General features: G+C 46.2%; 2 protein-coding genes and 1 pseudogene across 3 annotated transcripts; all 3 read right to left on the bottom strand.

Annotated features, from left to right (window-relative positions):
• Positions 1–17,863: 17,863 nt before the first annotated feature.
• On the bottom strand, positions 17,864–18,836 carry LOC123397351 (annotated as a pseudogene).
• A 10,689-nt stretch (positions 18,837–29,525) lies between these two features.
• Positions 29,526–39,314, bottom strand: LOC123453177. 2 transcript variants are annotated; one of them, XM_045129950.1, is made up of 7 exons: positions 37,989–39,314; positions 37,123–37,349; positions 33,939–34,121; positions 33,759–33,849; positions 30,628–30,667; positions 30,430–30,503; positions 30,172–30,300 (listed from the first exon to the last, which is right to left on the bottom strand). In XM_045129950.1, the coding sequence occupies exons 1-7, from the start codon at positions 39,299–39,301 to the stop codon at positions 30,255–30,257; spliced, it is 1,974 nt and encodes a 657-aa protein (XP_044985885.1). In that variant the 5' UTR covers positions 39,302–39,314; the 3' UTR covers positions 30,172–30,254. The 2 variants fall into 2 exon arrangements, with proteins under 2 accessions (XP_044985884.1, XP_044985885.1); XM_045129949.1 differs by having other exon boundaries at positions 29,526–30,300; positions 30,430–30,667.
• A 6,350-nt stretch (positions 39,315–45,664) lies between these two features.
• On the bottom strand, positions 45,665–58,799 carry LOC123399337. Its single transcript, XM_045093754.1, has 6 exons — positions 57,474–58,799; positions 56,524–56,750; positions 55,662–55,844; positions 55,480–55,570; positions 52,696–52,933; positions 45,665–46,427 (listed from the first exon to the last, which is right to left on the bottom strand). The coding sequence occupies exons 1-6, from the start codon at positions 58,442–58,444 to the stop codon at positions 46,401–46,403; spliced, it is 1,737 nt and encodes a 578-aa protein (XP_044949689.1). The 5' UTR covers positions 58,445–58,799; the 3' UTR covers positions 45,665–46,400.
• Positions 58,800–72,089: the final 13,290 nt, after the last annotated feature.

Raw genomic sequence — 72,089 nt, 5'->3', positions numbered from 1 at the left:
AGAACCCTCGCCACCGAGATTTAAGTAAGGTTCCGACTGGGTTGCTGGTAGGTGGCCCCGAAACCTTATCCCCCCGACCCACCGCGACGATATTAGTGGAGAGGTTGAAGGCGCGAGAATCGAGGCGTCAGGCGCTACTCGAGCGCGATGGCGTCATCCCCGCTGAGCACGCAGAAACCGAAATTTGAGGATCCCGGAAAATCCGCCGCTGTCATTTGACCGGTCGCGTCAGAAGATGCCGCAGAAGCACTCGGCTTCCGTCAGTCTGTTTTGTGAGTACTTCCACTCAGATCGTCGATCAGAAAAGATAAAATGGACCGAGGCAAGCAACGCCAAAGTCCCGTCCGTGCCAGTCGGATCCAAACCACAAGCATCACTTCGTCGTTTCAACCTCAATCAACTCGGGGACTAATGATGGGGTTATAGTCCTAGGGTAGGGTCATAAGCCTACCTTATAGGTCCTACCCAAGGACCACCCTTCATAAGGGACAAGGCCCTTTGTCAGATCCGACTGAACTAAGGAATTCCCATCATCCAGTCGGTAACAGACATCCGACCATCCAGTCGAAGGCGAGCATTCGGAGCGTATCGATCGGACCGACTGGATTCCACTCTGTACATCGTAACCCCCCAGGAGGGAAACGGTCGTACGTTTCCTCACGCTTTTATTAGCATTTAGGCCGTAAGTTACGTGTAACGTAGGTATTTATTCGCCATTATTCCACCCCTGCGCATCGACCGTTGTGAAGGGCAGCGCACTCTATATAAGCCACCCTTCCCCACTGGTGCAAGGGTTAGCAACTCATTGTATTCCATATTTCCACTCGACAACAAGCTCCCTGAGCACTGATACGTAGGGCTATTACCTCCATCGCAGAGGGGCCTGAACTCATACAACCTCGCCGTAGCTAAGGCTCTGCCCATCCTTTTCGTACCCTACACATCTACTGTCAGGCTTATACCCACGACACTCATAGTTCCTATCCACCGCCACATGAAGAGCACTTTTACAGTCCAATATTTCCACCGCCTCCGGGTCCGAGATGTTTGGGAAAGATTGGCACATTCCCATCAGGAACCCCCCCCATTGTGGTCACGAAACACAGACCCACCACCTCCTTTTGTACCTTGTTTAGAAACTGCACCACCGGAGTTGATCTTAACCCATTCATTAGCAGGGGGCTCCCACTTCTGAACAGGTTTCGGCTCCCGTGTAGACGCCTTTGTTTCATGACAAGTTTTCCAGTCTGTAAGCTGAACCTTTACTGAAGGAACTAGCTCACCAGGTTTCACAATCGATCTCCCATCCTTGGCATTGTTGCGAGCCAACCATAGGCCATAAACAACTTGAATCATCAATCCCCTCTCATCATCTAAAGCCGCAGCAAACCAGCCCAGCAGCCATGCTAACATAGAGCGCGCGGAATCGATATGCAGGGGAGGGGCAGCAACAGTCACACCCAGGTCTGATTGTAGTAGTTGCCAGAACAACACTGAATGAGGGCATGTCCAAAAATGGTGCTTCAGAGTCTCCTCTCGCCCGCATGTCGTGCAAAAGACTCCAGGTTTTATCCTACGGCGATGGAGATCGACCCCAACATCAAGACCATTTCTGATCAAACGCCACATGTGTATTTTGGCCTTGGGAGGGGCACTCGTTTCCCACAGAGCCATGTATCCCTAATGCAGCAAGACCGAGCTAGACGAACCTGGCTGTCCGGTTCTCGCTCTATTCTTGGACATCCGCAGATGATAGGCTGATTTTATAGAGAAAACACCATCCTTCGTGTAATTCCATGCGAGGAAGTCTTCCTTCCCTGGCCCTCCAATGGCAATCTTACGAATGTCAGCAACATCATCGGGTGTAAACATAGTTGCCAGTTTACCGTCGTCCCATTCAGTCCCCATATCATCAATCAAGTCGGCCACCCGGGTGATTTCATGTATGAACTCCTGCCCCAAAGGTTTCATGCTACCATTCCTTGCGATCCAAGCATCATGGTGGATATTAATGTTCTCACCCGTCCCAACCCTCCATATAAGACCTTCTGTGAGGAGATCTCTGCCATGCAATATGCTACGAAAGGTGAACGATCCTGCGGCCGAACACGTAGCATTCAGGATGGAGTGATCTTTGAAATATCTTGCCTTTAGTACTCGCGCGCAGAGCGAGGCCGGGAACTGTAGAATACGCCAAGCTTGTTTCGCTAAGAGAGCTTAATTAAAGGCCTCCGGGTCACAAAAACCCATTCCTCCATCACGCTTGCTTAAGCACATCTTCTGCCAAGCAATCCAATGCACTTTCTTCTCCACATTCATTGCACCCCACCAGAATTTTGACGAGATAGGAGTCAGGTTCTGGCACATCTTCTTTGCGAGGTGAAAACAACTCATGGTAAAGGTTGGCATGGCTTGCAACCCAGACTTGATCAGCACTTCCCTAGCAACCTTTGATAACCCTTGTCCCTTCCAACTGCTCACTTTTCCTTTGGCACTGTCGGTTAGATACTTAAAAGTACCCTCTTTAGATCTCCCTACCAGTGTAGGAAGACCCAAATACCTCTCACTCAGCGCCTCGGAATTAATGCCAATGATACTCTTCATTTGAGCTTTCATCTCATCCTGACAGCCCTTCTCAAAAAAATAGAAGACTTGTGCAAATTTACTTTTTGTCCAGACGCACCTTCATACTTCGTGAGGATCTGTTTCAGAGCCCCAAAATTGTCACTCATTCTTTCGAGAAAGACAATACTGTCATCAACGAAGAGCAAGTTGGTTACATGAGGGCCAGTGCCCCCAAACTTCAAACCTTTAATCTGATTCTGCAGCTGCGCTTTCTTCAACAGGGCGGAAAAACCTTCGACACAAAATAAGAACAGGTATGGTGACAATGGGTCTCCCTGCCTCAGTCCTCGAGAAGGGAAGAAAGATCACGAGAGACGACCATGGAGCTTAACTGAGAAACTTGCCGATGTAACACACTTCATCACCATCGCCACCCATTGAGGAGAAAACCCCAATCTCATCATCATGCTCTCCAAAAAGATCCACTCCACCCTATCGTAGGCCTTCACCATGTCTAGCTTCACCGCACAAAAACCCTTCTTCCTCTTGCGATTCCTTATTGCATGCACACACTCATAAGCCACCAATACGTTATCCGTGATCAATCTTCCCGGAACGAACGCACTTTGTTCTTCCGAGATAAGAACGGGATGGATACCCTTCAGGCGGTTCGCTAGCACTTTAGTCGCTATCTTGTACAAGACATTGAAAGACTTATAGGACGGAATTGAGTTAACAGATCTGGCGAGGACACCTTTGGAATCATAACAATGGTTGTTGCATTGAACGCAGCCGGCGTCAACGCCCCACTAAGAAAATCCCTGATCGCTCGACAAACCTCTTCTTTTACCATAGACCAGTGTCTCTGGTAGAAAAGAGCGGGGAGCCCGTCCGGTCCTAGTGACTTTGTCGGCCCCATTTGGAACAACGCCACTTCTATCTCCTTCTCCGAAAAAGGGGCAATCAGCTTACAATTCATCTCCGGTGTGACAAGCTGGTCAATGTTCTCCAGAAGTGAACTTGCATCTACAGACCCCTCTGAAGTAAATAGACTCTCATAGAAAGACGCCGCCATCTCTCTCATCTCTCCATCCACCGTGCACTTCATCCCATCCTCCCGCGGAAGAGACCTGATGGTGCTCTTTCGCTTACGGTGAGAGGCCCTATTCTGAAAGTATTTAGTATTTTGGTCACCAGCTTTGACCTACTGTACCCTTGATCTCTGCCTATATAGCAGTTCCTCTCTCTCATATATTTCCCTCAGCTGTGCCTCAATATCCCAGACCTCCAGTGAGCATCCAGTTACACTCGCCCTAGAACGGGCATCCACGAGTTGTGTTTTCAGTTTAGCTATTTGGCGCCTGATGGAGCCGAAGACTTCCCTAGCCCATCAGTGCATCTTGCCCGTCAGTAATCTAAACCGATCCCAGATCGCTTTCAGAGAATGCCCTCCCGTATCAGCACCGACCCAGGCCTCCTGAACCATCTCTTCATAAGCGTCATGCCTCGTCCAAGCTTCTTCAAACTGGAACGAACGGGCCCGTTTGTCCTCCATGCGAGGAGCTGTCTCCAACGCATGGATTAGAATTGCCTGGTGGTCTGACTCCTCCGTGATAAGGTGCTCGACAAAAGTGTCCGGGAATAGCGCTAAGAAGCTATCCGTGCACGTTGCAGGATCCAGGCTAACTTGGACGTTGTCTGCCCCCTCCCGTTTATTATTCCATGTGTACGGGTATCCAGAGAACCCCAAGTCTGAGAGACGGCAGTCAGCCAAACAGTCTCGGAAGTCCTCCATCTGATTAGAAGGCCTTAGATTACCTCCTTGTTGATCAGTTTGAAATAAAGCTTCATTGAAATCTCTAGCACAAATCCATGGAAGATTGTCTTGTGCTCTCAAAAACCTGATTGCATCCCATGATTTCTTCCGTAGTTCTGTCCTCGGCTCCCCATAGAAACCAGTGAATCTATAGGGTTTATCCTCCCAAATCACTTCTGCATCAATAAAGTATTGGCACCACGGGCGCACATGAACTGTCATAGAGTCTCGCCACCATAGCGCTAAACCTCCACTTAATCCTTTACAATCCACCGCCACCCCGCTTCTAAACCCCAGACTCTATTTAAGCTTCTCCATCGCTTGCACCCCTTTCTTTGTTTCTGAGAGAAACACCACCGCTGGGTTGTAGGACCTAATCAGGTCCCGTAGTTCTCCAACCGTCGAGTCCAACCCCAGTCCTCGACAGTTCCACGCCAAGAGATTCATGGCGATCGGCGTCCCCTACCCTCGGGGGTTGCTGTTACATCATTGTTATCAGAGATGCGATCAAACACTAAAGACGTTTTCCGCCTCGTATCACGAACGAAAGCATCATTAGTACCCTGTTTATCCACCTCCCCTTTCGCAACCCAGACCTGTCTGGGTCTTCTTTTGAGCCCAACACCTGCAGACTGAACCTGACCATGGCCATGTTGGACTTCGCTATAAATCTGCCTGGGCTTCCTAACAAAAGTACCTCTTCTCCTATCACCTCTCTCCCCCGATCTCATTCCCAGCCGGCCACCCACACCTGAGTCCACATCCATTCTGTGCTCCGCACACCGAGAGATCATCCCTTGTGCAAACCGCTCACCACGGTTTCCTCCATAATTTGCCGATGAGCTGTGCTGATGTGACAGCCCGATGCCGACGTTTCAGAAGATTCCCCTTTTCTTTCCGTTTTCGTCGTGTGTCTATTTTCTTTTGTTGCATCATCATCGCATCATGCGCATCATCAGCATTGCATCGGCATCTCCGTTGCCGCCAGTTTTCAAAACTCGCATCCGTTGTTAGTTGACCGTTCTGAGCCCGACCGCACACGCACGCGCCCGCGGCACCGTCAAACCCTGTTTTTAAAGTGTGCGTTAAGGTTTCTCTGTTCGAGATGAAGCTTGGCATGCGGTCGTGATTAGTTATAGCTAGGCCGCCTGTCGAATTTCATCGCGACCGGAGTCCGTCTGGTACCCGAACAGTCGACCGTAGCGGCACCGTCTTCGGTTATTCGTCGGATGTCTGTCGGTGTTTAAAAAAAAATCGTTGCCGCGCCGCCCGTTCTCCCTCTCGTCTCCGGATATCCCCTCTACACGGTCGCGTACCCGTTCCCGCGTTCGTAATCGTTCGTATCCGACCCCGCGGTTGGATCCGAAACGAAATTCCGGCTAACCTAGCCCCCCTTTTGCCTATAAATAGACCCCCCTCCTAAATTTTAGGCTAACCCTAACCCTCTCCTCGTTTCCCGTGCTAACCCCACCAAACCCTAGCCTCCACCTCCCTGTCTCCCTCCTCCAGCCGCCGGGCCCGCCCGAGCCCGGGTCAGGCCCGCCCGAACCCATCTAGGCCCGAGCGCCACCGCTCCTCCCTGCCTCCCGTCGCTGTGCAGGAGCCGGCCAGCGCCTCCCGCGCCCCCGCGCCTTCCCCGCCAGAGCCCCTCGCGCCGCTGCCTTCCGCCGGCCGGAGCGCCACCGCCGGTGCGCGCAGCTCCCCTGGCCGCAGCACCGCCGTGGCTAGCATGCCCGCGCCGCCGGTTCCACCCGTCTGCAGCGCCCCAGGACCTTCCTCCGCCAGCGCCTCGCCGCGCCGCCCTGCTGCCGGCCATCCCTCAGCCAGATCCGGCCCGTCATGACCGGATCCAGCGGGTCCTCGTCCATCCCGTCTCCTCCCGCCTAGATCCACGTCGGGGCCCCTCGCCATTGACCGTGTCGGCGCCACCATGGAGCTACTGCTCGTGTGCACGGGCGCGAGACGCGAGCGCTGGCCTCCTCCCGCGTGGGTCCGTGGCCCAGCACCGGCACTGCGGCCCAGCGCCCGAGCGGAGACCCAGGAGCCGGCCTCCTTCGCCGAGCCGGCCCAAGCGACTCCTCCTCTCCAACGCTCCGAGGCCCAGGAGCAGCACCGCGGCCCAGCTCCTCCGCCTCACCTCTCCGCGGCCTGCCAACGCCCTTGGCCCAAGGTGAGTTAGCCCGTGCCCTATCCAACGCCCTGGGCATCTTTTAGCTTTCATGCGCCTGTGCTTACGGCCCATTTTGGCTTTAGGTATTTATTTTTTGTTCCTGCGATTTATTCTGTTTTCAGAAAAAATGTCATATTTTCAAACGTCCGTAGTTTTTAATCCGTAAGTCGGATCGTGATGAGTTGTATATGTTTTTCGTGTAGAATTTCGTGAAGAATACAATTTTGAAACTTGCATATTTGTTTGACGTCCATTAGCGTGCCAAATGCCTAGAAACCCGTGCTGTCTTTATTGGTTTCGACCCGTAATTATTTTTCGTACGTGTCCGGAATGGCCGGATGCCGTAGTTTAAATGCCCATGTTTTAGGGACCATTATTACATGTATTTTAGAGCGGTCATTGGTATTTTTGCGTGTAGGGATTGCCGCTAGTTTATTTTCCCGTGTATAGGTTATGTTCTCGCATTTATGTGTGGCTTTATTTTGTTGCGCAACCCCACATATTTTATATGTTTTCGGGGTAGAAAAATCCAAGGGATTTTTCTGTGCAATTAGTTTTGGCATTAGAACAAGTTAGTTCGCGTGATATTTTGCCATGTTGCCCTTTTGTTTAATTCGTAGGATTTATTCCGTGCGTCGTTCGACGGAGTTGTCAACTAGGAAGTTGTTCTTGGACGTTTTGTCTAGTTCCTGGTATTTTTGGTTGCAATAGAAATGCATGTTTAGGTGTGGTTTGATAGCCCTCAAGTTGCTAGAAATAGTGCTGATTTGGAGGAGCTGAAATATTTCCTAGTCTGGAATCTGTTATATTTTGTTGCTGTTTTGTTTAGCTTCTATCTTTTGATCTGTAGCTCTTTTGAGGTTGGTGCAATAGAGTTAGTCGTAGCCCTTGTGTTTCTCTAGCATGCTGTAAATTTTCATGCCATTTGGAGTCCTGTAGCTATAGGTTTTGCTGCTGTCAATATTGCTTCAGATCGAAAACTGCACTTTTATGAGGTGTAATTTTCACTAAGTCTGAAATAGTGAGTGGGATGCCTTTTTGTGACTTCTTTCCCTAGTGATCCATGATGCCATGCTAGTTGTTGTTAGTTGTTTGTAGTAGTGCTTCTTTCCCTCTTCCGTGCCATGCCTTGCTTGAGCATATCGGAGTTGTGTAGCCGTAGTTGTGGGGCGTAGAAAATGCTATGTGGCTGATTTTGACAGATTGTAGTGATTTCTTGTTTTGCTCGTAGTTGTTGAACCGTAGCTCCGATCTGATCATGTCCTACATGAAAATTGCTTAGAATCTTGTGTAGTTTCATTTTCTCTTGCTGGTTGTGTGTTTTGAAGTGCTCGTGACCGTCGTTGCACACATATTGCATTCATGCCATCATATCTTGCGGTGCTTGTATCTTTTGAACCGTAGCTCCGTTGGAGATGATCTTTATGTGTAAATTGCTTGTCTCGACGCGTAGAGAATCACGTGAACCTATTTGTTTTGCTGTTTAACAACTAATTAAATGTGTTAATTTAGATCTGGACAGAATTGTAAATTAACATGTGAGGTCGTCTCGGAGATGCTATATGCCATTTCCGACCTCATTTAAAATGTCTAGATAGGTAGGTTAATTTCCGCTTCACCTCTTGCATGTTTGACAACATTAATGTTGCCGTGTAAATAACCGGGAGTGAACTAAATAATTCATATGTGGAGTTTCGTCAATATGCAACTCGTTGCATATTGAACTTCACTTAATGTGTAGTGTTTGATTGTGTGAATCGTCATGCCGTGACTTGCATGTATTCAGCTGCTCATGCATCATTTGTGTTGTGCATCGTGTGGTGAAATTCGTGTGTTGATTTGTGTTTCAGGTTTGCTTCGTTTCGATAGAGTTCCGCAAGCGTGCCGGATTGTGAGGAACCGTTCGACTACATCGGTTCGTCTGCTTCACGGAGGCATTCTTCTTCCAAGCGGGATCTCAGGCAAGATGACCATTTCCCCAGATACCATTACTATCATTGCCATGCTAGTTTTATCGCTTCTGTCGATGATGTCTCGTTGCCTACCACATGTTAAATGTCAGCCTCTCAACAATGCCATGAAAACCTTCAGCCTGTTCAACCTAGCAAACCACTGTTTGGCTATGTTACCGCTTGCTTAACCCTGTGTTAGCGTTGCCAGTTGCAGGTGCAGTTGCCTCCATGTGATAACATGGGTTCCTTGATATATCACCATATTAATGCTATTTATTTAATGCACCTATATACTTGGTAAAAGGTGGAAGGCTCGGCCTTTCTAGCCTGGTGTTTTGTTCCACCTTTGCCCCTTAGTTTTGGCTACCGGTGTTATGTTCCATAATTGAGCGCTCCTAACACGATCGGGGTTGTTATGGGGACCCCCTTGATAATTCGTTTTAGATTAAAGCTGGTCTGGCAAGGCCCAACTTTGGTTCTACATTTGCCCAACATAATAATTTTGATAAATTGAAATGCATAGGGAGTTAGCGCTACCCTAGGAGTAATTTTACATAAAAAGGGGGGGGGGGGCAGTGCTGATGGTGTTGGTCCCAAAAGGACAGACTGCGGGGCACCACGGGGCAACTCGAGGTTTGGCACCTGTAGGCTTTTCCATCTGTCGTGTCCTGAGAACAAGATACGCGGCTCCTATCGGGATCGTCGACACGCCGGGCGGCCTTGCTGGATTAGTTTTACCTTTGACGAGATATCTTGTGCAACGGGATTCCGGTGATGCTTTGGGTAATCTCAGAGTTGAGGTTTTCCACTAGGGAATCCGACGAGATCGCGAGCTTCGTGGTTGAGGATTTCTAAGCAGCTTGTGGTAATTTGTGATGGACTAGTTGGAGCACCCCTGCAGGGTTAAATCTTTCGGAAAGCCGTGCCCGCGGTTATGTTGCAACGTGGAAACTTTGTTTAACATTGGTTCTAGATAACTTGAAGTTAACTTAGTTAAAACATGCCAACTGTGTGCGTAACCGTGACTGTCTCTTTCGTGAGTTCCTTCTCCGATCGAGGACACGGTGGGGTTATGTCTGACGTAGGTAGGTGTTCAGGATCATTCATTTGATCATCAATAGACACATCCGTTATGCGTAGATCTTCCCCCTCTTATTTCTTGTACTCGTAGGTTTAGCCACCAAATATATGATTAGCCGCTGCTGCAACCTCACCACTTAACCATGCCTCACCCATTAAGATTTGCTAGTCTTGATACCTTTGGAAATGAGATTGTTGAGTCCCCTGTGGCTCACAGATTACTACAACACCAGTTGCAGGTACAGGTAAAGGGTACTTGACGCGAGCGCGTTGATTGTTCATTTGGAGTTGCTTATTCTTCTTCTTCTTCATCGGTCTAGGATGGGTTCCAAGCCGGCAGCCTGGGATAGCAAGGATGGACGTCGTTCTTATTTTTCTCGTTTGTTTTCGTCCGTAGTCGGACCCTGCTCTTACTCTTGATGATTATGTAATGTACTGATGTGACTCTGATGTAACTTGTGGCGAGTGTAAGCCAACTCTTTTATATATCTCTTCTTTTCAGTACATGTACTTGTAACGATATCCGTTCTTGCGACACGACGAGATGCGCTTCTATCCCTGACGAGGCCTTCATGCCAAATTAAGGATAGGGTCGCATCTTGAGCGTGACAGCTGATCATGTAGTTTGTTACGTAGATCCTGCTCCCACTTTTTCTCAAGCTCATGCCTAAGGTCAACCTCCGGCCGATTCTCCTGCTGGCCCTTCCCTTTAAGTGGGCTTGAAACTTCACCTCGGTCAGTCCTGGCCCCGTCGCCAGTGCGCGGTCCAGCTGACATCGCGAATTCAGACTGAAGGTTTCGCTTCGTTGGTATCTCATCCCTGGACTGATTACCTTGACGCCTTGGGTCGTTGTCGCCTGTGCGTCCACTCCCCCAACTGTTATTACTACTCCCAGCTTTCCATGAAGGACCACCCTTCGCATTGTTGTTCCTGCCCAGAGAGGCTCTCAACCATCCTCCCCACTGCAGCGAGGAATCCATCGGGGGATCACATACCCCATCCTTATGCACCAGCCGGCCACAGTTAAAACAAAAATGTGGCACTTTCTCATAGAATAAATCAAACCACGTGCCCTCCTTATCATCCGGCGAGGTCTTTAGATAAAAGCCTCTCACCAAGGGTTCAAAAACAGAGATTTTCGCCCGAACCCTGAGGTATTGACCGCGCGCAAAGCCTTCGCTATCTGTATCAACACGAACGATTTCACCCAACCAGTTTCCCAGTGCTTTACCAAAAGCTTGGGTCCTTTTCCCCGGTGGTAGATCATCCACCCTCACCCAGATATCAACTTTGTCAAACACTATCTCCGAGGGTCTTGTATTTCCTTCGTACTCTTTCAGAATCAGCACATTAAAATCGTATTGCCATGGACCATTGTGCATAGCGTGTCTCCAATCACCCTCACTCCCAAAGTGAACTACGAATGTATTCGACCCTAGCTCTCGAAACTTGGCCTCTTTATGCAGCCCCCACGCCCTCTGCATTGCTTTCTCGACTGCGTTCGAAATCATAGGCTTCGACGAGTACACTTTGCCAACTGCAGACCACCTAGGGATCTTTAGTGGCTCTTCTTCTGTCTCCTCGAACACGAACCCCTGAGCTTCTTTATCCAACAAAACAATACTGCCCAGTCTTGTTGACAGACTTGAGGCAGGATTTGGCGTCCTACTCTCCACCGGAGATTTAGACAATCCCCTGCTAGCAGAGTCAGTCCCTCTGCGCGGCGTAGCCTCGGCCCCACTCCCCGGCGTATGCAAACTCTTGCGGCTATGGTTTGTTGGCCCAGACCCGATGTTGACGGTGTTACCGTGTACTTTCCGGCAATACACATACGATGAAGCTCGATTACTTTCCGAGCCGTCGGTTAACGAAGACGCAACGGGAAAGTACAATGCTAGCCTAAGCTAGCAAGCACGCTGCTGGATGGTTTTTGATCCTTTGACGTGAGGCAAGCTAGCTAGCTATGCATGTATAGCTAACAATCAGCCATCGACTCGAACTAGCACAACTCGGCGAAACACAAAGGATCTGATGGCTAAACAGGGCCTTGTCGGTCCTGCTATGTTATTGCTTTGATCTTGCTGAGTTGATTACAGGGGCAGGTTACAAGTATATATATAGGAGCACTAATAGCTAGCTATGGCAGTCCTAGTCCATATACAAAGTCCTAGACGGTAATTGCCTCCGTGTACTAGTCGAACACGGACACCACATCATCATGGTTAACTCCAACAATCACCCCCCTAAACACGATGTCCTCACTTTACAGCTTGGACGCTGATCCTTCTCCACATCTCTGTAAACTTCTGTCGTCTCAAATACTTGGTCAGGATATCTGCAAGTTGGTCGTCGGTGCAAACGTAGTTGACTTCAATCTTGCCTTCTTCCACGCACTGTCGTATGTAGTGATACCTTATATCTATGTGCTTACTCCTGTCATGATGCACTGGATTCTTACACAGGGCAATCGCAGACTTGTTGTCAACATTGAGCACCACTCTTTCAGGTTCTTTATCTGTGAGGTCACCGAGTAGTCTTTCCAGCCACACACCTTGACCTGTTGCGGTTGCAGCTGCTATATACTCTGCTTCGCAGGACGATAATGCGACCACCTTCTGCTTTTGTGATAGCCAAGTTACTATGCTCCTGCCCAAGAAATATGCCAGACCCGAGGTACTTTTACGGTCATCCACATCTCCTGCCAGGTCGCTATCACTGTAGCCAAGTAGCTCCACCATCTCCTTCTTTTTCTCTCTCAAATAGACACAACCGAAGTTTGTTGTCCCTTTGATGTACCTGAGTATATGTTTGACAGCTGCCCAATGTTCAGTCGTGGGTGCTTCCATGAAGCGACTCACTATGCCAACGGAATAGGCCAAGTCCGATCGTGTATTCACAAGATACCTTAGGCTTCCGACCACACTTCTATAATCCGTTGCATCAACCGCAGGGGCTTCACTCCTTTTGCTAAGTTTAAGCTGAGGTTCCATTGGAGCATAAGTTGGTTTGCAATCCTCCATGCTACAACTTTCAAGTATCTTCTTTGCATATGCCTCTTGACATAGTGTGATCCCATTCGGCTTTTGTTGTACCTCAATCCCGAGGTAGTATGTCAAGAGCCCTAGATCACTCATCTTGAATAGCTCCTTCATTTGTAGCTTGAATCTTGCAATCTCCTCTTCGTCTGCTCCAGTTATCAAGAGATCATCAACATAGATGCCCACTAAGAGACGATCCTTGTCTTTACCTCGCTTGTACATAGCATGCTCGAGTGGACTTTTCTCAAAACCAAGAGAAATCAATGTACGGTCAAGCTTGATGTTCCATGCCCGAGGAGCTTGATGTAGCCCGTACAATGCCTTGTGTAGCTTCAACACCTTGTGTTCTTTTCCTTCTTTGATGTACCCCGGTGGTTGCTTCACGTATACTTCTTCTTCCAACTCCCCGTTCAAAAATGCGGATTTTACATCCATGTGATGTAGCCTCCAAGATTCTTCAGCCGCGAGAGCTATAACTAGCCTCACCGATTCCATCCTTGTGACTGGAGCGAACACTTCCTCGAAGTCCACACCTTGCTCTTGCACAAATCCTTTAGCTACGAGCCGAGCTTTATGCTTGACCAAGTTTCCTTCAGCATCCTTCTTGACTTTGTACACCCACTTGAGCCCTATGGATTTGTGACCGTTGGGAAGATCAGCGAGCTCCCATACTTTGTTGTCTCGTATTGATCCCAACTCTTCATCCATAGCACGACGCCAACACTCCTAAGTATTTGCTTCTTCAAATTTTGTCGATTCCTCGACGCTAAGAAAACATTGTTGTCCTCTTCTTATAACTTTGACAGGATTAATAGTACGAAGTGCTTCCTCCGGATATAAATCCACCACTGGTCGAAGACGAACTGGTGCCGGCGGACGTTCCCTTGTCTCCTGTTCTGTCGAAGACGAGGAATTTTCATCTTGTGGAGTTGCCAAACTCCTATTTTCTGGCGATCCAGGTTCTCCAGAATTAGTTGCACATACATGTGAACCTTCAAGTCCACGTGCATGCCTTCCTGTCTCACAGCTAGCTTGAGTAGGAGCCAGATTCTGGCCACGTCCAGGCTGTGGACTTCCAGGCGCAGCTCCCAGGCTGCTCCCCTGTGGTACGCAGTCACTTGGTTGAGAGCTTTGAGCATTGCTTGGTGTGCTGCACGAGCCATCGCACGCCTCGTCTGCTGCGTCCTGCTGCGTGCCTTGGCGCGCCTCCGTCGCTGCTTTATCTGGCGCGTTCGGCTGCGCTGCGTTGTCTGGAGAATCACTCAGTGTCGTTGTAGTCTCCGGTTGATTATCGACATGCTCGTATTCGTTGTAAACAACGTGAAAGATTTCATCAGAGATCGGGTGTACCGGCTCGGTAGAGTTCCAATTCCATGACCTTGCTTCTTCAAAGACCACGTCATGCGTCACAACCACCTTATTGGTAGAGGGGTTGCACGCACGGTACGCCTTCGAGCCCGCTTCATAGCCAACCAATATCATTGGAGTACTCCGATCCGCCAACTTACTTGTATGCCCGGCCACCGTCTTCACATGCGCCACGCACCCAAAAGTATGAAGATGAACAACCGCGGGCTTATGTCCGTACCATGCTTCGTACGGCGTCATCCCAACCACACTCTTGGTTGGAGCCCGGTTTAGCAAATAAACGGCCGTATTGACCGCCTCACCCCAAAACTTGCCCGGAATCCCTTTGCTCTTCATCATGCTTCGTGCCATCGCCACCATGGTTTGATTCCTCCATTCCACAACAACATTTTGTTGCGGTGAATATGCCGCCGTAAGATACCGCTTGATCCCATGTGCTTCGCAAAATTCCGTGAATTCACGAGACTTGAACTCACCCCCCCCCCCGATCGGTGCGGAGGGCCTTCAGTTTGGCTTCGGATTCTACCTCGGCCGCCATCTTTACTTTCCTGAAGGCTTGCAAAGCTTGGTCCTTCGTCTTCAACAACACAATCCACATGTATCTGCTGAAGTCGTCGACGATGAGTAAGAAGTATTTGTTCCCAGCTGGGGTAGCCGGTGTAATGGGTCCGCACAAGTCTCCATGGACCAACTCAAGAGCTTTAATTGCTCTAAAGTTTCCCTCTCTCGGGAACGAGGCCCGCCTTTGTTTCCCAACAAGGCAACCGTCGCACACTTGCTCAACATGATCAATGCACGGTAGTCCACGTACCATCTCCTTTTGTCCAAGTTGCCGAAGAGCCTGGAAATTTAGATGACCGTAGCGCGTGTGCCACTTCCATGCCGAGTCCTCCATGCTTGACAAGAGACATACTGGATCCACATGATCCAAGTTGAGGATGTAGAGTCTGTTCTGTGACCTCTGCACCTTCATGATCAACATCCTCTGACGGTCATACCCCCATAAATAGCCATCTTCGAGCACAATCTTGCAACCACGCTCCTCGAGCTGGCCAAGACTTATGATGTTGCTCTTTAGCTTGGGAATATAGTACACATCTGTGAGTACCTTGTGATCGCCATTCTTCAGCTCAAACAGGACAGTACCTCGCCCTATGATGTCAACGGTCCGTCAGTCACCGAACCAAACCGTGCCTCCAACCGAGAGATTTAGCTCAGAAAACTGGTCCTTGTCACCGGTCATGTGGTTGCTTGCTCCCGTGTCGAGGTACCACACGTGCCTCGCCGTGTTCACCCTCTTCTTGTCATGAAGGTAAACTTTCTCTTTGTCGAGCGTGACAACCTCGGTAGCCGGTGCCTTCGGAGCTGGACCATCCTCGTCCATAAGCTCGCATACTTCGACCATGAGCATCATATTGCCATCATCGCCTCCCTTGGCCATGAGAGCTTTTTTCCTTCGGTGGACTCTTGCAATCAGACTTGAAGTGACCGAGGATTCCACAATTGTGACACCTTACTTTTTTTATGTCAAATTTTCTCCTTGGTTTTCTAGCCTTTTCTTCTTGTCCAGCGAGGTCCTTTTTCGCCGGGCTTTGCTTCTCCTTTGCTTTACTACCGCTTGTGGATCCACCTTGCTTTCCTTTCGACAGGGCCATCCATTGCGCCATTGTAAGCATGAGATGCTCACTCTCCTTCGAATCGCCGAAGCTGAGACGAATTCTCTCGTCGTGGGCCTTGAACCTTCCAACGAGATCCTCGACCGTGAGAGTGTTCAGGTCAAGACATTGCTCGATCGATGTGACGATTTGGATGTAGCGTGCCGGCGCGGCGCGCAAAAATCGTCGGACGATCGCAACTTCTTCTAGAGTTGAACCATAGCCACGTATGCCGTTGACGAGGGTCTTGAGACGGGAGGCAAACTGATCAACCGTCTTGCTTTCCTCCATCTTCAGGCACTCGTAGCTTCTCATGAGGGACTGAAGGTGTGCTTCCTTGACACGGTCATGACCCTGGTGCAGGATCTTGATGGTCTCCCATGCCTCCTTCGCCGTTTTCTTTCCGACGAGGTGTTGCAGCACATCCTTCGGCATGGCGGAGTAGATCGCCGTTAACGCCTGACGATCCGTCCGGTACTTTGCCGCGCCCTTCGCGTACTCGGCGCCGCCGGGATCGACAGCTTCCCAGAATTCCGCTCCCTCCATCGCGACCTCCATGTTCATCGCCCATAGTGCGTAGTCCTCTCGATCCAACCGGGGGAATTGCGACCCCCCAACCATCGGCATCGGTGCTTTAGCTCCCGCCACAAAGATCTCCTTGCCCGGGTTCGACATGATCCTTCGATTGCTTTCCGAAGATCACGTCAATAAACCAAGCTCTAGATACCAATTGTTGGCCCAGACCCGACGTCGACGGTGTTACCATGTACTTTCTGGCAATACACGCACGATGAAGCTTGATTACTTTTCGAGCCGTCGGTTGACGAAGACGCAACGGGCAAGTACAATACTAGCCTAAGCTAGCAAGCACGCTGCTGGATGGTTTTTGATCCTTTGACGTGAGGCAAGCTAGCTAGCTATGCATGTATAGCTAACAATCAGCCGTCGACTCGAACTAGCACAACTCGGCGAAACACAAAGGATCTGATGGCTAAACAGGGCCTTGTCGGTCCTGCTATGTTATTGCTTTGATCTTGCTGAGTTGATTACAGGGGCAGGTTACAAGTATATATATAGGAGCACTAATAGCTAGCTATGGCAGTCATAGTCCATATACAAAGTCCTAGACGGTAATTGCCTCCGCGTACTAGTCGAACACGGACACCACATCATCGTGGTTAACTCCAACATGGTTCACCGCCTCTGTCTTTCCCACCTGGGTAGCCGCCCTTCTTTGTGCACCTGTGCCTGAAGTTGCCGGCGTCGTCACCTTGCCCGCACCCTCCTCTGCCAACCCCTTGACCGGCCTTTGATTGAGCGAAGTAGTAGCCGCCACCGCCGCCGAGGTAGATCCCATCTTCTCCGAAACCCTAGACGACTTCCCTGGTGCTTGTTCCGCCATCCCCACCGCCCTCAGCGGAGGAAAAACACCGCCGGTCGAAGACTAGGTGAGACGTTGTCGCTCCCCCAATCCCCACCGTAGCCTCACCACCCCCGTCAAACCCTAACCCTAGCGCAGGAAACAATCGCCATGCAATCGCCTCCTGTCGTCCTTAGAGTCTTTTCGCGTGATGGACCCACATAGTGAAATTTGTTAGAAGTAAGTCACGATGGTGATGACTAGTTTGCGTATGTGCGTGGGCTGATCGAGCCGGGCGCTGGCCTGTGGCTGCGTGAAGAACGTGATGAAACTGTCGTGTGTGAGGCCTGGGCGAGCGAGTCGCTAAGCGCGCGCATGGGCAGCGGAGGCTGATCGCGTGGGACCTACGTCCCCGTTAGCTACAAAACCGGTCGTAGTTAGTGGCTGGGTGTGATGCATCCATGCATGCATGGGTTAGTGGACGTTGTGGTGGTCAGGTCATGTGTGCATGTATGTGCTGGTGTGTGTCCGTGGTTATAAAGCCTCCTATGTGTACTGCTTGTATGAGCCCGGGTGTGTGTTACCGTGTATGTCGGTATGTTGTCGTATGTGACGAGTCGAGAGGGAGGGCCTAAGAAAGATGTCGTCTCCGTATCTATCCGGTCAACGTGAGAGTTCTTGTGAGATTGTGCTGTGTGTGTGCGTGTATTCCTTCATGTATTTGTGTCGAGGGAGTTGAGATGAATAAAGGTCAACATACAAACGGTTCGTCGGTCGGGGCGTTCGTTGTCGGAAGTGTGTTTTGTTTATCGTCTTCCACCTCCGTTCGGCGTTCGTCGCCGGAGGGCTTCTCGTCGTTCATCGCCGATGAGTTTGTCCCAACAAAATTCCAGTAGTGGTTGCTACCTCCCTTGACCAGAATTTGAGATGTAAATCCAACGATTGGCTAACTCCCAGTCACCGTCCTCCATCAGAATGAGGTTAAATATCTCGGAGTGGGGTAGGTCGGAGTCTGGTGGTTCGAACACATCCAGATCCAGGTCGTGCCTTGCAAAATCGTACTCCAGGATCGAACCACCGGTGCCCATGAAATACACCAGAGACCTCGCAACGAGCACCCTCGAATAATATGTAGTCTATCAAGCTCGCCCCACGATCCGGTCTCTGAACGAGTATACACATGCCGACGTGACATACTCCTCCTCGTCAGTGTCGAGGTCCTCGACGGAGAAGACGAAGACCAGGCAGAAAGGACCCCCCCAGGCAGTCATGGTGGCCGCACCCGTCCGCCGGGCACAACACGGCCGCGCTCGGCTGGAATATAGTCGTCTCGTACGCCTCGGGCACCGGTACGTGCTGCCGGAAGCCTGTGATTGGCTCCCACAGGAGGAGTTCCTGCGCACCATCGTCCTCGGGGTCGGAGATGAAGAGGGCGCGGCTGTGGCGTCAGTCCATGGCCCGCCAGAAGTGACGGTGGGGAGCGGCGAGGGAGAAGGATGAGGCGGTGGTAGGGATGAAGCGGGGGATGACCTCGTCGTCCCAGTTGTGGAGGAAGCCGATGACAGGGGGGTGCGCCGTGGAGCTCGTGGAGGTGGCGGCTGAAGGCACGGTGGGACGTGGGAGACGATGCCGTCGTGCTGTGAGCCGGTGCTGGGAGCCGACGCTTCGATGGTGCCGTCGTGCTTCCAGGTGGTGCTGCGACGGCGTCGCCGTGCTGCGAGCTGATGCTCGCGGCGACGCTGCGATGGTGCCGCCGTGCTAAACGGTGCTGTGAGCCGGCGCTGTGATGGAATTGCCGTGCTTTGAGGGGGTGCTGCGACGGTGTCGCCATGCTGTGAGCCGATGCTGCAACGGCGTTGTCGTGCTGCGAGCCAGTGCTGCGACGACGTTTATGCGAATTGGCATGAAGAGATTTGTTCGTAACCGGCCGATGGATGGTGGTGGATACATGTAGTCATCTCATGTGAGCCGCCGGTCGCTAATCACATCAGATGGTTTAATCGAAAGGTTAACGAACGGCTGTTTTTCATGTCTGTGCATCCGGATGCCACCTAGCGCTCGCCATTCAAATTGCGCAAGTTTTCCTTTTAAACGACCTTTTGAGCAAGGGGTGGAGTGTTTTTTTTCATTTTTGTGAAAGGAGATCATATGAATTTTGGAAGAATTCTAACATGATCTTGGTGAGTCCTCCATGATCCTTCCATGTAATTTGTTAAATTTTATGTGAAATGTCTATTGATCCAAATCAATTCTGTGAGTTATTATTTAGTTTTTTTTTCTAGCCAGATTCGCCCTATCGTATATTTCAAATAGACTTGAAGCACACACTGTTGGCTTCTACCACAGGATCGATCACATCAAAATATCACGCACACACGCGATAAACACTTTTAGCCAAGGGTGCGTCTCGCACCCTTTAATTCATCTCTTTATTTCTTCTTTTCTCAAGTCATAGTTTTTCTTCCTTACAACTCGATACAATAAACTCACGCAATACCTATATATATATATATATATATATATATATATATATATATATATATATATATATATATATATATGCATGGCCGGAAAACCTTAAACCAACTTGTGCTTGTTTTGCACTTCAAACCCAACACGTCTAGTACTTTTGACCTAACATATACTCAGCAACATTGCTTTCCTAATCTAATTATCCGGCAACGCTGATCACATCTTATGAAACTTAGCTCAACTTTCCCAAGCTGATTACCGCTGGCTACTACTAACTCCAACGTGACACGGAGTAGACTAAGCATAGTACTACTTAAACTCTTACAGGTGAATATGTACTCCTAGTACATGGAAACCAACTTAACCGCAATGAATGTTTGGATTATTCCAACATTCACCCCCTAATCCAAACATCCGATTCTTTACGTGACAAGACACGCAAACAACCACCTCATCTTTTCATGCCATGACCACCACTTCATCAAAACTGAAACCAACGATTATTCGGACTACCAGCCACGCTGTCATATCTTAGCGTGGTACATGCAGACTAAACACATAGTGTCATGCAGGAACTTGACTTAACTGGCTCGCATATCCATTTTCACGTTGGTCTTCATCTTCTCGTTGCGACACGGAGATAGCCCGCCATCTTGTCTCCGTGCACGTCTTCACCCCTTGGAGATACATCTTCATTGGAGCACCTCAACCATGATGTCTCATGTCTTCGCGCCTTGAACATGCATCTCACCGGAGTCCCTCAACCATGACAAACGTCTCGTAGACCAGCACTTGGACCCAACTCCACACCTTATTCTTGTTGTCGGTGACGCATCTTACCAAACAACACTTCGCGTCCGGCGGCAACACAACTCGTCATGTACAAGCAACACATCTTGCCGTACATGAACTCGCCAGAACTTGTTACCTTTGCCCAAGATCGAGCGCACGATCTCAAGGCAACCCGACTGGTCCAGCGGCAACACAACTCGCCGTATACGCGTAGCACAACTTCCGTATACGAACTCGCTGGAACTCCTTGATCAAAGACAGAAACACAGGGCACAACTTATTTTTTCCATCCTATCAAGCTCTTAATTCTCCTCCGCCAGTGACGCATCTCAACTACAACAGAAGACTCATAAACCTAAGCTCTTGGATGCACCTTACAAGAACTCACGTGCACACCTTGACAACGGCACACAACTTTACCGTCTCCTCCTTGCACTCCCCAACGATGATCTCGATGAGATTCCCAGTGCCACAACTTCAGCACCTCCGCAACCATCAAGGATCACCATCGCCTTGCCGACGACAGCATGTCGCCCTACTCCATGTCGTTCCGCCGAACGACAATCACCTGTCGCCTCGCTTTCGACAAAACCCTCACCGCCTTATCGTCGTCGCTTCGTCAAACGACTATGTCGCTACACCAGCGACTGCATCGCGCGCCCCGAGGCGCTAGTCGGGTCGCCACCCCGGGGCAAGCGAACTTCAAATCGACCTTGCTCTAGATACCAATTGTTGGCTTCTACCACAGGATCGATCACATCAAAATATCACGAACACACGCGATAAACACTTTTAGCCAAGGGTGCGTCTCGCACCCTCTAATTCATCTCTTTATTTCTCCTTTTCTCAAGTCATAGTTTTTCTTCCTTACAACTCGATACAATAAACTCACACAATACCTATGCATATATATATGCACGGCCGGAACCAAAACCTTAAACCAACTTGTGCTTGTTTTGCACTTCAAACCCAACACGTCTAGTACTTTTGACCTAACATATATTCAGCAACATTGCTTTCCTAATCTAATTATCCGGCAACGCTGATCACATCTTATGAAACTTAGCTCAACTTTCCCAAGCTGATTACCGCTGGCTACTACTAACTCCAACGCGACACGGAGTAGACTAAGCATAGTACTACTCAAACTCTTACACGTGAATATGTACTCCTAGTACATGAAAACCAACTTAACCGCAAGGAATGTTTGGATTATTCCAACACACACCCCCACTCCCACTAAAATAAAAAATGCATAGACTTCCCTATAAAGATTAGTGCATGCCATAGTGTCATGATGTTCTAGTCAATGAAATGTTTCTATATGGTTTTCAATCATACAAACTGAACAAAGCTTTATAGGGGGTGAGACTCAACAAATAAAAACTTTCAAAATTCATATAAAATACCATTGAACCAAAGAGGCCATACTTTTATTTTGGTTGTTATTTTTGCGGTGCTACTTGTATATAGTGGTCTCTACATGGAACCCACCCTCTCATGCACACTCGCGCGTTTATGTTACCATGTGAGACAATATCATGCTCTGGTGGAGCTTGAAATAAACGGATGGGAGGGCGGAGCGAGGCGGGGCGATCAGTAGGAAATTTTCGAATGGTAGGAGGATTACTATTTGGCTGGACGGGCCATGGCCAGCTTTTGCCCTAAAGTAGCTTCGGCTTTGATCTCATGTGTGCTTGTCGTCTGCCTTTTAGGTGCCTAAGTTGCCTACATCCAGGCCATTCATAGCGGGATTGTCTATGGCGTCCGGTCCAGATGCTCCCCCACGCGATCTCCCCAGCCCGCCTCATGAGTCACACCACGCTCTCTCGTGAGCCAAAGTTGCAGCCTTGTCATCCATGGGAGGTGATCACTCTATATTGTTTGGCATATGGAGGTTCATAGAATCTTTCGCCATGTTGAAGAGTGCCACAACACGTGATTCCTGTGTTGCCGCTATTGTTGTCTGGGATGGGATTGATAGGGCAGTGTTGGATCTTTTGTTGTGGTCTGCTTTTCACACCTTAATAGTTGGCGTTGTTTCACTCCCAGATCCAGGACATGGTGGCTGAGCTGATCCAATCTTTGCTTGAGGAGGGTTCCCCCATTAGAATTTTGGTCAGGAATGTGTTGTTGGCTTGGACCCTAATCTGGTTACCTCAATGGACGTGGGGCTGGGTGGCTTCTTCTATCCTCGCTCTCCGTGCATGGCGCCACCTCACTTTCTTTGATGATGGAATCATTTTACGATCTGCTGTGCGGATTATGGAGATTTTTGTGCATCTTGTGAGGATAAGGGAGGCCTACATGTGATAGTGTGCTCCGAGAAGGATGAAAAGCATCACTTTAGCATCGGGAGACCAGACTGAAGGTTAGATCGAGCAAGCAGGTGCTTCAACGACGAAAGTATTGTATGACAAGACCATCACAGACTTGGACCTGGTAGGTGTTGGTGCCCGTGACAACAATGTTCATGAATTTATTTTTGTTTGGTTGAGTCCGTTGAGGCTAGTGGAATCTGTAGTTGATGATGTAGAGGTAGATGATATGTTGGCACATTTTCCCTGGAGCCGCTTGGTTGACAGCAACTACAATGAGCTTTGTGATTTGTTTACCAAATGGGATGCGGATCTCTCAGGATCCAGCAAGAACGATGGTTGTCCCCTGAAGGAGAAATTAAAAAAGGAACAAAAGTAGGAAGTGTGGCGCCTAAAGGATGACGCTTATGCAATTTCATTTCGGACAATTATCAATTTTTTGTATTTTTTTTTGCGGAAGTATCAATTTTTTGTGTTGTCGGCGTGTTTTGTGTCGCTTGAGTTGTGAGTGCTGGTATACTTTTCTCTATTTGCCCATCATTGGGGTTACGTGTGTAATATCGTGGCACATGTGTTGAGGTTCGGGGGCGTTGTCATGCATGGGTTGGGAGTAGTCCTTATGCTATATCGGGTGCTTGCTTGTTTTCTTCATGGCATGCTTGGACCTCCCAATCACCATAAAAAATCAGGTACTTATTACATATCTTAGACATTATCTTTGGAGAGGTCCAGATCTTGAGGAGCAGCCATGATTAAATGGACAATAGTTTGTAGACGAGGTGTCGCGGTGCTGGGTGACTCCGGAGGCAGCGGATTAGACGTGGTCGGCGCACGGCGGCGCGATCTACCATGTTGTACGATGGCGGCAGCACGCATCTTTAGGGCCCTATCTAGGACGACGTGCCACGATCACTGCGCGCTTCGGATGGGTCCACAATCGTTGACTAGTTAGTGTGCTGCACCAGCGCGATGCGTCACACCTGCGCTCAGGAGGCGGCATCCCTGGTCCTGTTTGGGTCTGGTCTGGGTCCAACTAGCGGTGGCTGTCACTTGTGTTATATACGTCGGATAACCAGCGCGGTCGGCGCGTTCGTCTTCGCTGTTGCAACTGGCCGGTGGCATAGGGGCTGCTGGCTCGTCCGGAATAAAGGTGGTTTGGCCCTGCTGAACTTCAAGCGCCTAATCTTCGATCTGCTTCATGCTGGTCTTCTTGCAGTGGCGAAACTAGCAATCTGGCAAGGATTGGCTGCTTCCACACCTAACATATGCCATGTATACTAGGTTTATACAGTATTTAATTAAAGATTTGGGTCAAGCTATATATACTAGTAACCTCTCCCACATCAATAAAAAGTTTTTGCATCCGCTACTGTCTTCTCAATGTGCACGTCGAGGAGATTAGGTCTTCCTCTCAAAGATTCATGCCGTTTGATGCATGGTGTCGCTCGATATCTAATCGAAATCAATCCGGTCGTGTGGTCCCTTATCTTCATCCAGAGAGGCTTCATGAGGGTGGGACGCCAAACTTTTCTATCTTGCCGGTGCCATATGATATCTCTAGGCATAGATTTCCATGCATTGTCAGTGGTGAAGAAAGTCATGACGACTGCGATCGGGAGCTTCTAATGCTAGAGGAGTTTTGTTTATGATGAAGACTTGAGCACATGTTTTCCTCTGTGTCCGGGGTTGAGTACTTGCAACAACGGCCTTGGCGGGAGGGGGTGGCAACACAGGTGGATAGTATATCTGGTGGATCTCTCGAATACCGAGCCGAGATTTCTAGGGTGAAAGCCCAAGGTCTGGCCTTCATTGGTTATACCTGACAATGATCTCGCTGAAGACATTGTTTTGGGATATCGATCTTTCTTCAGGGCGAATACTCAAGATCCTTGATCGGACGACTACAATGCTTGTATATAGTTTCCTTCTTGAAGGCGTCGCTTTTGAAGAACCACTTTTGCGGTCCGAGTGTTGTCTTTAATGGTGGTTAGAGAGTTGTTGTTGCAAGTATTTCATCACATTGACAGGATCTTTGTTTTCATATTTCTCTTTTTTTTACTTTGTTCCTCCCTGTGTACATCTTGGATGTAATTGGTGTCCTTGCGATATTAATATATTACTCTTTAAAATAATTACTTAAGCTTGAACTCGATCCAGCTCATCAAACTCATGCACTCCCATCATCATCACCTGTTGTTGTATCGCCCATCCCCAGCTGCTGAAAATGTTGTGATGCTGGTGCGGGTATACCAATGGCGATCCTCATCCTCGTGCTCGCCGAGGCCGCAGAGGGACAGTCACAGGGATCGTGGGTTGTTGAAACCAGAAGGGTCACAAGAGCATCTCCAATAAAAGATGTATATTTGGAAATGTAGGAGTAGTGTTTTGCTTTTTACATCTTCAAAAATGTTTCAACTTCAACAGATGATGTATATTTGATGATGTTAAACTAGCGCTCCAATAGATGATGCATATTTGAAGATGTAAAATGGTTGACGGCCGCGTGAGAGCCTACAACCACACTACAACCATTCAGGGACGAAGCCAACATGCAAGCATAGGGGGGGCAAGTTTGTTCATGGAGGGGGCAAAGTTCATATAAAGTAAAAAAATTTAGCTACAACAACCATTATTATAGTAGAAAAATCAATTTGTTAGGGGGGTCTAGCCCCCCCTTGTCCCCCCCTAGAATCGTCCCTGCAACCACCGTACACCCGCACTCCATGGCCTATGGCGGAGGCCGAGGAGGAGGCGCCCATGTCCCGAGGTAGTTGTCGCGGTCGCCACCTGCATCGAATCGGCAGAAGAAGCGGCCTCCTTCGTCTTCTTCCCCGCCCGATATGGAGTTGTGGCGGTGTTGCACGCTGCCACCACGGGACTTGGCTGTCGTCTTCTTCTTCATTGACGGCACATCGGTTCCTGCGGCAGCGACCTGCGGGGTGGTGTGAAACCGGCACATCTAGATGGGGACGACATGCAGGCTGTGGCGATGGGGAAGGTCATAGTGCCGGTAGCAACCACGACGAGGTGGTCAGACCGGCGGAGGTGGCGGTCACGGATCGGAATCGGCCATGGGGCTGGGCGGCAGCCGGCGCATGGCGCGTCAGAGGCGTGTGGGCAGTTGGAAATTTCAAATGTGGCTGGCTTTTGGTGCGCGGCTGGGTATTTTACATCACCAGACGGTTGACGATGCAAATTTGGATTTTCATGTGTTGTATTTTACATTTTTTGGAGGAGGTGATGTAAAAATTTATAAATATATATAGCAACTATGCTAACAACATTTTTTGGCCTCAGAGATATAAAAATGTTAATATTTATGCATCTACATCATCTATCGAAAATGTTATAAGTAAGTTTAAAGCATCTCCAATAGACGGTTCATATGTAAAAATACCTAACTTTTGGATCTTCGCGAGCAAAAAACGTTGCTCCAACACATGGTCCATATGTAAAAAAAATACATCACCGCCTCCCGGATATGTAAAAATGAAAACTTCGTGATGCAAATTTACATCACGAGATACAACTGATGTAAAACCGCAGCCGCCCGCCAAACGACCAACCGCCAGTTCATTCCCTTACCGCCTCGCGACCGAGCACCAGCAGTTGAAAGTCTTCGCTGCACCGGCCAAGTCGCCATCGTCGCCGCCACCACCGCCCTAAATCGCCTCGTCGCCTTCCGCGCCTGAGGGCGTCTTGCATCAGCCCCGGCGCCATCGTTATGGGAAGCAGCCACAGCTTGATTCGTCGACTCCAACGGTCCGGCAGCCCATATTGCTCCACTCCACCGGCCGCCGTGCTCGCTTCTCCTCTGCGCCGACGTCCGCAGCCATCCCTAGCAGCGACCAATCCAACCGCCGGCCATCTTCTTCCACCCCGCACACAAGTTGTTTGACAGAGCTACCCAAGGTAAAAAAACGAAACTTGATGATTTAAATTGGAGTTGGATAGTATGTTCGAAGGTGGTTGTCTGCATTGTAGATGAGCTCGGTTGACTCCTCATTCATGGATGATTCATCGTCGGACGAGGAACTTGATTTGCATGATGAAGAGGACATTGCTATGCTAGTGGCCACACACAAGGGGAAGAAGCCAAAGCATGGTGGTTCCGTCTATGGTCGTGCATTCATTCAGAGAGAACGGATTGATGCACACAAACGGTTGATGCACAACTACTTTGGATCACTACCTGTTTCCCCGGAGAATTACTTCTGATGTCGTTTCAGAATGTAAAAAGACTTGTTCATCCACATTTGCAATTATGTGAAGCAGCACAATCCAACCTTCGAGCAGAGAAGGAAATGTGCGAGGTTGCTTGGCCATAGCATTGAACAGAAGGTCACTACCGCTTTTTGCATGAGGGCATATGGTGTTCTGGTAGATTACATTGATGACAACTTGGCGATGGCAGAGAGCACTACTATCTTCTATGTCAAGCAATTTGCAATGACTACGGTACAAGTGTTTGGTTCCCAGTACTTGAGAGCACCCAATGCCGAGGACACTCAGAGGCTTTTGGAGAGGAACAAAGCTCGAGGGTTTTCAGGTATGCTCGGGTCTGTGTATTGCATGCATTGGAAATGGAAGAACTGCCCAAAAGCATGGCATGGACTATTCAAGGGTCGTGGGAAATACGCCACTATCTTTCTTGTGGAAGTTGCCGATCATGAAACATGGATTTGACATGTATATTTTGGGATGCCTGGATCTTGCAACAACATCAACGTGCTTGACCTGTCACCTCTACTTGCCAAGTTAGCAAATGGAGAAGCACCACCAGTGACCTTCGAAGCAAATGGCCGCACATACAACTGTGGGTACTATCTTAAAGATGGGATCTACCCAATGTGGAGTACATTTGTCAAGCCGGTTGCAAAACCTGAAGGTAAGAAAGAACTAATCTTTCACAATGCACAAGCGGCCACTAGAAAAGATGTCGAGAGGGTTTTTGGGATTTTGCAATCTCAATTTTCTATTTTGCGAAGACCGTCTAGATTCTGGGATCAAAAGATCCTTTGTTACATCATGACTGCTTGTGTGATTATGCGCAATATAATTATTGAAAACGAGCGTGGAAAACATTTAGATTACAACTTCTATCACTTGATGGGCATTCCTGTTCACCCTATGCGAAAAGAACAGTGCATCAGGCGTTTCATGAAGGTGTACGACGACATTAGAGACACTGATGTGCATAATCAAATCCACAAAGATTTGATGGAAGTGCATTGGAAATGGCATGGCGAAAAAGCCGCATAGATTCATTATTTGTTTGTGAAAAACTATGTTGTATTTGTGTTGCATCTTATCTTGTAGATTTGAAGAACTATGTAATACTTTGATATTGTGGACATGTATAATTTTTATGTTTTTTAGATGTTTTTTGCAATATGTTCGGCTATACAGTGGCTAAACAGCAGTCGCGCGGCCGCCGGCCGGTTTTGCATCTTCGTTTTGGACCATGTGTTGGAGTTGCTTTTTTTTTACATCTCCGTTTTGGACCATCCGTTGGAGTTGAGCCTTTTTCAGACATGTAAAAAGCACTTTTTGATGCTTCAAATTTGGACCATCACCGATTCGGAGCATCAAAATATACATCATCTATTGGAGATGCTCTTAGGAACATCGATGTTGATGTTGCTCAAAAGGTTGAACCAACAAACTGACATACCACCTTGGAGAACCTAATACGCAGTTTTTTGACATTAATGGTACCTGCCCGTACATGTGGGACTATTGATATTCTTTAAGATTCGTGCATTTGGAAGGCCCACCACAAATGTATAAATATGTGAATATTTCATTAAGTCAAATCTAGGGTCAGTTTGATAGGGCCTGTAATGCTAACTTTTGGCAGGGTAGTATGTCACTCAGACATCTCTACTTTTTCTTCCTTTCAAACAAATTTAGACTTTATTTTATCTTAAACAATTTAAATCACACAAATTGAAAAAGATATGTTCATTTAGAAAAAGTTACCAAACAGGTTTTCTCGCTTCTCAAGTTCTATCGGCTCCAGCTTGCTTCTCGGCTTCTACCAGCTCAGCCATAGCCAAAACAAACTGGACCTCAAAAGTAGACCAAAACACGTTTTACATTTCAAACACGTTTAAATTTGGACGTTTTACATTTCATATGTGAAACAAACCTATTTCAGTAGAAAAATATGAAAACAAACCTATTTTCACTAGAAATATATGAAACCAATCTATTTCATTGAAAATCTATTTAACCCAAATACGAAACTGAAATATCAAGTTGTGAACTAATTCTTTCAAAATGTGTTACAGAGAGTGAAATATTTTATTTCAAACAAGTGCAATTGTGATAGATGTGATTTTTGTGCTACAAACCAATGGAAATGAAATGCAGGTTCTGAAAATACAAAGAATATGAAATTAAAATTTCAACTTGTGAAAGTGATTATTTAACAATGTGTAATATATTATTTCGAAAATGTAGATCCAATACATTTATTTCTCATTCATTCTACATAGTTTTGCTATTCATTTTACCCGTAAAAAATAGTTTTGCTATGCATTTTCGCTCACTTTGCCAAGGTTAGATACATGAGCTTGTTTGCAACATTATTACATTGTCTCATCTATAAGCGATCATTTATAGAGATCTGAGGCTGTTTGCAACATTGTACTAGTGTGTTCATTCATGTTAGGATCCGATCAAAGTCAATATACCATGGAATTTCGTTCTAAGAAAAGCTAATTGTTATATTCGAGAAGCAGTGTACGAATATTCATCGAGAAAGAGAAATGCTGGTTGTCTCTAAAAATTGACAAGAGTAGAAAATTATAATCTTAAGAAACCGCGGGGAGGGGGGGGGGGGGATCTTGCAGCATTTAGATCAACCAATTCAATCTCAGAACAAATCCGTGAAAACTAACAAATTTCAGCAGCATTCACTCGTGCACAAGCAATTCAATCTTGGGCGTTTCGGTTATTCTCTGGTGCATATCAGCTTAGCACTTGCTGCACATTATTAGCAGCAGACTAAGATATTAGTACAGCTGATATGTACACAAGGCCACCTCCTCTAACAGATCAATACACCACAGTAAAGTTTAAACAACATAGGTTTTGCGGAGCACAACATACAACTTGTATATCCACAACAGAAGGTGATGTGAATGTATTACTGGAAACAACAAGAAATCAATGGATAGGCACCCCGCTGCAGAGAGGCACTGATGATAAGATCGAATATCTAGTAACCAGATTAAATGTTGAATGACAGCAACTTCTATCTTCCCACTTTTATACAACTCAACAGATAAGTATTGACCATTGAGAGAACATGAACAGGGACTGGTAACATCTTGTTAGGACATTCCAGGCATATCTTGGCAGTTCCGGATGTTCTATCTAGCTGCAATCACATTTCTTTCATGGATGGTGAACCATCCGCTGCAAAAATCTTTGGAGAAGGCTCATACTTTTCATTAGCTGTTTCATGGCTGTGCCAAATATCCCAAAGTAAGTTACACCACTTCCAATGCCTCCTGTTGCTGCTATAGACATAGTTGGGGAATGGAAGCTGTGGTTTGATCCAGCCATCTGTGAAGAAGTCAATGCTGGAGCTCTTGCCACAGTATTCTTGACATTCTGCTCCTGACTCGCCATTGAGACAACCCTCTTCATAGTCCTATCTACGCCAGGGCTTGGGGTTGACATTGCTTGCTCCAGTGCTTTAAGCTAAATCAAAATAATTAAAAGATATAATTGTTCCTTACAAGCAAGGAGAAACATCTTCTACATTCATAGAGTAGTAGATTTCATGGGCAAAACCAAAATGATAACATGAATAAAGTCCATTTTGCTCACCTTCTTCTGAAGTCGGGCCAATACTGCAGTAAGAAAAGATATCTCATCTTCTGGACTGCGATTTCCTGAGCTTCCTTCAGCAGCAGATGTGTAAACATCATTATCAGCCAACAAATCTTCCTTGGCATTTTTCAGATTCTGTATACGTGACTTGCATACTGAAATAGACTTTTCACAATATGGGATTGCATCCCTAACCTTGGATGCTAACTCGAAGGCCACACATATGCGGGCATTTCTGGAACTGAATTAAGGTAATCAACAAAGGAAGAATTGAGCTCAAATACCAAGTACCTATTACATACGGAAAGCACAATATGAAGGGAAAATAGAGCCACCACATTAGTCCGCAAAAATTAATTATTTTAACCATTAAGTTTAGACATTAACGGACGAGATCTAAAGATATAATGTTACGTACTATAACATTGTTATGGACAAACAGGTCAAATGCGCCACGTACAAACATTTAATTTGGAATGATCCTGTTTGGATGTGTTGGCTGGCAACGGTGGTGCAATCCGATTTCATATAGGCATCCAAAATTTCAAATGGTGACATCATGCTTATGTCATCAATCAACTATATAGTGGGCAAAACATAGTCACATACTCATGTCTCATACAAACTACTTCACATATACCAACGTGCACAACAGAGATCAAATAGAAAAACAAGAAGATCTTGCCTAACCGTGCGTGATGTAAAGGACATTAAATGGAAGCATATAAAACTACCATGCTACCATGCTACCATGAGGAAGGCAAGAAAAGAAAATTAGAAGCTAGCCAGAATCTCGGTTTGCTGCACGATGATTCCTTCCGCATGAAGCTAGCCGCACAAGCCAAAGTGCATTTGTGCAAGTCGGAAAAAAAATCACATGGAAAGGTAGATAACAAGTATTTTCTTGATATACTAGTCACTTATGCATATGTATGCACATATGTACTCATACGTTGTCTACATGTTCTGCAATGCTTGAAAATTAGTGATGCCACTTCTAATGCACCATTACAAAGCTCCAAATATGAGAAAATCAATGTCAAATATGCCACATCCGTTTACATTCTAATAATATCTACAACCCTGATTGTGCTACATCGAGGTTATAGAGATGTGTAGATGAATCCGACAGCTTAATCCATTATCGATACAACATCAATACGCGAATAAAGAGGAGAAATTTGAGACTGCTCCATTAGATGGATAAAAAAACATGGCTATATTTTCATACTTGGAACTCAAAGAAAAAAATAAAAAATTATCAATTCTGTTTTCAGAAGAATGGCGTGCATGAAATCCAAAATATTTAATAACATTTTATGAAATTTTTACTCAAATCTTAGAATAAAAATTAGCAAGGAATTTCCATACAAATTTAGTATGCAGTTCACTAGAGATGTATTTATACAATATGATTAATACAATTTATATTCTCTTTTCACCTAATGATGGAAGTCAGGATAACACTAAAACTGAGTAGGTAACTTCATTTCATTCTATGAATAAGGTATGTAGCGAGTGAGAATAGGCCAATTAGGTTGAAAAAGAATGAGGTTATATTTTTATATGCGGAACTCAAAACAAGAAATGAAGTAAAATTAGTAATTATGTTTTATATTACACATGAAATTAAAATATATGAATAACATTTTATCAAATTGACAGTAAAAATTTCTTTGTTAAAAAGTTTAGACTAATAAATAGAACAACTTAGCATTGATGTTCATACAAATTTAGTATGTCGTTCGCGAGAAATGTATTTATACAATAAGAGTGATATAATTTACATCACCTTTGAACTATGGGGTATGCTCTAATATGTATGGATTCAACAATAGCAAAAATGGGAGGGTCACATTAATATAACTAGAGCACACATGAATTATTATTTATTAACATAATTCAGATGCAAAAATGTGGCACACAGAAATAGTAGGAGAATATAGGTATGCATTGCGACTGTAGCATGTACGTCACGAGAAATTACTAGGCAGAGGGGAGCCGTAATGAAGACGAGTAATATCGTTTGGTAAGGAAAGTTCGATTGACACCAGTTACGATGTGCACGCAAGTGAGCATGGCATATATGGAAGCAAATCAGTGTTGTACTAGGGTAAATAAAGAAAGAAACAATCTATGCCATTTCCACCAAAAAAATATGCCAAGCATAATAAGCTATTTTCCTTAGCATTGGCATGGTTAGAAAGAACACTGTCATCATCGTGTACAGGAGATAATGTTAGTAATTTCCAGTAAATATAGACCGATAACTACATTGCCTTAGATGAACAAGTCCACCTATACAGCAAGCAAAATATTACCATAAATGGAAGACTATGAAAATACTCCATCCGTTCCTAAATATAAGTCTTTCTAGAGGTTCAACTAATGGACTACATACAGATGTATATAGACATACTTTAGAGTATAGATTCATTTATTTTGTTGCGTATGTAGACATCTAGTGAAATATCTTAAAAAACTTATATTTAGGTACAGAGGGAGTATAAGACTACACCAACCAAAAGAAATAACAAAATCATGTTTATTGATGAAACAAGTGAAGGTGAACGGATTATGCATGAATAATCAAGGTTTAGTATGATGAAAGATAGATCCCAAGGGGTGAGATACGATAGGGAGAAACATGGAGGTTAGCACAAAATTCTATGATTTTGTATGTCATAGACAATGGTACTTAGTTATTAATTCAAATCATATTGTATATATATGTTCAACTCCATCTTTAATATGATTTCAAAATATATATGGAATTAACGTACCAATGCCTAAGCTGAATAATACTTAGCGCGGTCGTAAATGTCTGCAAAGAAAATAATATAAAATAATTGTTCACAATAAATTTGGTGCTACAAAATCAACTATATATTTATATTTACACTTGTAACGATAAATACCATATAAGAGTTAATATGAAAAATGTGAAAATATACATGACATCACATGTCTAGCCGTAGAAATGTGCAGGCCACACTGCTAGTTACGATAAATAAGCATTATCCACCTGACGTTTGATCACAGTTTGTCCCAAAATTTAACCTGACATGTGGATTTAAGCACGTGAAGGAACCCGTGCAAGGTTTGGGTCAACTCAAATTATTTGAAATCATGCACGGATAATAAAATGGAAGATAGCTTTAGCCACCTAAACCTTCAGCTAAACTGACTAAATGTATGCCTAAAACCCCAGAGATATACCACAAGAGGATGAAACGGCACTTGGGTTGTGAATATCCTGCTTTGTACTACTACTACAAAGCAGAGTGATTGACACTATAATCAGTTTATTACCACGAAGAGGATACATGTCAACAATCCGAATATTGTCAGGCCTAACCAAATGCTCCAAGATGGCGAAAGCTTTGAAGTAGTAACCAATTGTGTTGTCCCAGTCCCCTGCAAAAGTAAAAAAATCAAATGTGAGGCCATGGATGACCATTCACCAGGCTAACACACTAGCTAGTAATGAACATAACTGAGGTTACCTCTTTTCTTGCAGACTTCAGCTAGAGCAAGAAATATATTAAATTTCTCCATTGTCATGCCAGGGTTCTTGGTAACTATAGCTCTTGCAACATTCAACATTTTCCAGGCCATATCCAAATCAGAATCGTCACCACCGCCTGCTGCGTTCCCATCCTCCTGATCTTTGCCGTTCAAGTTTTTCCCTAACCAATGACCATATCAGAATTTACCATAAAAAGAAGAAAACATTTTTATTTAGAAAATGGAAGATTTCTACTATTCCGGGTCTCTGAATGAGAGGATGCACAGACCAAGAAGAAGAAAAACTGTAATGAGATATGTGCAAATGTGTGACTATCCAACTTAAGCAGTATACTATGATCATATACGTGCAAATAATAACATGGTTGGGAGTCGACTGAACTCAGTGAATCATATATCCATATCTACTTAATCTGGCTTTTGTTGGCTTTTCGCCCTCAGGATCGAACACACGATCACCCTGCAGCTCGACTAGTCGTGTACGTGCAACTCGGCTCAACGTATACGAACTAGTTGTAGCACTCGATATCTCACCGGCGCTTACGCAAACACCGGGACCAGAACACACGCACGCGAACGCAGCAACACAAAGATGGCCAGAGGCACGTGTCGTGCCTCGTAATAATCTCTTTATTGCTTTTCTTGTTTTTCTGGTGTACAACTCGATAGCCTGCCACTGCTTATATAGACGTAGCCAGGCAGCCACACCCGAAACGTCAATATCCTAAATCGGCTAGTACATGGACATCATTGTCCAACTCCAACTCGGTCAACACATCACCGTATCAAACTTTCCTAGTTTGACTACTCCAAATACAGCACGACTTAGTACTTCCATCTTAACTCACACGAAGCACGCTTTCCCAAACTAATTACACGGCAACGTTGATCACACTACTAATCCTAACCGGACTCAACGAAGCTAGCTCACGTTTGGATTATTCTACATTCACCCCCTAATCCAAACTTTTGACTTGTTGACTTGAAACCAACATATCACCTGGATTACCAGCCCACGCCGTCACATCTTAGCGTGCTACATGCAGACTAAACACATAGCCTCTCATGCAGGAACTCAACTTAACTGGTGCGCATCCATCTTCACGTTGGCCTTCGTCTTCCCGCCGAGACACACTAATTAACGACTCAGACACCAACAAAAAACTAAAGACACGACTCTTTTTTTTTCCGCCGCAGCTTCTTCATGAAAGCAACCCTGGGCCGTCATCCACGTCAACTTTAGCTAGTTGCAGAATCTCGTGCTCCTTCTTTGCCTCCTTCCGCGGATTAGGACACTCTCGAGAATAGTGTCCATAGTCCTGACAATTGTAGCAACGAACTTTAGATTTGTCGAACTTCCGGTACTTCTGCTTATTACGCAAGAACATCAACTGCTCCTCTTCTTGGTCGCGTTCACGTCCCTTCAACGTCAACTCATAGGTCTTTAGCCGCCCGATCACCTCCATCACCGACATCTTCGTCACATCGCCCCACTGCTCGATGGTGCCAACGATCGGTAAAAACTTGTCGGGAACGGCTCGTAGTAATTTCTCCACAACCGCGATGTCTTCCATCTTTGATCCGAGAGCTCGCATCTCATTAACTAGGGAGGTTAGTTTTAACGCAAATTCACCAACCCCTTCTGACGCCTTCATGCTCATCCTCTCGAACTCCCTCCTTAGAGCTTGAACACGTGCCTTCTTGACACAATCATCTCCAGCATGCATCTCCTTGAGCGCTTGCCAAGCTTCCTTTGCCGTCTCTTTCTCCGATATGGACATAAAAACAGCATCAGACACACCTTGGGCTATGATGGCGAAAGCCTCTTGGTCCTTTGTCTCTTCGACCGCGCCTTCACCTTCCACCGCTGCCCAAACACCACGCGCACGCATGAAGATCTTCATCTTCGCAGCCCACACCCCATAATTGTCACCATCAAGCATGGGATACTGGATGGTCACACCACCACCACTCGCCTTCGAAGTCGACATGATCCTCTTCTTCGATTTTCCGTCGTCCGTGACACAACTTGACAGCGACGACAACTCCACCATGACGCAACTTGACGGCGAAGCCTCCACACCTTGCTCTAGATACCAATTGTTGGCTTTTCGCCCTCAGGATCGAACACACGATTACCCTGCAGCTCGACTAGTCGTGTACGTGCAACTCGGCTCAACGTATACGAACTAGTTGTAGCACTCGATATCTCACCGGCGCTTACGCAAACACCGGGACCAGAACACACGCACGCGAACGCAGCAACACAAAGATGGCCAGAGGCACGTGTCGTGCCTCGTAATAATCTCTTTATTGTTTTTCTTGTTTTTCTGGTGTACAACTCGATAGCCTGCCACTGCTTATATAGACGTAGCCAGGCAGCCACACCCGAAACGTCAATATCCTAAATCGGCTAGTACATGGACATCATTGTCCAACTCCAACTCGGTTAACACATCACCGTATCAAACTTTCCTAGTTTGACTACTCCAAATACAGCATGACTTAGTACTTCCATCTTAACTCACACGAAGCACACTTTCCCAAACTAATTACACGGCAACGTTGATCACACTACTAATCCTAACCGGACTCAACGAAGCTAGCTCACGTTTGTATTATTCTACAGCTTTGTCATTTCAACCGCACAAGGAAAAAAGGAGGCAAATAGCTGGCTGCACAAGACACACATCCAACAAAAATATAGTCAATCCATAAAAGCTTTTCTGTGAGCAGTTTCTGCAACATCATCTGGTGCAAGAATTAAACTATAAGAACAATTAGCAACACAACATTTATTAGATGGTCACATGTGAAATTATGATGAGGATTTTAGAGTCTTTCACAAGGGCAAAAACAATACAAGTCCAAGACGAGACTATTACTTTGCATTAGCATGAGCAAATTACTGATTGGTTGTTTATTGGATATACTCTTCAGTAATTAGTACGTATGAACAGACCATGAGAAATTATGGTTATCAATAGAGTGTTATCAGCTACACCAATAAAAAGGGCAATAATGACTTTTCAGTCCATATAACTGTCTTGTGCAGTACCAGTGTCACGCTACATCTGTGGGCTCAACTAATCTAGCTGCTTTCTCTAAGAAACCATTCCATACAAAACCTAGAGAAGATGTAAAGTTGAATATATAGCATACCTTCTTCAGAATCAACATTCTCTGCAGGTGCTTGCTCAACATTGCTACCAAAGACCTCTGAGACCTCAGTATCGTCTTTGCTGGCTGTAGCCGTACTTCTGATTGATTCTTCATTTGATGAACTCTTTGAACCATTTCTGGAATGATTGGTTGCCTTTCTAGCTTTGTGAAGAAAGGCGCGTCCACATCTGTAAAATGTGCTAGCACGCTCCGGAGGTAGTGGAACCCTATGTTACAAACAAGAAATAAATATGTGAATGCATCATTGCAAAGGTTAATTATAACATAAACATATGGCCATGAGTGTTGCCGAGGTAGAATAACATGACCGTAATTATTCCATAAACCATTTTCTTGACACAACATGCTAACTATATATGTTCTACTGATTGCTTTTTATAGTTTCATAACACTGACAATTGCCTGCACAGAATATTAAATAAAATTCTGAAGTACCGTATGAATAAACTACATGGTAATGAAACATTTGCAACTAGCCAGAACTGGAGAGGAATAGAACCCTTCTCAAATGGGATAACATCTATCCTCAAGTACTTGGAGTTTGATTTGATGCTCATCGCAGTACATACATCATAACAAAAGATGCCAGGTCCCAAGTTCCAAATATAGTCATCAGATCACATTGACTAATTGAACGCATTAATCCCTAAGACATTAACGCACGTGTCATGCTCACTTATCAAACACATGAGGCCGAAACACCCGCTACTTAACCAACATTGTCACACAACATCATAAGTCCTACTAAAGTAACTACAAATGTCAAAGCCTCAAATCAACTAATGACACATGAAAAGAACACTGAAGTGTCTGGAATAAGTGGAGTTTGTGATTAGAACCCTAACCTGAACTCGAGGGTGTGGCTGGAAAAGTCAGTGGTGTTGCCAAAGCCCCCCTCTTCGATGTCCTTGCACCACTTATCAAACAGCTTTCGCGCCCACTGTAGGTTTTTATCCTCCTCCTCACCACCCACCTCTTCAGTAATGTTCAGTGGTGGCAGCAGGTCGTGATGTTGTTCAGCTCTGAGTGCTTCCTGCCTAGAACGTGGAGTGTAGAAGCCGACAACTGGAACCAAATTACAGAAACCATGATCATCGCATACCTTCCTCGCCCGCTCCGAGTGTAGCTCAATGGTGAAGAGGCCAGTAACCGTGTTAACAAAAATGACATTTGCTTCCTCGGCAAAACCCAGCACAAGCAGACTATAATCTGCACGAGCGAGAGCACGCATTGGAAGCAAAATTTTCAGGTCAATGACCCGGCTTAGCACCCATCGTGCATCATCAGTTCCGTTAGTTGCTACCTCCCTTGACCATAATTTGAGATGTGAATCCAACGACTGGCTAACTCCCAGTCCACCGTCCTCCATCAGAATGAGGTTAAATATCTCGGAGTATGGTACATCAGAGTCCGGTGGTTCGAACACATCCAGGTCGTGCCTTGCAAAATCGTACTCCAGGATCGAACCACCGGTGCCCATGAAATACACCAGAGACCTCGCCACGAGCACCCTCGAATAATATGTATAGTCTATCAAAAACTCGACACGCATCGAGGTCAGCTCGCCCCACGCGCCGGTCTCCGACGAGTATACACACGCCGACGTGACATACTCCTCCTCGTCTGTGTCGAGGTCCTCGACGGAGAAGACAAAGACCAGGCAGAAAGGACCCCCGAGGCAGTCACGGTGGCCGCACCCGTCCGCCGCGCACAACACGGCCGCGCTCGGCTGGAATATGGTCCTCTCGTACGCCTCGGGCACCGGTACGCGCTGCCGGAAGCCCGTGATTGGCTCCCACAGGAGGAGTTCCTGCGCACCATCGTCCTCGGGGTCGGAGATGAAGAGGGCGCGGCCGTGGCGGCAGTCGATGGCCCGCCACAAGTGACGACGGGGAGCGGCGAGGGACAAGGATGAGGCGGTGGTGGGGATGAAGCGGGGGATGAGCTCGTCGTCCCAGTTGTGGAGAAAGCCGAGGACAGGGGGTGCGCCGTGGAGCTCGTGGAGGCGGCGGCGGAAGACGCGGTGGGAGACTATTCCCCTCCAGGTCTTGCAGACGAGCGACGCGCGGAGGAGCCAGGCCGGCTCGTCGGGCGGGAGGAGGAGGAGGATCTCTTCGACGAGATCGTCCGGGATCGCCTGCGGCGGCGGCGCCGCCATGGTGGCCGCTAGGTCTGGGCGCCGCCGGCGAGGTGCGGCGGCGAAGCTGCGCTGGGGTCGGTGCGGATGTGGATGTGGATCTGGGGGGCGGTGGAAGAGAGTATAAACTTTGCACGTTTTCCCTTGTAAAACAAAAACTGAAACTGAAACTGAAAAAGTTTGCACGTTTTCAACTTGCGCAAGTTTTCCTTGTAGACGACCTTTTGAGCATTTTCTTCCTTTTTTTTTGAATTTTGGAAGAATTCTAACATGATCTTGGTGCGTCCTCCGTGATCCTTCCATGTTATTTGCGAGATTTTATGTGAAACGTCTATTGATCCAAATCAATTCTGTGAGTTACTATTTAGTTTTTTTTTCTGGCCAGATTCGCCCAATCATACAATGCATAGACTTTCCTATAAAGATTAGTGCATGCCATAGTGTCATGATGTTCTAGTCAATGAAATGTTTCTATATGGTTTTCAATCATACAAACAAAAACTTTCGAAATTCATATAAAATACCTTTGAACCAAAGAGACCATACTTTTATTTTGGTTGTTATTTTTGGAGTGCTACTTGTATAGTGGTCTCTACACTGAACACACCCTCTTATGCGCACTCGCTCTTTTTGTGTTACCATGTAAGACAACCTCATGTTGTGGTTGAGCTTGAAATAAACAGTTGGGATGGCGGGGCGAGGCGGTAGGAAATTTTTGAATGGTAGGAGAATTACTATTGGGTTGGGCGGGCCATGGCCACCTTTTGCCCTAACGTAGCTTCGGCTTTGATTTCATGTGTGGTTGTCGTCTGCCTTTTAGGTGCCTCGGTTGCCTACACCCAGCCCATTCAGAGCGGGATTGTCTATGGCGTCCGGTCCGGATGCTCCCCCACACTATCTCACAGCCCGTCTCATGAGTCACGTCACGCTCTCTCGTGAGCCGAGGTTGCAGCCTTGACACCCATGGGAGGTGATCACTCTGCATTGTTTGGCATATGTAGGTCCATATATAGCATCTTTCGCCATGTTGAAGAGCACCACAACGCGTGATTCCCGTATTGCCGCTATTGTTGTCTGGGATGGGATTGATAGGGCTGGGTTGGATATTTTGTTGTGGTCTCTTTGTTGCACCTTATTAGTTGGCGTTGTTTCGCTCCCAGATCCAGGACATGGTGGATGAGGTGATCCAATCTTTGCTTGAGGAGGGTTCGCCCATTAGAATTTTTGTCAGGAATGTGTTGTCGGCTTGGACCCTAATCTGGTTACCTCAATGGACGTGGTCCTGGGTGGCTTCTTCTATCCTTGCTCCCCGTGCATGGCGCCACCTCACTTTCTTTAATGATGGAATCGTTTTATGATCTGTTGTGCGGCTTATGGGGATTTTTGTGCATCTTGTGAGGAAAAGTTAGGCCTACATGTCATAGTGTGCTCCGAGAAGGATGAAAAATATCACTTTAGCATCGGAAGACCAAACTGAAGGTCAAATCGAGAAAGCAGGTGCTTCAACGACGAAAGTATTGTATGCCATGACCATCACAGACTTGGATCTGGTGGGTGTTGGTGCCCGTGACAACAATGTTCATGAATTTATTTTTCTTTGGTTGAGTCCGTCGAGGCCAGTGGAATCTGTAGTTGATGATGTAGAGGTAGATGATATGTTGGCACATGTTCCCTGGAGCCGCTTGGTTGACAGCAACTACAATGAGCTTTGTAATTTGTTTACCAAATGGGATGCGGATCGCTCAGGATTCAGCAAGAACGATGGTTGTCCCTTGAAGGAGAAATAAAAAATAAACAAAATTAGGAAGTGTGGTATGGGATTGATAGGGTTGGGTTGGATCTTTTCTTGTGGCCTGCTTTTCACACCTTATTAGTTGGCGTTGTTTCACTCCCAGATCCAGGACATGGTGGCTGTGGTGATCCAATCTTTGCTTGAGGAGGCTTTGCCTATTAGAATTTGGTCAGAATGTGTTGTCAGCTTGGACCCTAATCTGGCTAGGTGGCTTCTTCTATCCTTGCTCCCCGTGCATCGTGCCACATCACTTTATTTGATGATGGAATCATTTTACGATCGGTTGTGAGGCTTATGGGGATTGTTGTGCATCTTAAGAGGATAAGGGAGGCCTACATGTCATAGTGTGCTCTGAGAAGGATGCAAAACATCACTTTAGCATCGGAAGACTGAAGGTTAGATCGAGCAAGCAGGTGCTTGAAGATGAAAGTGTTGGATGCCATGACCATCACAGAATTGGATCTGGTGGGTGTTAGTGCCCGTGACAATAATGTCCATGAATTTATTTTTCTTTGCTTGAGTCCATCGAGGCTAGTGAAATATGTAGTTGATGATGTAGAGGTGGATGATATGTTGGCACATGTTCCCTGGAGCCGCTTAGTTGACAGCAACTACAACGAGCTTTGTGCTTTGTTTACCAAATGGGATGCGAATCACTCGGGATCCAGCAAGAAAGATGGTTGTCCCTTGAAGGAGAAAGAAAAAAAGGAACAAAAGTAAGAAGTGTGGCGCCTAAGGAATGACGAGTATGCAATTTTATGATGGACAATTTCAATTTTTTGTGTTGTCAGCGTGTTTTATGTCGTTTGAGTTGTGAGTGTTGGTATACTTTTCTCTAGTTGCCCATCATTGGGGGTATGTGTGTAATATTCTGGCACATGTGTTGAGGTTCGAGGGGCGTTGTCATGCATGGGTTGGGAGTAGTCCTTATGCTATGTCGGGTGCGCTTGTTTTCTTCATGACATGCTTGGACATCCCAATCACCATAAAAAAAATCAGGTACTTGGGGAGGTTCAGATCTTAGACATTGTCTTTGGAGTGGTCTAGATCTTGGGGACCATAGGCCAGCCATGGTTAAATGGACAATAGTTTGTAGATGAGGTGTCGTGTGCTAGGCGGCTCAAGAGGCAACGGATTGGACGTGGTCGGCGCACGGCGGCGCGATCTACCATGTTGTACAGTGGCGGCAGCATGCATCTTCAGGGCCTTATATCTGGGTCGACATGCCACGACCACTGCGCGCTTCGGTCGGGTCCACAATTGTCGACCGGTTAGTGCGCTGCACCAGCGCGATGCGGCGCACCTGCGCTCAGGAGGCGACAGCGCTCGCCCTGTTTGGGTCTGGTCTGGGTCCAACTGGCGGTGGCTGCCACTCGTGTTGCGTTGGATGAACAGCGCATTCGGCGCGTTAGTATTCGCCTTTGCAATCGGCCGGTGGCATGGGGGCTTGGCCATGTTGGTCTTCGAGCGCCAAGTCTTTGATCTGCTTCATGTTGGACTTCTTGATTTGTATGTCGAGGAGTTGAGGTCTTCCTCTCGAAGATTTCCACTGTTTAATGCATGGTGTCACTAGATATCTAATTGGAATTGATCTAGTCGTGTGCTCCCTTATCTTCGTCCAGGGAGGCTTCATGAGGGTGTGATGCCAAGCTTTGCTATCTTTCCCCGTGCCATGGGACATATCTAGGCATAGATTTCCATGCATTGACAGTGGTGAAGAAAGTCATGACAATTGTGATCGGAAGCTTGTAATGCCAGAGGAGTTTTGTTTACAATGAAGACTTGAGAACATGTTTTCTTGTGTGTCCGGGGTTAAGTAATTGCAGCAACGGCCTTGGTGGGAGGGGCAGGAACACAGGTGGATAGTATATCTGATGGTGCTCTCGGGTACTGAGCCGTGATTTCTAGGGTGAAAGCCCAAGGTCTGGCCTTCATTGGTTGTACGTGATAATGGTCTTGCTGAAGACATTGTTTTGGAATATCAATCTTTCTTCAGGGCGAAAAAACAAGATCCTTGATCGGAGAACCACAATGATTGTACATTGTTTTCTTTTTGGAGGCGTCGCCTTTGAGGAACCACTTTTGCGGACCGGGTGTTGTCTTTGGTGGTGATTAGATTGTTGTTGTTGCGAGTATTTCATCACTGCAACATGATCTTTGTTTTCATATTTCTCTTTTTTACTTTGTTCCTGGTTGTGCACATCTTGGATGTAACTGGTATCCTCACAATATTAATATACTCCCCTTTAAAAAAAAAACTTACTTACCCTGAACTCGATCGAACTCCTCAAACTCATGCACTTCCATCTTAATTAACATATGCTCTTCAATCAACATCATCATCACCTGTTGTTGTTTCGCCCATCTCCAGCTAATGAAAAATGTTGTGCTCGCCGAAGCCACAACGAGACAGTCACAGGGATCGTGGGGTGTTGAAGCCGGAAGCGTCATGAGAGCATCTTCAATAAAAGATGAACTTTTGGAAATGTAACAATAGTGTTTTATAATTTACATCATGAAAAGACGCTTTTTACATCTCCAAAAATGTCCCAACTTGAACAGATGATGTATATTTGGTGATGTTAAACTAGTGGTCCAATGGACGATGCATATTTGAAGATGTAAAACGGTTGACGGCCGCGCGACAGCCTACAACCACTACGCACCCGCACTCCAAGGCCTACGGCGACGGCCGAGGAGGAGGCGACCATGTCCCGAGGTAGTTGTTGCGGCCGCCAGCTGCATCGAATCGGCCGAAGAAGCAGCCTCCTTTGTCTTCTTCGTCGCCCGAGATGGAGTTGTGCCGGGGTTGCACGCCGCCACCAAGCGGCTTGGCTGCCATCTTCTTCTTCGCCGGCAGCGCACCGGTTCCCATGGCGGCAACCTGCGGGGTGGTGCGAAACCGGCATGTCTTGATGGGGACAACATGCATGGAGGCGGTGGCAACGGGAAAGGTCGTAGTCGGCAACAACCGCGACGAGGTGGTCAGACCGGCGGAGGTGGCGGTGGCGGGGTCGGAATCGTCCATGGGGCTGGGCAGCGGCCGAGGCATGGCGCGTCGGAGGCGTGTGGGCTGCTAAAAATTTCAGATGTGGCTGGCTTTTGGCACGCGGCTGGATATTTTACATCACCAGGCGGTTGATGATGCAAATTTGGATTTCCATTTGTTGTATTTTACATTATTTGGAGGAGGTGATGTAGAAAATTATATATCTATATCAACCGTGTGAATGCCGTTTTTTGGCCTCAGAGATATAAAAAAAGTTAATATTTGTGCATCTGCATTATCTATTGAAAATGTTCTAAGTAAGTTTAGGACGATCGATATTGATGACCCTCAAAAGGTTGAACCAACAAACTGACGTTCCACCTTGGAGAACCTAATACGCAGTTTTTTAGCGTTAACGGTACGTGCCCGTACATTTGGGATTATCGATTTTCTTTGAGATTCGTGCATTTAGAAGTCCCACCACAAATGTATAAATATGTGAATATTTCATTAAGTCAAATCTAGAGTCAGTTTGACGGGGCATGTAATACTACTTTTTGGCGGTGTAGTATGCTACTCAGACATCTCTCCTTTTTCTTCCGTCCAAACAAATTTAGACTTTATTTTATCTTAAACAATTTAAATCACACATACTTAAAAAATATGTTCATTTAGAAAACATTACCAAACAGGTTTTTTCGCTTCTCAAATTCTATCGGCTCCATCATGCTTCTCATCTTGTACCAGCTCAGCCATAGCCAAAAACTAACTGGAGCTTAAAACTACACCAAAACACGTTTTACATTCCAAACATGTTTAATTTTGGATGTTCTATATTTCATATGTGAAACAAATCTACTTCACTACGAAAATGTGAAAACAAACCTATTTTCACTAGAAATATATGAAACCAACCTATTTCCTTGAAAACCTATTTAACCCAAATACGAAACTGAAATATCAAGTTGTGAACTAATTCTTTCAAAATGTGTTACGGAGAGTGAAATATTATATTTCAAACACATGCAATTGTGATAGATGTGATTTTTGTGATACAAACCAGTGAAAAATGATACGCAGGTTCTGAAAGTAGAAAAGAATAGGAAATTAAAATGTCAGCTTGTGAAACTGATTATTTAAAAATGTGTAATATATTATTTCAAAAATGTGGATCCAATACATTTATTTCTCGTTCACTCTACAGAGTTTTTCAATGCATTTTACCCGTAAAAAAATAGTTTTGCTATGCATTTTCGCTCACTTTGCCAAGGTTAGATACATGAGCTTGTTTGCAACATTATTATATTGTCTCATCTGTAAGCGATCATTTCTAGAGATCTGAGGCTGTTTGCAACATTGTACTAGTGTGATCATTCATGTTAGGATCCGATCAAAGACAATGTCCCATGTACTGGAATTTTGTTTTAAGAAAATCTAATTGTTATTTTCAAGAAATGCTAGTTGTCTCTAAAAATTAGCATGAGTAGAAAATCCTAATCTTAAGAAACAGGGGGGGGGGGGGGGTTGATCTTTCAACATTTATGCCAAGCGATTCAATCTCGGAACAAATGCGAGAAAACTAACAAATTTCTGCAGCATTTACTCATGCACAAGCAATTCAATGTTGGGTGTTTTGGTTATTTTCTGGTGCACATCATCTTAGCACTTGCTGCACATTATTAGCAGCAGACTAAAATATTAGTACAGCTGATACGTACACAAGGCCGCCTCCTCCAACAGATCAATACACCACAGTAAAGTTCAAACAACAAAGGTTTTGCGGAGGACAACATACAACTTCTATATCCACAACAGAAGGTGATGGGAATGTATCACTGGAAACAGCAAGAACTCAATGGATGGGCATCCCGCTGCAGTGAGCCACTGATAATAAGATCCAATATCTAGTAATCTGATCAAATGCTTAATGACAGCAACTTCTATCTTCCCACTTTTATAAAACTCAACAGATAAGTATTGACCATTGAGAGAACATGAACAGGGACTGGTAACATCTTGTTAGGACATTCCAGGCACATCTTCTATCTAGCTGCAATCACATTTCCTTCACGGATGGTGAATTATCCTCTCCAGAAATCTTTGGACAAGGCTCATACTTTTCATTAGCTGTTTCATGCCTGTGCCAAAAAAACCAAAGTTACACCAATTCCAATACCTCCAGTCACTGCTGCTATAGACATAGTTGGGGAACAAAAGCTGTGGTTTGATCTAGCCATCTGTGAAGAAGTCAAAGATAGAGATCTTGCCACAGCATTCTTGACATTCTGCTCCTGGCTCACCATTGAGACAACCCTATACGCCAGAGCTTGGGGTTGACATTATGTTGCTTTCTCCAGTGCTTTAAGCTAAATAAAAACAATTAAGAGATATCATTGTTCCTTATAAGAAAGGAGAAACATATTCTACATTCATAGAGCAGTAGATTTTGTTGAAATTTGGAGGTGGGCCTTAGGCCCATTAGAGAATTTCAGAAAATCTACAAGGGCCCATGTAGGTGGTGGCATGGCAAGGTGGTGGGAGTTTAGTCCCACCCCGCTAGTGGAGGAGAGTTTGGACCCCTTTATAAGGGTCTCTCTTCCACATGCTATTGGAGAGTGAGAAGAGAAGGTGCCCTCGCGCACTCCTCCTCCGCCGCCCGCCTCGCCACGCCTCGTCCCGACGCGCCGCGCCGCGCCGCGGCGCGGCTTGCGGGTTGCCGAGCTCATACCTACGCGCTTATTTTTGCCGGTCAGGAAAGTAACGGACAAGGAAACGATCCGAGACGTCGGATCGTGATCGTTACCGACTCGGACTCTCCACCCAGCCGCCTTTATAAGCACGCGATCGCCTACCCTAGCCGTCACGAAATCAGATCACATCTGCCTCATGCGTTCGTTCCTTGAACTGCTGCTGCCGCCGGCGACTCCGTCCCGTTTACCGCGTACACGGTCGACGGGAGAGCAGGCCTCCGAAACCTCGCCTCTCCGGTTCCTGTACGGGAGAGGGGCGATTAGGTTTTTGGGGAGCGATCACGCGACTGCTCGCCTCCGTCTGTCTGCTTCGTCTACGTCTGCGTCGCCCTCGTCATCGCCATGTCTTCACCAAGCGAAGCTGATCGTCTCCGCGAGGAAGCCGAGAAGAAGACGGCAGAGGATACTGCCTCTGCCGCCGCTGCTGCTGCTACGGCCAACTGGCCGATTGGAGGGTATGACTCGTTTATCCTCTTGCTCGTATTTATTCTAGCAGTACTACTTGTTTGCATAGATGTATCCACTATATGCGTAGTATGTGCTAGGTTAGCTCAAGATCAGTATGCCATTAGTCTAGTCAATGCCATGCTAGTTATTATTTTGTGGATTAATATACTCGGAAAATTGCCTATTTACTCAACAATCCAAAAACCTAATGTCTGTAGGAATTTTTCGAGTAATGGTTTTGCTGCTGCACCGAAACCGGATAAGTTTACCTGTACCTTTTTCAAGCGTTGGCAAACGAGAACCACCTTATGGCTCACGGCTATGAACGTGTTCTGGATAGCCGGTGTCACTCCTACGGAAACTATCACTCCTGAACAGGAGAAGATGTTTAAGGAGGCCACCGTCCTATTCCTTGGAGCAGTCATTAGCGTGATCGGAGATAAGCTGGTTGATGCATATTTACATATGCATGTTGCCAAGGACTTGTGGGAGGCGCTCGAATCTAAATTCGGGGCCACCGATGCTGGGAGTGAGATGTATGTTATGGAGCAGTTCCACGATTACAAGATGGTTGACAACCGTTCTGTATTGGAACAAGCTCATGAGATAATATGCATAGCTAAGGAACTTGAGGTTCTTAAGTGCAATTTGCCGGGCAAGTTTGTCGCGGGCTGTATAATTGCTAAGCTCCCTAATTCCTGGAGGAACTTTGCTACTACTCTAAAACATCAGAGGCGTGAGTTCTCAGTAGAGGACATCATCGGCCATCTGAGTGTTGAGCAGAACTCGAGAGCAAAGGACTCCAATGGAAAAGCGGTGGAAAGCTCTTCTGCTGCCAATATGGTACATCAGAGGAACTTCAATTCTCACAAGCCCAAGGGAAAGAACTCTGTCCAACAGAATACCGACTTCAAGAAGAAGGGGAAGAAGCCCTTCAAGAAGAATAAGAAGGGAGATGGCTGCTATACTTGTGGTTCAGAGGAACATTGGGCGAACAAATGTCCAAACAAGTACAAGAAGCCGGCGCAGGACTCCAAGTCTGCAAACATGATTGTGGGCAACAATGAAAGTGGTGCATCTGGGTACGGTAATTTACTTACTGTATTTACAGTTTGTCAGTCCACCGATTGGTGGGTGGACACGGGTGCAAATATTCATGTGTGTGCTGACTTGTCATTGTTCTCTTCTTATCAGGCCACCGGTCGCGGGTCCGTATTGATGGGGAATGGCGCGAGTGCTTCTGTTCTTGGTGTTGGCACGGTCGATCTGAAGTTTACTTCGGGAAGGATCGTGCAGCTGAAGAACGTGCAGCATGTCCCCGCCATCAAGAAGAATCTCGTTAGTGGCTCCCTTCTGTGTAGAGAAGGGTTTAAGTTGGTGTTCGAGTCTAATAAAGTAGTAGTTACGAAATATGGACTTTTCGTTGGAAAAGGTTATGAATGCGGAGGTCTGTTCCGCCTTTCTCTAGCAGATTTTTGTAATAAAGTCGTGAACAATATTCATTCGAGCGTTAATGAATATGAAGTTTGGCATTCACGTCTTTGTCACATAAGTTTCGGTGTTATGTCGCGGCTAGCAAAACTGAATTTAATCCCAACTTTCACTTTAGCCAAAGGTTCTATGTGCCACTCGTGTGTGCAAGCAAAGCAACCTCGCAAGCCTCACAAGGCTGCAGAGGAGAGACACTTGGCACCATTAGAACTCATACATTCTGATCTTTGTGAGATGAATGGTGTGTTGACTAAAGGTGGAAAGAAATACTTCATGACATTGATAGATGATTCCACTAGATTTTGCTATGTGTATCTGTTAAATACTAAAGATGAGGCTCTACACTACTTTAAAATCTATAAGGCAGAAGTTGAGAATCAACTTGAAAAGAAAATTAAACGAGTCCGGTCTGATCGTGGTGGAGAGTATTTCTCAAACGAATTTGATTCATTTTGTGCGGAACACGGCATTATTCATGAGAGGACGCCTCCCTATTCACCCCAGTCAAACGGGGTTGCCGAGCGGAAAAACCGTACTCTAACTGATTTGGTTAACGCCATGTTAGATACATCGGGTTTATCCAAGGCATGGTGGGGGGAGGCTATATTGACCGCGTGTCATGTCCTGAATAAAGTTCCTACAAAAGATAATGAGGTCACTCCCTACGAGGAGTGGTCAAAGAGAAGGACGACACTCTCGTACTTACGTACTTGGGGCTGCTTGGCGAAAGTCAATGTACCGATTCCCAAGAAGCGTAAGCTTGGACCAAAGACTGTGGATTGCGTTAATTTGGGATACGCTAAGAATAGCGTAGGCAGATTTCTAGTAGTGAAATCTGAGGTACCTGACGTGAAGGTCGGTACAATAATGGAGTCGAGGGATGCTACATTCTTTGAGGATATATTTCCCATGAGAGATATGCAAAGCACTTCTAGACAGGAATCTGAGATAACTCCTGAGCCTGCCATTCCTATGGAATATTATGAACAAACACATGATGAAAATCCTGAGGAGGATGACGAGGAAGCCCGTGGTAGGGGCAAGAGACAAAGGACTGCAAAAACCTTTGGTGATGATTTCTTCGTATACCTCGTGGATGATAATCCCACTTCTATTTCAGAAGCGTATGCTTCTCCAGATGCTGATTACTGGAAAGCTGCGGTCCGTAGCGAGATGGATTCCATCATGGCTAACGGGACATGGGAAATCACTGATCGTCCCTATGGTTGCAAACCATTGGGATGCAAGTGGGTGTTCAAAAAGAAGCTTAGGCCCGATGGTACGATTGAAAAGTACAAGGCTAGGCTTGTGGCCAAGGGCTATGCCCAGAAAGAAGAGGAAGATTTCTTCGATACTTATTCACCTGTGGCTAGACTGACCACCATTAGAGTACTACTCTCATTGGCGGCCTCTCATGGTCTTCTCGTTCATCAAATGGACGTTAAGATGGCTTTCCTGAATGGAGAGCTAAATGAGGAAATCTATATGCAACAGCCAGATGGCTTTGTGATAGAAGGTCAGGAAGGAAAGGTGTGTAAGTTGCTGAAATCTTTATATGGTCTGAGACAAGCACCTAAGCAATGGCATGAGAAGTTTAATACAACTCTGACATCTGTTGGCTTCGTTGTTAATGAAGCTGACAAATGTGTATACTATCGCCATGGTGGGGGCGAAGGAGTTATATTGTGCTTGTATGTTGATGACATACTGATATTTGGAACCAACCTCAAAGTAATTGAGGAGGTTAAGTCTTTTCTGTCTCAAAACTTTGAGATGAAGGACCTTGGGGTGGCTGATGTTATCTTGAACATCAAGCTGTTGAGAGATGATGAGGGTGGGATTACACTTCTGCAATCCCACTATGTTGACAAGATTTTGAGTCGCTTTGGATATTCAGACTGCAAGATTTGTCAAATACCATATGATCCTAGTGTGCTTATTCGAAAGTTTAAAGGCACAGCTATAGATCAATTGAGATTCTCTCAAATTATCGGTTCACTTATGTACCTAGCTAGCGCAACGAGGCCTGACATCGCGTTTGCTGTGAGCAAACTTAGCCGGTTTGTTGCAAACCCGGGCGATGTTCATTGGCGTGCTGTTGAAAGAATTATGCGCTACTTGAAAGGTACTGTCAACCACGGGCTTCACTATACGGGATTCCCATCGGTACTTGAAGGGTATAGTGACGCGAATTGGATCTCTGATGCTGATGAGATGAAGGCCACTACTGGGTATATGTTTACTCTTGGGGGTGGTGCTGTTTCCTGGAAGTCTTGCAAGCAAACGATCTTAACAAGATCGACAATGGAAGCAGAATTAACAGCATTAGACACATCTGGTGTCGAAGCAGAATTTCTTCGAGATCTTTTGATGGACTTACCTGTGGTTGAGAAGCCGGTTCCGGCTATCCTTATGAACTGCGATAATCAGACGGTTATTGTTAAAGTGAAGAGTTCAAAGGACAATATGAAGTCCAACAAACATATAAGAATGAGATTGAAGTCTGTCAGACGTTTGAGAAACTCCGGAGTGATAGCGTTGGATTATATCCAAACGGCTAAGAATCTGGCAGATCCCTTTACTAAAGGGCTATCACGTGTTGTGATAGATAGTGCATCGAGGGAGATGGGTATGAGACCCACATGAGTTGCCATGGTAGTAACCTAACCTATATAATCGGAGATCCCGTGAAGTAGGACCTGGGAAAACAAGCCAGTGGTGAACTGAGGAGAGTAACTTTACTAACTCACTCCGTTGGAGATGCAATACTCTCGGATACTGTATGGTAGGATGACTATTGTCTTAATGTGTTCTAAAGCTTATATGTAAGCAAGATGCTGTCCTACAGAGCGATCTTTGGAGGAACACACCTATATGAGCTTGACTGCTGGTCACAGTCTATGAGATTTGGGTGATCTCTAGTAAACTCATGAATAGGCCAGGAGTGTGACTAATATGCTCCACCCGAGGGGTCACCTTTGGCAACCTAGTACTAGTAAGACTTGTGGTGAAGCTCCTTTACGCCAAACTGACAATTCAAGGCATAGTCCATTGTTCAGTTGTGAAGGGGTGTAGCTACTTGTTCTAGGTGAAGCTCAACCTTAACAGGTCTTCACTGAAATGCTGGTATATTAAAACAGTGATTGGAACGAGGGAACATGATGTGCCCTTGAGATCTGGTGGGGGATTGTTGAAATTTGGAGGTGGGCCTTAGGCCCATTAGAGAATTTCAGAAAATCTACAAGGGCCCATGTAGGTGGTGGCATGGCAAGGTGGTGGGAGTTTAGTCCCACCCCGCTAGTGGAGGAGAGTTTGGACCCCTTTATAAGGGTCTCTCTTCCACATGCTATTGGAGAGTGAGAAGAGAAGGTGCCCTCGCGCACTCCTCCTCCGCCGCCCGCCTCGCCACGCCTCGTCACGACGCGCCGCGCCGCGCCGCGCCGCGCCGCGCCGCGCCACGCCACGCCACGCCACGCCACGGGTTGCGGGTTGCGGGTTGCGGGAATGAGCCGAGCCGAGCTCATACCTACGCGCTTAGGTTTTTGGGGAGCGATCACGCGACTGCTCGCCTCCCGTCCGTCTGCGTCGCCCTCGTCATCGCCATGTCTTCACCAAGCGAAGCTGATCGTCTCCGCGAGGAAGCCGAGAAGAAGACGGCAGAGGATACTGCCGCTGCTGCTGCTACGGCCAACTGGCCGATTGGAGGGTATGACTCGTTTATCCTCTTGCTCGTATTTATTCTAGCAGTACTACTTGTTTGCATAGATGTATCCACTATATGCGTAGTATGTGCTAGGTTAGCTCAAGATCAGTATGCCATTAGTCTAGTCAATGCCATGCTAGTTATTATTTTGTGGATTAATATACTCGAAAAATTGCCTATTTACTCAACAGATTTCATGGGCAAAACCAAGCTGGTAACATGAATAAAGTCCATTTTGCTCACTTTCTTCTGGAGTCGGGCCAATACTCCAGTAAGAAAAGATGTCTCATCTTCTGGATTGCGATTTCCGGAGCTTCCTCCAGCAGCAGATGTGTAAACATCATTATCAGCCAATAAATCTTCCTTGACATTTCTCAGATTCTGTATACGTGACTTGCATACTGAAATAGCCTTTGCACAATACGTGGTTGCATCCTCAACCTTGGATGCTAACTCGAAGGCCACACATATGCGGGCATTTCTGAAACTGAATTAAGGTAATGAACAAAAGGAAGAATTGAGCTCAAATACCAAGTATCTATTACATACGAAAAACACAATACGAAGGGAAAACAGAGCCACCACATTAGTCAGCAAAGATTTATTATTTTAACCATTAACATTAGACATTATTGGACGAGATTTAATGATATAAATGTTACGTACTTTAACATTGTTATGGACAAAAAGGTCAAATGTGCCATGTACAAACAATAAATCCGGAATGATCCTGTTTGGATGTGTTGGCTGTCAACGGTGGTGCTATCTGATTTCATATAGGCATCCTAAATTACAAACGGCGATATCATGCTTATGTCATCAATCATTGATATAGTCCGCAAAACATAGTCACGTAGTCACGTCTCATACAAACTCCTTCACATATACCAACGTTCACAACAGAGATCAAACAGAAAAAAAACAAAAAGAAAAGCATGCCTAACCGCGCATGATGTAACGGAGATTAAACGGAAGCATATAAAACCACCTATCATGCTACCACAAGGAAGGCTAGAAAAGAAAATTAGAAGCTGTCCGGAATCTCAGTTTGTTGCATGATGAATTGATGATTCCTTCCACATGAAGCTAGCCGCACAAGCAAAAGTGCATTTGTGCAAGTAGGGAAAAACTTTCACATGGAAAGGCAGATAACAAGTATTTTCTTGAAATACTAGTCACTTAAGCATATGTACGACAAGCCAAAGAAATGAAGTAAAATTAGTAATTCTATTTTTATAAGAACTACGCATGATATTAAAATTTTGAATAAAATTTTGTCAAATTTGAGAGTAAAATTTTCTTTGTTGAAAAAATTAGACTAATAAATAGAAGAATTTAGCATTGATGTTCATACAAATTTAGTATGCCGTTCGCGATAAATGTATTGATATAATAAAAGTGATAGAATTTACATCACTTTCGGGATAACACTAAAACCAAGTTTTTTTTACTTTAATTCCATTCTATGAATAAGTTATGTACTGAGAGAGGACCAATAATATGTCTCAGATGTACAATAATGTTAGAAAATGTAGTAGAATGAATTACGTGTAATGGAATATTTTTATTACAGGATTAAATATAAATATAGCAGAATATGTGGAGTGAAATATATAGTTAGTTGCATGATATCAATTAAAAAATAGGAGAATGAAATCTGGTGAGCATGTTGTAGTGAGAAGAGTCAGAAAAATATATTCTGATAGATTATGTAGAAGGCTTCCGATGGGTTGATATAGGGAGTATGGGGTATGCTCTAACATGTATGGGTTCAACAGTAGAAAAAATGGGAGGGTCACGTTAATATAACTAGAGCACACATGAATTATTATTTACCAACATAATTCACATCCAAAAATGTGGCACGCAGAAATAGTAGAAGAGTATAGGTATGCATGGCACAGGGGGGGCCATAAGGAAGAGGAGTAATATCGTTTGGTAAGGAATGTTCGATTGAGACCAGTTACGATGTGCACGCCAGTGAGCATGGCGTACATGGAAGCAAATCAGTGTTGTAAAAGAGCATAGAAAGAAAGAAATAATCTATGCCATTTCCACCAAAGAAAATATGCCAAGTATAATAAGCTATTTTCCTTAGCATTGCCATGGTTAGAAAGAACACTATCATCATTGTGAACAGGAGATAATGTTAGCAATTTCCAGTAAGGATAGACCGATAAATAGAAGACTATGAAAGTTTAAGACTACACCAACCAAAAGAAATAACAAAATTATGCTTATTGACGAAACAAGTGAAGGAGAACTGTTTATGCATGAATAATCAAGGTTTAGTATGAAAGACAGAGACCAAGGGGTGAGATGCGCTAGCGAGAAAGATGGAGGTTAGCATAAAATTATATGATTTTGTATGTCATAAACAATGGTACTTAGTTATTAATTCAAATCATATTGTAGAAATATGTTCCACTCCATCTTCAATATGATTTTAAAATGTATATGAAATTAAACTACCAATGCCTAAGCTGAATAGTTCTTAGGGCGGCAACAAATGGCTGCAAAGAAAATAATATAAAATAATTATTCACAATAAATTTGATGCTACAAAATCAGCTATATATTTATATTGACACTTGTAATGATAAACAACATACCAGAGTTAATATAAGAAATATGAAAATATACATGACATCACATGTTTAGACACACAAATGTGCGGGCCACGGTGCTATAGTTAAAATAAACAAGCATTATCTACCTGACATTTTTCTACGGCAATCACAGGTTGTCCCAAAATGTACACTAACATGTGGATTTAAGCATGTGAAGGAACCCGTGCAAGATTTGGGTCAACTCAAATTATTTGAAATCATGCATGGATAATAAAATGGAAGACACCTTTAGCGACCTAAACGTTCAGCTAAACTGACTAAATGTATCCCTAAAACCCCAGAGATATACAACCAGAAGGATGAAATAGCACTTGGGTTGTGAATATCCTGCTTTGTAATACTACTATACAACAGAGTTATTGACACTATAATCAGTTTATAACCACGAAGAGGATACAGGTCAACAATCCGAATATGGTCAGGCCTAACCAAATGCTCCAAGATGGCTAAAGCTTTGAAGTAGTAACCAATTGTGTTCTCCCTGTCCTCTGTAAAAGTAAAAAATAAAATGTGAGGCCATAGATGACCATTCATCACCAGGCTAAGACACTAGCTAGTAATGAACATAACTGAAATTACCTCTTTTCTTGCAGACTTCAGCTAAAGCATGAAATATATTAAAATTTTCCATTGTCATGACAGGGCTCTTGGTAACTATAGCTCTTGCAACATTCAACATTTTCCAGGCCAGATCCAAATCAGAATCGTCACCACCGCCTGCCAGATTCCCATCTTCTTGATCTTTGCCATTTAGGTTTTTTCCTAATCAGCAATGAGATACGTGCAAATGTGTAACTATCCAACTTAATCAGTATACTATGATCATATACGTGCAAATCGTAAACGTATGGTAGCTACAAGGAAGTCGAATGAACTCAGTGAATCATATATCCATATATACTTAATCTAGCCTTGCCATTTCAACCGTATACAAGGCAAAAATGAGGCAAATAGCTGGCAGCACAAGACACACATCCAACAAAAATAGTCAACCATTAAAACTTTTCTATGAGCAGTTTTCTGCAACATCATGTGGTGCAAAAATTACACTATAAGAAAAAATAGCAACACAACCTTTATTAAATGATCACATGTGAAATGATGGTGAGGATTTTAGATTCTTTCAGAAGGGCAAACAATTCAAGTCCAAGACGAGACTATTACTTTGCATTAGCTTGAGCAAATTACTAATTGGTTGTTTATTTGGTTTACTCTTCAGCAATTAGTATGTATGAACAGACCATGAGAAATTATGGTAATCAATAGTGTTTCAACTACATAGATAAAAAGGGCAATAACGGCTTTTCAGTCCATATAACTGTCTTGTGCAGTAGCAGTGTGACCCTAAATCTATGGGCTGAACTAATCTAGCGGCTTTCTCTAAGAAACCATTCCATACAAAACCTAGAGCAGATGTAAAGTTGAGCGATGTATAGTATACCTTCTTCAGAATCAACTTTCTCTGCAGGTGCTTGCTCAGCATTGCTACCAAAGGCCTCTGAGCCCTCAGTATCGTATTTGGTGGCTGTAGCCGTACTTTCGATTGATTCTTCATTTGATGAACTCTTTGAACCATTTCTGGAAGGATTGGTTGCCTTCATAGCTTTGCATAGAAAGGTGCGTCCGCATTTGTAAAATTTGCTAGCGCGATCCAGAGGTAGCGGAACCCTATGTGACAAACAAGAAAAAAAAATTTGTGAATGCATCATTGCAAAGGTTATAACATAAACATAAGGCCATGAGTGTTGCCGAGGTAGAATAACATGACCGTAATTATTCCATCAACCATTTTGTTGACACAACGTGTGCTAACTATGTTCTGTTGATTGCCTTCCATAGTTTTATAAGATCGGACAAGTTCTTGCACATAATATTAAATAAAATGCTGAAGTACTGTATGAATAAACTACACGGTGTTGAAATATTTACAACTAGCTAGCCAGTATTGGGGAGGAATAGAACCCTTCTCAAATGGGATAACACCTATCCTCGAGTACTTGAGGTTTGATTTGATGCATATCATAGTACAAACATCATAACAAAAGATGCCCGGTCCCAAGTTCCAAATATAGTCATCAGGTCACATTGACTAATTGAACGCATTAATCCCTAAGACATCAACACACGTGTCATGCTCACTTATCAAGCACATGAAGCCGAACCACCAACTTGTTAATCAACCTTGTCACACAAGATCATAAATTGTACTCCCTCCGTAAACTAATATAAGAGCGTTTAGATTACTATTCTAGTTATCTAAACACTCTTATATTAGTTTACAGAGGGAGTACGAAAGTAACTACAAATGTCAAAGCCTCAAATCAACTAATGACACATGGAAAGAACACTGAAGTGTCTGGAATAAGTGGATTTTGGGATTAGAACCCTAACCTGAACTCGAGGGCATGGCTGGACAAGTCAGTGGTGTTGCCGAAACCCCCCTCTTCGATGTCCTTGCACCACTCATGAAACATCTTTCGTACCTGTTGTAGTTTTTTATCCTCCTCCTCACCACTCACCTCCTCAACAATGTTCAGCGGTGGCAGCAGGGCGTGATGTTGTTCAGATCTGAGTACTTCCAGCCTAGAACGCGGAGTGTAGAAGCCGACAACTGGAACCAAATTGCAGAAACCATGATCATCGCATACCTTCCTCACCCGCTCCGAGTGTAGCTCAATCGTGAAGAGGCCAGCAACCGTATTAATAAAAATGACATTTGCTTCCTCGGCAAAGCCCAGCACAAGCAGACTATATTCTGCACGAGCGAGAGCACGCATTGGAAGCAAATTTTCCAGCTCAATGACCCGGCTTAGCACCCATCGTGCATCATCAGTTCCGTTAGTTGCTACCTCCCTAGACCAGAATTTGAGATCTGTATCCAACGATTGGCTAACTCCCAGTCTACCGTCCTCCATCAAAATGAGGCTAAATCTCTTGGAGAGGGGTAGATCAGTGTCTGGTGGTTCGAACACATCCAGGCCGTGCCTTGCTAAATCGTATTCCAGGATCGACCCACCAGTGCCCATGAAATACACCAAAGGCCTGGCAACAAGCACCCTCGAATAACATGTGTAGTCTATCATGAACTCGACGTGCATTGAGGTCAGCTCGCCCCACGCGCCGGTCTCTGACGAGTATACGCACGCCGACGTGACATACTCCTCCTCTTCAGTGTCGAGGTCCTCGACGGAGAAGACAAAGACCAGGCAGAAAGGACCCCCGAGGCAGTCGCGGTGGTCGCACCCGTCCGCCGCGCACAACACGGCCGCGCTCGGCTGGAATATGGTCCTCTCGTACGCCATGGGCACCGGTACGTGCTGCCGGACGCCCGTGATTGGCTCCCACAGGAGGAGTTCCTGCATACCATCTCCCTCGGGTTTGGAGATGAAGAGGGCGCGGCCGTGGCGGCAGTCGATGGCCCGCCAGAATTGACGGTGGGGAGCGGCGAGGGAGAAGGATGAGGCGATGGTGGGTATGAAGCGGGGGATGACCTCGTTGTTCCAGTTGTGGATGAAGCCGAGGACAGGGGGTGCGCCGTGGAGCTCGTGGAGGCGGCGGCGGAAAGCGCGGTCGCAGACGATGCCGGTCCAGGTCTTGCAGAGGAGCGACGCGCGGAGGAGGCAGGCCGGCTCGTCGTGCGGGAGGAGGAGGAGGATCTCCTCGACGAGCTAGTCCGGGAGCGCCCGCGGCGGCCACGCCGCCATGGTGGCCGCTAGGTCTGGGAGCGCCGCCGGCGAGGTGCGGTGGCGAGGCTGCGCTGGGGTCGGTGGATGTGGATCTGGGGGACGGAGGAAAGTGAAACTGAAAAAGTCTGCACGTTTGAAATTGCACAAGTTTCCCTTGTAGACGACCTTTTGAGCAAGGGTTCCATTTTTTATTTTATTTTTTGTGAAAGGAGGGATGGAACTGTAGGATCTTCATGTTGGACGTCGTAGAGAAATTCGTATGCGTCCTCCGCGTGAGTCTTCCATGTTATTTGCTATTCCTTTGTTCTTAAATACTTGTTGTTGGGTGATAGAGAGGAATCACAGTCATGAAACGTAAAAAAGGACGTAAGGACTTCCTCTCGTCACCCTTCTACCCCAGGGCAATTTGGGTTTCGCGGTGGACACGAAGGCGGCCGCCGGCTTTGATCGGCAGGCCGCAAGGGATCTCCGACGAGGGATGGCAGCACCGCCCCCTCACGCAAGCAGCGGGATGGCGCCTGACTCTCCCCGGATGACGAGGGCAAAGTTAGAAGAAGCACTCGGGAAACTGGGAATCACCGATGATGAAGAGGCCACGCCTGTGGTCATCGATGATGCAGGTGACAGGAAGCCGAAGAAGTGTCTAATCACAGGCAAAGTTTTACACGGTCAACTGTTGCATATCCAAACCATTGGCAATGCGCTCCGGCCAGCATGGGGCAATCCAAGGGGCTTGCAGTTCAGATCTATGGGAGAAGACAGTTTTTTGGCTGAGTTCGAGAGACACCAAGAGATCGAGATCGGATTTTGATGGGATCGTCATGGCACATAAGCAAACATGCAATTATACTTGAGGATTTTGAGGATCATATGAGGCCTGATGAGGTCACATTTGATCGCTTCCACATGTGGGTTAGGGTCCCAAACCTACCCTATAATTTGTGGAACCACGTTTGGGGTAAGCTAATCGCTCAACAGAATGATAAGAACGCTTCACAAGTTCAGTTCGATCATGTGGGGGGATTCCTGAGAGGTAGAGTTTCTGTAGACGTCAACAAGCCTCTACGAAGCTGGATCTTGATTAACTCGGCCAAGAGGAAGAAAGAAGAGCTGTATGATATTCAGTATGAGCACATGCCTCACTTCTGCTTCTCTTGTGGTTGTTTGGGTCACAATGATTTATTTTGCCCCACCCCAGGGCCCAGGGACAAGAACGGTGATCTTCCTTTTGGCCCTAAGTTGAGGGCTCCAGAAGAGAGACAAAAGCAAGCATCGGGCTACAACAACAACAAGGCACAACAAGGCACAACATTCAGGCCCGAGCAGCAAACATGAATCCAGGAATTCAAGCAATGCGGCTGAACCAACTAAGGTGACCTCCCCAGTGAAGAACAGACCATATGCAAAAAAGAAAGGAGGCAACCCAGAAGGTTTACCACCGAGTGGAACAACCCCTCCTCCTCACCAGCGGCGAACAACAGGATCAAGTTGCTCTCGATGGTGCTATGGGTGTAGAAGAGGGGGATGATGATAGGGAATGCAATGAGTTGGAATGGGAAGCCAAGAAGAAGAAACCAACACCTGACAATTCGGCAACATTTGCGGAGCAGTGCTGCCTGTCTCAATGAGCATCATAAGTTGTAACTGCCCGGGGCTTGGGAACCCCGCGACAGTTCGTGAGATTCACAATGTGGTGAAGCAAGAAGGGCTGATCCTAGTCTTTGTTATGGAAACAAAGATCAGGAAGGAAGGGTGGAGAACCTTAAGGTTGCTTTGCGGTGGACAATGTTGGGCTCAGTAGAGGCATCCGATTGTTCTCGTCCACGGATGTTTCTGTTGAGCTAAAAAATTATAGTATCGGACAAATTGATGTTGTGGTGCGGAAAACGGATCGAGACTCAATAGAGTGGAGATTCACCGGGTTCTATGGTGCGCCTAGGGTTGAGGACCGACGCCATATTTGGCAACTCTTATGCACCCTATTTGCCATGCCCCACGAGGCATGGGTATGCATGGGAGACTTCAACGAAACGTTATACGACGACGAGCACTTCAACCGCTCAAATCGGCCGGAGGGGCAAATGAGGGAGTTTCGTGAGGCGATCGACGAGTGTGCCCTCCAAGACATGGGTTGGACATGAGTTTCCTTCAAATGGGATAATCGGCAGGCGGGCAGATCAAATGTCAAAGCACGGATAGACATGACCTTTTCCAATGAGGCATTTAGGCAATTGCACGGGCATACCCTTGTTCATCATATAAGTGCAACCGAGTATGATCGCTGCTTTGTTAACTTCTTGTTTCGGGAGCAACGTGGGGATAAATCCAGGGGAGTGTGACCCTTTCGATATGAAAATGTTTGGCAGACACACTTGGATTACAAAGCAGTGGTGGCGGAATGCTGGCAAGCCCAACAACGCGTGCCAAATCTCCAAGGGATAGTTGAGACTCTGTGTGCCATGCAGGGATGACTTGAACCATGGGAAAAGAAAGAGTCCGGCTGTCTCGCGGGGACAGTTCGAAAGCTCCGTCCAAAGCTGGAAAAGCTCAGGCGGCAATCTATAGGACGCGGGCCTACAGATGAGGAGAAGAGTACTACGAGAAATCTTAGGGATGCACTCTGGAAAGAGGAGATATGGGTTCGGCAACGGTCTCACATGCTCTGGCTCCGTGACGGTGACCGCAACACGGGTTACTTCCAAGCTCAAGCAAAACAACGTCACAGGATGAACAAGTTCCCCGGCTTACGGAGAGCTGCTGGTTCAGCCTGTGTAAATGCCGAGGAAGACCGCTTGGAGATCCTCAATTTTTATCAACAATTATACACCTCGCAAAGGCGGTCTGATGCCAGCGAGTTGCTATCACATGTACATGTGCGCATCACCCTGTAGATGAACACAACTCTGGAGAAGGATTTCGAACTGGAGGATGTGCACAAGGAGTTGTTTCAGGTGGCACCCTCTAAGGCGCGAGGAGTTGACGGCTTCACAACTAGATTCTTTCAGAAGCATCGGAAACTATTAGGTGAAGATGTGACCAGTGCGGTGCTGAATTTTCTGAATGGTGGCATGGGTCTGAATGAAACCTCAATCATGCTTATACCAAAGGTACGACATCTACAAACAATATCCCAGTATCGCCCCATTTCTTTATGCCTGGTTCTATACAAATTGGCTGTCAAAGCCATCACGAACAAGATTAAGGAATGCATGGATGAAATTACCAGTGAGGAGCAGAGTGCTTTCATCCCCGGACGTCTCATCACCGATAACGTATTAATTGCGTTTGAAAGTATACATGCCATGAGGCGGAGGAAGAAGGGGAAAAACTTCGCTTGTGCAATCAAACTTGATATGATGAAAGCGTATGACCGAGTTGAATGGAGCTACTTGGAAACTATTCTACTCAAGTTTGGCTTAGGTGCTAACCTTGTCAGATTAATAATGAAATGTGTGACCTCAGTTCGATTCTCGATAAGGGTCAATGGAGAGGAACTACCGTATTTCAGCCCTTCTCGCGGTTTGCGGCAAGGATCCCCGATGTCGCCGTTTTTGGAAACACTAGAAAATAGTTTAATATATTTTGAGCATAGAGAGAATAGAAAAGGTTACAATCTACATAGATAAAAAGAAGACGTACTGTAAACCATGGCCATTTTATTGTCGAGGCTTCCATAAGATTCTTACTTGTGAAGGACAAACCATAATTTATCCACTATGATAATTTGTGAAAACCAGGCTACCCACTACCAAGTAGCCGACCCGCACGTCGCCTTCCCTCGTGACTCGATGGAGGGGTGGGGGGCTCCTCTCCCTCCCTTCCCCCTCGTCTCGCAGCCGTAAGAGAAGACAAACAGCAAAGCCCGAGCGGACTCCAGGGACGATGGCGACGGGGCACTGCGGCGCCGGCTGCTTGTTTGATGACAACAAGGAAATCTAAAAGAGGACAAGAATTCTTTTTGCCAAATTGATAGCAGAGCTAGCTAATGACCCAAAGGAAGGCCTGCTAAGCAGCGAGTCTATGACACATTTAACTAGCTAACAAACATCAAACATTGGAAGATTAGGAGCAGCTGCTGCGAGTATATTAGCAGGTGAGTGGGCAGAGGGAGAGGGAGGTGCAATACAAAGAAGATGAAATAGATTTAACCTTTTAATTATAGTTTAATGCAAGGAATGAGAAGAGGCAACCACTAATTAGATTATTAGGTTCCCTATCAAATTACTATTGGTAATCTTATAACCCAACTCATAATGTTGTCAAAATTTATCACCACTGAATTAATACCTTGTGATGCCATGAAGCATCGTTAGTGTTAGAAACAGAACACAAAATCTGGTAAAGAAATGGCTAAATGTACTAGATGTTTTAAATATTTGTGCAAATAATTATATTACACAATTTTCTAATGCAAACTGATGAATCCAATTCAAATGGTCACACCTAGTACTCTCTTTAACCTTCTCTACTGATTTGGTACTAACATATTCCTTCTCGATTAATGAATCAGATCACCAAACAGAAGAGGTGCTAACTCAGAATGTCTCGTTGTTTTATCTGGAACGGTCATTTCGGGAACAAAAAAACAGGACATGGCTCGATGAATAAATCGCGAAAGCTAAAGAAATTCTACACCAGCAAAGCAGTCGTTATTGTCACGGCGTGTAATAGAACTACACATAGAACATGGATAATTAATCACCATATTGTTCCCAATATTGCTGAGTCTCGGGATCAAGTGTTCGCTCAAAACCCAATTGCATACCCGTTTGCTATCTGGAAATATATGTTAAAAAACATACCTCCATTTTTTTCATCTTCTAGACTCTTTTGCACTCTCATTATCATCGGTCTTTGTTATGACTGATTGTTTACCTCGAGTATTATGATGCAGATTTTTTTTATATGCCTAAACTACATTAGAACTCTTGCCATAAGTTGTGCCCTTGTTCTGGTCATGTGCCAGACCTCTCACATGTGAAAGATGATTTCCTTTCTGACTGTTGGAGTTAACCACGATGGATGTGGTGTCCGTGTCCGGCTTTTACACGGAGGCAATTATCGTCCAGGACTTGTATATGGATTAGGACTGCCATAGCTAGCTATTGGTGTTCCTATATATATACCTTGTAACCTGCCCCTGTAAACAACTCAACTCAGATCAATACAAAGCAACCGGAACGACACGACCCTCGTTTTGCAATTAAGTCGCAGTGTCCCTGTTCACGTGTGTTGCGTAGAGAAAAACCATCCAGCTGCTAGCTTGTGTGCTTAGCTTTGCTATGTGCGTGTCTCCATCCTAGTCTATCATTCGTCATTTCGTAGGAAAGTAATCAACGGATCGCTGCATCGACGTCGGAACAGTGCCAACAATTGATATCAGAGCATGGTTTATTGGCATGATCTCCGAAAAGCAATCGAACTATCATGTCGAACCCGGGCAAGGAGATCGTTGCGGCAGGAGCGGGAGCACCGATGCCGACGGTGGGGGTGTCGCAGTTCCCCCGGCTGGATCGAGAGGACTATGCACTGTGGGCGATGAACATGGAGGTCGCGATGGAGGGAGCGGAGTTCTGGGAAGCTGTCGATCCCGGAGGCGGCGAGTACGCGAAGGGCGCGGCAAAGTACCGGACGGATCGTCAGGCGTTAACGGCGATCTACTCCACCATGCCAAAGGATGTGCTGCAACACCTCGTCGGAAGGAAAACGACGAAGGAGGCATGGGAGACCATCAAGATCCTGCACCAGGGTCATGACCGTGTCAAGGAAGCACATCTTCAGTCCCCGATGAGAAGCTACGAGTGCCTGAAGATGGAGGAAAGCGAGACGGTCGATCAGTTTGCCTCCCGTCTCAAGACCCTCGTCAACGACATACGCGGCTATGGTACAACCTTAGAAAAAATTGCGATCGTCCGACGATTTTTGCGTGCCGCGCCGGCACGCTACATCCAGATCGTCACGTCGATCGAGCAATGTCTCGACCTAAAGACTCTCACGATCGAGGATCTCGTCGGAAGGTTCAAGGCCCACGACGAGAGAATTCGTCTCAGTTTTGGCGACTCAGAGACTAGTGAGCACCTGATGCTGACAAAGGCGCAATGTGCCGTGTCAAAAGAACAACAGGACGGATCCACGAGCAGCAGGAAGAAGAAGGGGAAGGGGAAGCAGCGCTCAGCGAGAAAGAACTGCGACGAGGATGCGCCTGCACCACCGAGGAGGCAGTTTGACATCAGGAAAGTGAGGTGTCATAAGTGTGGCCTCCTCGGTCACTTCAAGGCTGACTGCGAGGAAGCACCGAAGCAACATGCACTCATGGCCGAAGAAGGAGACGATGGGGAAATGATGCTGATGTGCGAGCTGGTGGATGAAGAGGATCCACATGATCGTGATCAGCTGGACATGGATCCGGTGAGTGCATCCATACCAGTAAACCCATGCGAAGTCATGGCGCCAGAAGACCATGATGCAAGGCGTGATGTCGTGGTCACGCAAGAAGGTGAAGACATGACGTCAGAAGACCATGACGCGGGGCATGACGATGTAGTCGCGCTAGAAGCAGGTGATGTCATGGCGTCAGAAGTCCATGACACAAGGCGTGACGGAGTGGTCGTGCCAGAAGACGGCGAAATCGTGGTGTCGGAAGACCATGACACAAGAGGTGACCGTGTAATTGCACTAGAAGCAGACACAGACGTGACGCCAGAACTCCATGTCACGATGCGTGATGATGTGATCATGCTAGAAGCAGGCGAAGCTAGCTGTGACGCCAGAAGGCCACGGTGTATTGGTCGCGCAAGACGAATATATGACGGACGATGATGCGAGGCCCACAAGCATCCCGTCAGAGGATAGTGAGGCAAGTCTTAGAGCGACGGATGTTGCAGCACATGCGTCTAGCTGTGGCTTCGTGCAGCATGCTGCATGCTGAGCATCCAAAAGGAAGCGGCGCTCGGCCGAAAACGCAAGCTGGGAGCGCGGATGCGCGCGCCAGCCACGTCCGATGGGACGCCTGCACCAGGTGAACAAGTGCCTGGATCTGAGACGATAGAAGTCTCCTCATTACATTGCGGTAGCCACCAGGACGGGACAAAGGAAGACTGCCCAAAAGTTGTGTGCGGTCCAGCAGCTGCTAGCTCACAACAACGTGGTGGCCTAGCTAGTACATGGTCTACAAGGTGTGCACGGGCAAGAGAAAGTGAGTGCATCACCAACGTGTGGTGAACTAGCTGCACATGGTGAAGTGGAGCACGCCTCATGTGATTGCCATGGGCTGGAAAAGTACCCGGCCAGGCGAAAGAAGTTCGCTTGGAACAGAAAATAGCAGCATGTGCGCGCTGCAGGATCTTTAAGAAGCAATTCGGAAGGGCCCAAATTGCCAGCAACTGGAACTTTGGCAAGTTCAGAAGCAAATGTGTCCTCTTCGGTGGTAGCAGGAGAACCACCCGTATTTAATCCCATTCTAGTGGAAGCGCTTCAAATAAATTCGGTTAAGATGCAAAGTAAAGTGTAAAGACATTTGCACATCGAGGAATCGAAATTTTTTAAAGATGCAAATATGAAAGAGTGTTGGCGTCATGCTATGGATGAAGAGTTTTGGTTGATCTGAGACAATAAAGTATGGGAGTTCGTGGATCTTCCCAATGGACAGAGTGCCATAGAGCTTAAGTGAATGTACAAAGTCAAGAAAAATGCCGAAGGGAACTTGGTGAAGCATAAAGCAAGGCTCGTGGCTAAAGCAAACGTGCAAGAGCAAGGTGTGGAAATCAAAGAAGTGTTTTCTCCAGTTGCAAGGATGGATTCGATGAGGCTACTTATTGCTCTCGCGGCTCAAGAATCTTGGACGATACATCACATGGATGTGAACTCCGTGTTTTTGACTGGGGAGTTAGAAGAAGAATTGTACGTGAAGCAACCACCGGGATACATCAAAGAAGGAGAGGAACACAAGGTATGGAAGCTACACAAGGCGTTGTACGGGCTACGACAAGCTCCTCGGGCATGGAACATCAAACTTGACAATACATTGATTTCTCTTGGATTTGAGAAGAGTCCACTGGAGCATACGATCTATAAGCGAGGTAAAGGAAAGGATCGTCTCTTAGTGGGCATCTATGTGGATGATCTGTTGATAACTGGAGCTGATGAAGAGGTGATTGCAAACTTCAAGGTACAAATGAAGGAGCTATTCAAGATGACTGATCTAGGGCTCTTGTGTTACTACCTTGGGATAGAGGTACAACAAAAGCCGGAGGAGATCACATTATGCCAGGAGGCATATGCAAAGAAGTTACTTTAAAGTTGTGGCCTTAAAGATTGTAATACAAGTCATGTTCTGATGAAACCTCGTCTTATACTAAGCAAGGAAAGTGAAGCACCCGTGGTTGATGCAACAGAGTATAGAAGTGTGGTCCGCAAGTTGAGGTATCTCAAAAATACAAGACCGGACTTGGCCTATTCCGTTGGCATAGTGAGTGGCTTCATGGGAGCACCCACGATGAAACATTGGGCAGATGTGGAACATATACTCAGGTACGTCAAAGGGACAACAAACTTCGGTTGTGTCTTTTTGAGAGAGAAGAAGAAGGAGATGGTGGAGCTACTGGGCTACAATGATAGTGATATGTCAGGAGATGTGGGCGACCGTAAAAGTACCTCGGACGTGGTATATTTCTTCGGAGGAAATACAGTGAGTTGGCTATAACAAAAGCAGAAAGTGGTCACATTATCCTTCCGTGAAGCAGAGAATATTGCAGCTGCAACCGCGGTGTGTCAAGATGTGTGCCTAGGAAGACTACTCGGTGACCTCACAGGTAAGGAACCGGAACGAGTGGTGCTCAACAATGACGACAAGTCTACAATCTCTCTGTGGAAGAATCCAGTGTGTCATGATAGACACAAGCACATCGATACGAGGTATCGGTACCTACGGGAGTGCGTGAAAGAAAGCAAGATTGACGTCAATTACGTCTGCACCGATGACCAGCTTGCAGATATCCTAACCAGATCTTTAGGACGACAAAAGTTCGTGAAGATGTGGCGAAGGATCGACGTTCAAGCTGTAAAGTGAGGACATCATGTTTAGGGAGGTGATTGTTGAAGTAAACCACGATGGATGTGGTGTCCGTGTCCGGCTTGTACACGGAGGCAATTACCGTCTAGGACTTGTATATGAATTAGGACTGCCATAGCTAGCTATTAGTGCTCCTATATATATACCTTGTAACCTGTCCCTGTAAACAACTCAACTCAGATCAATACAAAGCAACAGGAACGACACGTCCCTGGTTTTGCAATTAAGTCGCCGTGTCTCTGTTCACGTGTGTTGCATAGAGAAAAACCATCCAGCTGCTAGCTTGTGTGCTTAGCTTTGCTATGTGCGTGTCTCCAGCCTAGTCTGCCATTCGTCGTTCGCCGTTCCGTCAGAAAGTAATCAATCGCTGCGTCGACGTCGGGACAGTGCCAACACTGACTTTGCAATTCTCATCTCAGGATCTAGTAATGGAGGGGATCAGTAGTACAACATCGCCATTAGTATAGCCCATGGTTCCAATGATCGCAAACTGTGCACCAACACACTATCAGGCAGTGGCGGAGGTCAGGCCCGGGCCTAGGGGTGTGCCACCTGTGCGGGCGCACAGGGCCCCAGGTTTTTGGGGCCTCACTTTTTGTTTGCTGTTCTACTAGGCTTGTAACGATAGATGGGCTTCCAAGCGCTCCGGCTGCTGACCATTGTCCCGGGCCTACAGGCGCGCTGGGCCGCGTGCGTACGTGAACATCGGTTCAGTAATCGAGAGGAGAGCCAGCGATCGAAGCCCCTCTTGTCACAGCGATCGAGACGAGACCCTTCGCCCCTTGCCTTCGTGACATCATGCGGCGGCTAGGGCCAGGTCATCCAGCAGTCCAGCGATCAGATCCATAAAAAGAAGGGCAGGAGCAAATGACAGACGGCAGGAACCATGAAGCAAATGACAGACGGCAGGAACCATGAAGCAGGGAACGTTCACACCATCTTGAATTTCTGAAGCCTCGCGTTGCATCCGTAGCCGGTGATCCCATGAGCTCTTGTCCCTTGAGTTTGACTGTGAGTTTCAATTTTGATCCCTTATAGTTTTGCTGAAAGTTTGTACCTAATTTTATTATTTTCATCAACTAGGCGTCTAGTACTAGAAGATCCAAGTTATATCTTCACTTAGAAAACATGAATCTGCTTATAAAAGGCGTTTAAAGAAACAAAAAGCCAAGGAGTTAAGTCAATGTCAGTTTGAAAATATGAACACATTTGCATTGCTTCGTAAGCCAAGGAGTATTATAGTTAATTTATATGGTTTTCTAGCGAGGTAGGACCAATTTTACAGTTTCGCACCGGGCCTCGAATTTCGTCGACCCGGCCCTGGCGGAGGTAAAGGGTGGACAGGGTGATCAATGGCCCACCCTGAGACTAGAAAAGGACATTTGTACCATAGCAACAATTCTAAGAAAATAAAATAAAAACTAAAATTACATGCACAATTACACTGTCGGTCAATAGTGTTGAAATTAGAGATGGGCCTTAGGCCCATAAGACAAATTTCAGAAAAATCTCCAAGGGCCCATGTAGGTGGTGGCATGACAAGGTGGTGGGAAGTTTAGTCCCACCCTGCTAGTGGAGGAGAAGTTGGACCTCTTTATAAGGGTCTCTCTTCCACATGCTATTGAAGAGTGAGAAGAGAATGTGCCCTCGCGCACTCCTCCGCCGCCCGCCTCGCCACGCCTCGTCACGACGCGCCGCGCCGCGCCGCGGGTTGCGGGAATGAGACGAGCCGAGCCGGGCTGTTACTGACTCGGATGTGGGTTTGGCCCACGTCTCTCCACCCAGCTGCCTTTATAAGCAGGCTATCGCCTACCCTAGCCGTCACGAGAATCAGATCACATCTGCCTCACGCGTTCGTTCCTTGACTGCTGCTGCCGCCGGCGACTCCGTACCGTTTACCGCGTACACGGTCGACGGGAGAGCAGGCTTCCGAAACCTCGCCTCTCCGGTTCCTGTACGGGAGAGGGGCGATTAGGTTTTTGGGGAGCGATCACGCGACTGCTCGCCTCCGTCCGTCTGCTTCGTCTATGTCCGCGTCGCCCTCGTCATCGCCATGTCTTCACCAAGCGAAGCTGACCGTCTCCGCGAGAAGGCCGAAGCCGAGAAGAAGGCGACAGAGGATACTGCCGCCGCCGCCGCTGCTGCTACGGCCAACTGGCCGATCGGAGGGTATGATGTGTTTGTCTCTCTCCTGTTTCTGTCTGCACTAGTAATATTGCCTATAGGCGTAGATGTTTCTGCTATATGCATAGTACTTGCTAGTATACTCCGTGATTAGTATGTCATGAACCTAGTCAATGCCATGTTAGTAATTATTTCATGGATTAATCTGCTCGAAAAATTGCCTATTTCCTTAACAAATAGTGTTCAAAATCTAGATTTCAATGACACTACTCCATTTTGCAGAGATTAATTCCCCAATGCTTCTCATTCCTACTTCAGTAACCGAAAGCTCCTATGTTATTATGTCTAACTGTACTAGGGGAGTTTTCAGAAATGCAAAATGTGGTCATTTTCTTGGAGGTTTGCATAAGCTCCTTCTTATTTTTGTTCTTGAGGAACAAACCAGAATTTTATTCACCTTAGAGCATCTAATGCCGGACCCCTTTTATCCGTCTCAAACGCCCGGTCAGCTCGTTCGGTCAGTGCCCGGTCATTAAAAAGTGACCCAGACGGACGCCCTAAACGGGCCCCAAACGCCCGGGCTGACCGGCACAACTCTTATCTAGGCCAATTATGGGGCAGATATGGGGGAGCCCGGGCATGCCCGCCTGACAGGCCCGACCCACCCACGACCCCACGGTTATCCCACAAAAAGTCACATCCGTCTCATCTTTCCGAAACCCTAGCTCACTCACTCTCCTCTCTCGCTCCGTCCTCTCCCCTCCCTGCTCTAAATCCGATCGAATCTGGCGAAATGTCGCGCTCCAGCAGCCGCTCTGACGATGACCTGGATCCGTAGTATGAGCTTGCCCTCCGCATCGCCTTGGAGCGGTCCAAGGAAGTGGTGACTTTCCAGTCTCCGTTATTTTACTTATGTTTAGCTAGTTCGCAGTTAGGATTTGCCGATGAACTCCAATGAACTATGCTCCTTTTGTTCAGCCATGCAATCTGATTCGATGAACTGTGTGTTGATTTACTTTTACGTAGGGTTGCATGGGTTGTATGGTTTTGAAGGTTCGGATATGAGGGACGCGGATGTGGAAGGCAATAAATGAGGCGCTCCCGTCCGCGGACGCGCCCCGATGCATCTATTGGGTCACGGAACACTCCATCCAAACTTAATTTATAGCTCGAGAAACAAAAAGAGGTAAACTAGTCATGTTAATGGGTCGAATTCTTGGTCCAAACTTAATGGTCTATCCTTTTCATTCATAAATCTTGTTTCAAGTTCGGAGTCAAAATTTTGCAGCATAATTGACATATGTTTTGTATATGTCACAAAAAATAGATTTCTTCGCAATATTTAGGGCGACGTTTCGGGACATAGAAATACTCCAAGCCCGGGAATCCCATGTCGGTAGCTAGAGGACGTTTCGGGACATAGAAATACTCCAAGCCCGTCTGACATGAATAGATCATAGATGCATGTTTCCTACATGTATATCTAATCATTGCTCTCTTCATTTCATAATATAAGGCATGTTTTTCATTAGGATACTGCACAGTCAAGAATTACTTTGTTAATATGTGGTTTATATGACATAAAATAGCATCACAAGATTTGTATTCAAAAGTAATTACTGTTGACAATTATTTTGTATCGTATGAGCCACATATTGCATGTATGACGATCCTACTTCGAGAACAACAAAAGGACTGCGCGACATTGTATTAAGAAAGCGAGTATGTTACAAGATTGCTTGAGGCGCTTACACACATGGCTATGAGAATTGCCCAGCCCCGCGGATCGAGTAATAGCGTAGCTACGTGATTCCTCGCTGTGCCCCTCCATGCTTGCAAAGCAATGTTACGCAATCCTGGATTCGCTAACACCAGCGTTTTCGACCCACATGCGCCAACAGGCCCAATCGAAGAGCAACACCAACTTATGACAGGCCTTGGGCCCTCTCACTCCAAAAGACTAGCCTGTTAAGGAGGGGACACCATCACCCTTATAAGTCGTGTTATGTCTCCTTCCACAACCGATGACTAAACCCAACAATCTCTCCCCCACACATCGGTCACCCATGGGCCCACCCTTAGAAGTCGTGTTATGTCTCCTTCCACAACTGATGTGGGACTAAACCC

The sequence above is a fragment of the Hordeum vulgare genome, chromosome 5H (assembly GCF_904849725.1).
Source record: "Hordeum vulgare subsp. vulgare chromosome 5H, MorexV3_pseudomolecules_assembly, whole genome shotgun sequence".
Classification (NCBI taxonomy): domain Eukaryota; kingdom Viridiplantae; phylum Streptophyta; class Magnoliopsida; order Poales; family Poaceae; genus Hordeum; species Hordeum vulgare.
Note: the sequence above shows the minus strand (reverse complement) of the source record. Positions and strands in the feature narration are given on the sequence as shown.

What these genes read in the sequence shown, in the direction of transcription:
- LOC123453177 (XM_045129949.1), bottom strand. Translation starts at nt 39,301, where the DNA reads ATGGCGGCGCCGCCGCCGCAGGCGATCCCGGACGATCTCGTCGAAGAG. An exon ending in AGCCACACCCTCGAGTTCAG is followed by an intron (nt 37,350 to 37,988) that starts GTTAGGGTTCTA and finishes TTTGTAACATAG; the next exon opens with GGTTCCACTACCTCCGGAGC. An exon ending in TGAAGTCTGCAAGAAAAGAG is followed by an intron (nt 33,850 to 33,938) that starts GTAACCTCAGTT and finishes TTACTTTTGCAG; the next exon opens with GGGACTGGGACAACACAATT.
- LOC123399337 (XM_045093754.1), bottom strand. Translation starts at nt 58,444, where the DNA reads ATGCAGGAACTCCTCCTGTGGGAGCCAATCACGGGCGTCCGGCAGCAC. An exon ending in AGCCATGCCCTCGAGTTCAG is followed by an intron (nt 56,751 to 57,473) that starts GTTAGGGTTCTA and finishes TTTGTCACATAG; the next exon opens with GGTTCCGCTACCTCTGGATC. An exon ending in TGGCCCGACTCCAGAAGAAA is followed by an intron (nt 46,428 to 52,695) that starts GTGAGCAAAATG and finishes GTTTTTATTTAG; the next exon opens with CTTAAAGCACTGGAGAAAGC.